Source organism: Meriones unguiculatus, chromosome 14 (assembly GCF_030254825.1).
Source record: "Meriones unguiculatus strain TT.TT164.6M chromosome 14, Bangor_MerUng_6.1, whole genome shotgun sequence".
Taxonomy (NCBI): Eukaryota; Metazoa; Chordata; class Mammalia; order Rodentia; family Muridae; genus Meriones; species Meriones unguiculatus.
In genome coordinates this window covers 39,934,488-40,006,576 of record NC_083361.1, presented here as the reverse complement: position 1 = coordinate 40,006,576, position 72,089 = coordinate 39,934,488, and the positions used below count along the sequence as shown (strand labels likewise).

General features: G+C 39.3%; 1 pseudogene; it reads left to right on the top strand.

Moving 5' to 3' along the window:
* The first annotated feature begins 31,508 nt into the window (after positions 1 to 31,508).
* Positions 31,509 to 39,664, top strand: LOC110562791 (golgin subfamily A member 7-like; annotated as a pseudogene).
* The last annotated feature ends 32,425 nt before the right edge of the window (positions 39,665 to 72,089 follow it).

Sequence of the window (72,089 nt, the reverse complement as noted above, 5' to 3'; positions counted from 1 at the left end):
TTCAATCTCACGTTAAGAGCCCATGAATATGGTTTCTCTTTTTACCAGTATTTTTTTCCTTTCCTTTTCAAGAAGACTGCCTTTTGGTAGATTCATTATTCTGTTTCTTGTTTCCGGAAGACACCAACAAAAACTGTCAGAACTCCTTAGTTCAGTGAGGTTTCAGATAAAAATCAACATGAAATCTATTAACTTATATACACCAACTACGAGATAACTACAAGAAATTTTCTTATTAAAACCTTGTTATGATTGTATCAAGAAACATGAAAGACTTAGGAATAAATTTATCAAAGCAGGTGAGAGCTCAGTTTGCTGAAAGTAAGACACTAATAAAATAACTGGAGGAGGCACAGATTAATGAAAAAATAACCAGTAAGAATTAATACTCCTAAAAAGATCATAGTACACAAAGTTATGTACAAATTTCACACACCCTCCTGTCACATTCCCAGCGAGCATATACAGGAATGGAAAAGTCTGTCTGTAACATGAATAGAGCTGCAGATATCCCAATAAGCAGAGTGATCTTGAGAGAGCAAATAAAGAAGAAAATGTCACATTCCCTCATTTCAAATTGTATTTTAAAACTGTGCTAACAGAAAAAGAATGATACTGACCTTTAAAACAAACAAACAAAATATGGCGTGTAGCAGAGAACTCCCTGAATAGAAATTTGCTTAATATTTGATGAGAAATACAAGAAAAGATAAACTCTTCAATAAACACTATTAGTGCCTGTGAAATATTGACAAGCACTTTTAAGAATGTAGGAACTTACCGTAGATAATATACAAAAGAATATTAGAAGTGGTTTAAAGATTCAATAAGAAGCTTGAAACTTTCAAACTCCACGAGGAAAAGATAGGATTTTTTTTTTACATTGATTTTGGTAATGATATTCTTGCTATGAACCAAGACACAGGCAAGAACAACAGAAATAAACACATGGTATTGTATCACCAAAAAAGGAGCAACAAAATGAAAACACAGCCTACAGATTGGCAGAAGAAATTTTTGAAGAATCTACTGATAGGGGTTGAACACCTGACCTGTTTAAGGGAATCATATAACAAGAAAAGAAAAAAAATGGACAAAGAACCCAAATAGACATCTTTCAAGGAAAATGACCATCAAGTAGATATGATAATGTTCTAATAGTCACTAGTCATAAGTGAGATGTGGTTACAAACCACACAAGATAAATGTATACCTGCTTTATTGGCTATTATAAAAAAGAGAAGTGATAACAAGTGGTGCTGACGTTGTGGGAGACAGAGAACCTTTGTATGTCAGTGGGTTGCTTAGTAAGTTTTTGCAGCTATTATAAGTATATATATATATATATTAATATTAAGAATAGACCCACTGTACAATCTTTGATCTTACCTCCAGATCTGTGATTGTTACACCCACAGATCAATGCATCTCTTAATGTATACCAGAGATTTTTATTTGCAATAATTGGTAATTGACAGAAAGACACACAACTGGCCAAAATGCAAACAATAAGTGTGGAATGTCCAGCCATAAATGAGACATCTGTAAGATACTCCCTTCCTCCTTCTGAGGACTCAGGGGTTATTGTAGAAGAGGGGTCAGATAGGCTGCAAGCACCAGAGGTAGTGGATGACAAGACAGAAGTAGCAGCTTCAAGGTACAGAAGAGCCACACATGACACATATGAAATCACATCAGTTGTGACAACATGCACAAGCCCCTTGCAAATGAAAGGCAGATCAAATCCAAACATGGAGACATGGGGGGGGATAGGAGTCCCATCCCTAGATAAGGAGAGAGTGGCAATCTACAGCCACTAGGAGAGGGAGAGTCGGTTTTCTTTAAGAGTGTTGCCACTGGTAGGTGGAAATCCACACCAATCAATATATGGTCAACACAAATTGGACTTTGTGGATAAGAAAAAATAAGAAAAACAAAACCACAAAATTGAGTGAGGTGGGTAGGAAGGTAGGGGTGGCTCTAGGAGCAACTGGAAAGAGGGTGAATGTGGTCAAAACTCATTCTTTTTTTTCCAAAATTGGTAAAGAGCTAATAAAATATTATTTACAATAAAAATAAAAATAGACCCACTATATAATATACCAGTTTCACCTCCAAATTTATATTCAAATGAGACAAAAATCACTATCTCAGAGATATGTGAAGCCATATATTCATCTCAGCATGGTCATCAGACCCAAGATACATAAATGGCCTAAGTGCCCATTGTGGGGGAATGTGTGGAAGTAGTTCACTGTTTGTGAGAAGCAAAGGATCTGAGTCACATTGTGCTAAATGTGCAAGGCCAAAAGAAGGCACACGCTGTATGAATTTACATGTAGAATCCCTATAGCACAGACTCAGGAAAGCTGAGGTCATAACTGAGTAAAAGAAAGAGGTGTGTTTAAAGGCAAGAATTTTCCATTAGAAAGTGAAAAAATTATGTGATTCTAAAGTACTTCAGGGTGGCTTAGGGTAATAGTACCATATTTTATTATTGAAATTTGATTGGTCATGTTTTACTTTTTTAAATATTCTTTTAAAATTCTTTAAAAATAATATTATTTTAATATTTTTCTTAGTTTATTTTTTTATTTTTAATTTTTATTAATTACACTTTATTCACATTGTATCCCCCATAAGCCCCTCCCTCCTCCCCTCCAGACCCCACCCTCTCACCCCCTTCTTCACACATGCCCCTCCCCAAGTCCACTGATAGGGGAGGTCCTTCTTTCCTTCCTTCTGATCTTAGTCTATCAGATGTCATCAGGAGTGGCTGCATTGTCATCTTCTGTTTTAAAAATATGGTCTCCCTATTTTATCTCACATGGCCTCTCATTCACAGTAATTTTCTTGTCACCTTGTAGAGCAACTTGGGTTATAGCATATGCCACCAAAGATCTGCAGTACATACTCACAAATGTACAGTCTCATACAATTGCAGATATCTTAGCCATGCGATCATCTGTGAATATATATTATAATGTATAATATTATATATACTGTATATATCATCTTTGTAAAATAATAGGTCACATTTTAGTTTTTATAAATGACATACATTTGTCACTTAAATTTTTGCTTGTTTAAATTAAATGCTCCTACTCATGATTGTTAAATTAACCTAAAATTTGAGTGAGTATGGAAACTACGGAGGTTGTACCTTTTGGGATTGTAAAAAAAAGTCTGAGTCTGAAGCTTTTTTTAATATGAGGTCTTGAAGGAGGCTTTGAGACTTGGTTCTTTCATTTGTAATAAGAGATATCACCTCTACAGCAGAATTGATAAGGGGACTAATAAAGATAGTTTATAGAAAGAGATTCTTTTTCAGGGAGCATTGGTTCAGTCAGCCGAATGAAGCAACTCCTTTCCTTAACACATGAATAAGGACGGGCGATGCAGCTCTAACTCGCAGGCAAAGAAAGAGACAGTGAAAGTCCGGTTAGCACCCCCATACTCCAACACCCCAGACCCAAGGGTCAGGCACTTCACAGCCAGCCATCAAGACTGAGAAGCCCCAGGTGACCCTTCTCAGAGCCATGGGGCAGTTTGTCTTCGGTATATGTATTCCAATATCTGAGTTGAGTCTTTGTTTCCAGACCAAAGATTGTACTATGACTTGTTTTACATGTCTAACATCTCACAAGAGCTTGAAAGAGGATATGTGTTGAATTTTGTCAGAAAAAAAATAAAGATAACCTGATTTCTACAGAACAAAACAGAATAAATGAATTTGCTTACATGAAATTTGAAATACAAGCCCATGGTGTGCTCACTGTGTGGGGAGGTTAGGTACAAATGAGTGTTTTTTTTCTTACAGATCCTCTAGTGAAAATATGAAGCCACCCACTCGTTTGGGGATGTAAACCACAGGCAATAAGGGAAACTGGTATAGTCTGAGACCTGTACTGAGCTGGCGGTGACTGACAGCCCATCCAGCTCCACATGTGCGCCTTTATTTCAGTCACACAGTCCACAGCAACCAACTGAAAAGTATTTGTTACAAGGTATCACATTCTTCTCTCCTGCCAAGTTTACATTTTGATCCAGATTTTAATTGGATTTTAGGAGTTTCTATTTTACCTCAGACATTTTAATCAAAGTACTTTTCTCTCTTCATTTATTTGGAATAGGTCTTCTGGGCTTCCTTACCACACAACTTAATTGCAGTAGAACAGCCACAAGTAGCTGAACGTATGGTTGTACCAAATAAATAGCTACTCTGTGATTCGAGCGGGCTATGCCCATTTGTCAAATGCTGATTCCCCTAATATAAGAGGGATTTTGCACTTGGGTTGTCAAGTGTAATTAAAGGTTATGTATTTCAGAATGGTGGACAGCCTGGGGAGATAGAATATTTCTATGTTACCTAGAAGTCAATATGGTCCAAACATTATGACATACATTTTTTTATATATACCTTGGATCAATTTTGTAAATTAAGTAGTATTAGCGTAATGTCACATTTGCAAGGCACATGTGTGTTTCTCTCTGTGTGTGTGTACACGCCTGCACACATGTGCCACAAACTCACTATGTAGCTGAGGATGACCTTGGCCCTCTGAACCACCTATCCCTACCTCTGACTACTGGGCTTAGAGGAATGTACCAGTATAGAGTTTATGCAGCACAGTGATTAAACTGGGGCTTCATGTAAACCACGCAAGCCCCATATCAACCAAGCTGCATCCCAGCCCTACAAGGATAAATATCAAATTCAAAGAGAGAGAGGATCTCCCTAGTTTAAAAGCTACTTATCCTAAGTTTTGAACTGGTTAGTCTGGCTCAAAAGCTCTACTCTTCTTGGTACACCAGAGTAAGCTCAGTCTGCTGGGTTTTGGTTAATGTGTATCTGTATCTAACTTCCTCATCAATATGTGTAAACAGCTGCAATGGACATCAGTTTTCCTGAACTTAGAAGACAAGAATTAGAGCACAGTATGATCAGGAGGAGCTAGACTACACAAGATTAAAGCACATCGCTTACACCGACTGGGTTAGTGAGTGGGGAGTGCCACTCTTCCTCTTGCTCAAGGAGTTTGAAGGCTGTCTATCCCACTCCTACCAGTGGGTGGGATATGGAGCCTGAAGTTGCCACCTCCTGTAGCCAGATGGGATTTCCAATGAGGGGAGAGTGACACCAACCCACCAACAACACCTTGATCCAAAATTTGTCCTGTTTACAAGAAGTGAAGGAGTAAAGATAGAACAGAGATTGAGGAAATGGCCAACCAATGACTGACCCAATTTGAGACCCACCCCATGAGAGAGAGCCAAGTCCTGACACTATTAATGATACTCAGCTATGCTTGCACAGAGGAGCCTAGCATAACTGTCTTCTGAGAGGTTCCATCCAGCTGATGGAAACAGATGCATAGACCCACAGCCAAATACTAAGTGGAGCTCAGGGAGTCATGAGGAAAAATGGGGTGGGCGGAGGATTGAGGGAGACAGAAGGGTGAAGGACACCACAAGAAGATCTATAGAACAAACTAAGCTGGACCCATGGAGTCTCAGAGAGACTGAACCATGAACCAAAGAACATGCATGGGCTGGACCTTCACACATATATTACAAACTTGCAACTTGTCCATCATGTGGGTCCCCTTAACAAATGGAGTGGGGGCTGTTGCTGACTTTATTGGCTGCCTTTGGATCCTTTTTCCTTGTCTGGCCTCAATGGGAGAGGATGTGCTTAGTCCTTCTGGGCCTTGAAATGCCAGAGTGGGTTGGTACCTATGAGGGTTGGGCTCTTCTTATGTGAGGAAATGTGGGGAGGGGGTGTGAGGGTGGGACTGGGAAGAGAGGAGGGATGGGGCTGTAAACAGGCTTTAAAATGAATTAAAAAAATGAATAAAACATTTTAAATTATAAATAAATAAATAAAATTTCAATTAAATCTTAAGAAAGTTGATGTAAGCATATCATACCTGCTAATGACCTTTGTGTAAAAAACATCAAATAAATTATAACTGCTAGAAGCCGTAATAGAAAGCAAGTCTAATAACCAGCCCCAAGGTTTCATTCTAGTGGCTATGTTGATGGAACTGTTGTAGTTCTATGTAGTATCACCTTTGGGGTCATCTAGCGGTAGCTAGAGTTTATGTTTAGACCCTAGCTTTCAGCTATAACTTATCAAAAAACACATGAACATTGTTGGAATTCCCACATGAGGAGGGGAAAAACTGTGACTAGATAGTCATGTCTGCTTACTGCCCTGAAGAGGTAAAGCTATCAAGGAGGGGACAGCTCTAGTGTGATGCTACCATTGGACAATCTTTGAGCCATCTTGTGTTAGAACCATTCATTTGATGCTATTCCTTTGTGGACAGCCTGAGGCTGCAATGTGTGTACTTAACATCCCCATTGTCAGGAATACGCTCACAGAACAAAGAAAACAGTAAACATTCACTCCAAGAGACATTGATCTCTAGTTTTTGATCTGTCCTAAGCTGCATAATGGTAAACATGATATTTAAGAGTGTAGAGTATATAAAAATGAGAGAGTTTTACCAGATATTGGAGAACACAAATGCAATTATATTGAGGCTAAAGACAGCACTGAAAACCATGCTGCTTACAGAGCAGAATCTGAACAACAGGTGTCAGTTGTGTTGAATGTACTGCCGCGAGTTGCTACAGTTCCCCAGTCACCTGGCATTTATTAACCATGTAGCAAAATAAGTTTATTGTGGAAATAATTGGTGGCTTGGTCTTACACATGTCAGGAGATTAGTCTAGGGTATGATATTTGTCTCTAGTATGAGGATATATAATATAGAACATTTTTTTTCTAATTTAGAACATTTTTCTCATTTTTTCACTCAATGGTGTGTGTTAGTAGAATCCTGTTCCTTGCATTTCAGTATTCTAACGCTCATGCTGTCTTCATCATCTTAATTCTCTTTTAGAATCACATTAATTTGAAGCAATGTCCTGTAGCCTATCATCTCAAGTCTAGTTCAATGCTATTTGACACCCCTCCCCCAATCATCTGATTTTGCTTTAGATCTTGCTGTGAGCCCGTTGCCCACTGGGCAGAGGCACTGGTGCTTTAATACCATCTTGTGTGAGTCCATTGCTGTTCCCCGGGCAACAGGAACTCTGCAAATTTCGACTTAATCGTGTTATGTCCAGCATTGTGTGAGCTTGACAAAGCTCAGCAGAAATCTGCACTATGCGGTGGAGGTCAGAATGTTCAATGTGCCCACGTGCATTTCTCAGAGAATAATTTTCTCTCATTGTTGGATCTGAGTCTTCTAATTGTGTCTCACTGATGGTAATACAATATGCTTCTTCCTACAACTGTCTCCAAAGGGAACTGAAAAGAAAACTCACATCAAGCAGAAGATACTACGAACAGAAGCTGTTATCCAGGATTTCTGAAGCCTTTGGTTTTGGTTTCCATTTTTTTTTTTTTTTTTGCATATTTGGAAGCTGGAACAAATGGTTACCAGGTCTCATTGGATACGTTGTACCCTTTGTAGTCGCCCATGTAACTCTCACTTCCTCACGGGAAAGGATGCATTAGGCAACACCAATGCATTCAGAAGCACAAGGAGCTCAGTGGGGTGGATGGTTATGGAGAGGGTAGATGGGGTGGTATAGACACACCTCCAGGATGATAGTTCTGACATCTGTGGCAATCCAGAGGAGGAAGAGCGCCAAGTAAAAGTGGTGAGCTGTATTTGACTAGATTTTTAATGATGAGAAAAAAATTCTCAGGTATTTCTTCAATAAGACTAATATCTCCCTATTTCTAGCCTTTCTTGAGGACCAAGCAAACCAGATATAAACTATGTGCATGTTCTGTGATTTTCAAGGAGGAAGTTAGACCACAGAGAGCATCTCATCAAAGACAAACATTCTTGTGACCACTGTCAATATCAGACAGCAAACAGTTGCTGAGATAACCCAGCTTTTCTAGCCTATTGCCTGGCTGTAAAACTCCTCTTCAATTATTTCAGTAAAGGCTCTAATGTAAAATGAAATTGGCATAACAAACCTAATGCCTCACAGAAGTGGAAATCAAGGCAAGACAAATACTGTCTTTGTGTAGCTCTCTTGTCACAAGTGTCTCAGAGAGTCTTAAGTACTCTTGAGTTCTACTTGGTGATATGGCATCTTTTCAATTTATACGTTTTAAATTTGCAAGACAGTCAAGGGGTTGTTTCTTTCCTCCTACATATTTGGCATTAAATTTGAATCAGCAGAAAAAGAAGAGAAATAGAAGCAAGATTTATACTAAAGAAACCCTGCCGTTTTAGGAGGAAAAGTTATTCTTAGCAGGAATGACGTAACTCAGTAGCAGAACACTTGCCCAGTGTGTGAAGTCCTGGGTTAAATCCCAGCAATACAGGGAGAGCTATAGAAAAGGAGAAAGGGAAAGGGAAATGTGTAGGAAAGGAATGGGTGAAAGGAGAGAGAAAGGGAGTGGGAAGGGAGAAGAAGAGGGAAAGAGAGAGGGGGGAGAGAGAATTCTTTTACTACAGTGCAGAGACTAAATAAACAAAATACATAGAAACACAGACCAACAGACTAAAATGCTGGTTATTGAAGGCAAGGTGAGACAGGAAATGTGAACGTGGAGTTTAGAGTGTATGAGTATACAGATATGTGGGATAAATATGCATATAAACATTTATGTATATATAAAGGAAAGAGAGGAAAGGAGGAAGAGAGGAGAGAGGGAGAGAGAAAAAAGTATACTGCTTAAAAAGCCAATATAAAGGAACTATTCCTACAAAAAGCTGCATTGATTACCTGTTCCTATTAAATGTAAATGATTCTATGCAAACAAATGTAAAAAATATTTTCAACATTTCTTTTCATACTGGATTCATAACTACTTTCCACGTGATTCCTGAGTTTACCAGATAGTCCCTGTACTTACACTTTCATCACAGTTGGAAAGTTCCTGACACACACACACACACACACACACTCACAAACACACACACAAACAAACAAGAGACACAGCTTACTCAGGCTCATGAGGTTGGAGCTGAAATACTGACCTAGTTCCATTTATGTGAACAGAAACAGCAGCTGGAGATGAGTAGGAGAGGAAGTTGTCCTCTCAAGTCCCACAGGAAACATCGGAGACACAAAGCGGAGCAGGGATAAAACCAGAGCCCCCAGCGACTTCACCTCCAAGGACCTACTTCCTCCAGTTATTCCACTGTCAAAATTCATTCTTCAGAACATTACACACTTATGCCATCAACTTGGAAACCACACACAATTCCCTGTAAAAAGACAAGTGCATATTTAATGATTGCTTGTATATTATACAATAGTGCATGCGCATGAGACATAGATGAGGCCACAAACAGAAAATAAACAGGCTGTAACATAAACAGGTTTGTCCACATGAAACTTTTATTCTGCCTTCCTGTTTTGTTCTGTGCAAAGTCCTCAGAAAAATTTTAAAAATCACCGAGGTGCAGTTTTTTCAATTTCATTTCCTAATCAAGTTATAACTTACACTTTGTAGATGAATGTTTAGATTGCTCAATAATACCATATTAATTTAATACTATCAAAATGTTAATGGTTTTGAACATTCAGATTGTTCTAAATGTTGGGATATTACAGGAAACACTCACATGGAAAAAGCTGTATATAACATCATTTTATATTAAGTTATTTATGTAGAAAAATTTTCAGATAGAGACTGGAAATTGATCAGAGTTGTGCCATTCAGATGCCATTAGCAATTTATGAAAGTGATAATGGATATTACAAGGCTTTAGAAATGTTTGCTAATTTTATGGGCAAAACAGGAATCTCATTTTAATTTGCATTTCTTGGATTATGAGGAGCCTGAATACTTTTCATTTGTTAGTCTAGTTCCACTTCATGAATTGTACAAGCCATTCATGGGCTTGTAATTAAAGGCTTTCAATTCTGTCCCTTTAATGCGTGTTCTCAACCATGGTGGTTCACATTCATACTTGATTCGTTTTGGGTTTCTAATTTGTTTTGTTCGTTTGGTTGTTTCTTTGAAAAAACATTTTAACTTACATGTAGATAAATTTTAGTCTTTCCACTCCCTCTGTACTCTGTGTCTCTTCAGTGCAGAAAGCCTCTAATCATATCCACTTTCAGAAGCTTAGAAATTAAAAAAAAAAAGGCTATATTCTTACATACTTAACCCTTCAATGTAGCTAAAGAGTGATTTCTATAATAAGTTGTGGAATTCAAAATTAATTAATTCTTATGAAAATGTGAAGCCACTGTTATATTGTGTCACTAGCTGCTGAACATTGACTTTTGCCACTATCCAGGAATGCTTTTATTATTATCCAAAGACACACACACACACACACACACACACACACACACACACAGATGCCATGCACACAGGCATATAATATAAAGGCCACTGATTTCTGTTTCCTTAGCAAAGTGATTATCATTTTATCTTCTATCAGACTGCTCTGTCTGCAGTCATCTCTGCCCAACACAGTCTCAGTGGATTACAGCAGAGGTCATAGTTCCCCTGAACTCTGACAGTTACAATCCTACTACCTACCAACTTGGTCATTTCCTTAACCCCAACTCTTCCATATATGTTCTACTACCCCCTTCAATTTCCATCAGTGCTGCCTCAAAGATAATGTTACATCTGCCAAGTGAACCCTCTAAGCCAACACCTCCCAGGACTTAGAATCCTCCAACATAGACTAAGCCTCGTCTTTAAAGAAGAACCATAATGGTGATTATTGTCATGTCTCTCATCAAAGCTAACATCCACGAAGCCACACCCTGATTGCTCTATAGCAGCTAATACATCACATCATGCTCCTTCCAGGCTGACACTCCACACCCTACCAAGCCCCTCTACCTGGAATATTAGTTTCTTAATAAATTTATTATCTTGTAGTTCCAGAAGTCAGAATCAGAACTGGGTTTCACTAGACTGTAACTCCGGTGTTGAGAGAATGCACTCCTTCAAGGCAGTATAAAAGTTCAGTTGGTTGTGCCTAAGGGGAGCTCTTACGTCACTCTGGGCATATCTTTTGTCAGCCCCAGCCTCTTTATCTTCTGTTTTACTTTCCAGTTGTGAGGACTTCTGCTCTGTCACACATTTTTTACACAAAGCCTTCGAGCCAACTGAACATGGCTTGAACACCTGAAGCCGGGAGCCTGAACAAACCTCATTCTTCATAAATTGCTCCTAACCTGTGTTTATTATAGGGATAGAAAACTGAGTAACACACCCAACTTTAGACACCTGCATTCAGCTGCCTGTGGCCCCTCTCTATTACCAAAGGCAGCTCCTGGTAGCTTCCACAGAGTTCTCTGGCTCCCCTGCTGTCTCCTCTCGCTTACAAGGACTTATACAGAGGTGTTGAATTTTCTAGGCTAGTCCACGACAATCTTATCTCAAGAACTTGAACTCCCTTTTCTATGTAGTATAACATGCTCTCAGGCTGCAGAATAGTGATGTAGACCTAGTATGTGTGATAAAAGGTAAATGTGTATGCTGAGTGGGATTTTTCTTTTCTTTTAATGTTTCCCCCAACTGTTTCATTAATTTTTCATACAGTGCTATGGAAAAGACAGCCTAAAATAGTGTTTAACTATTTGATGAGAACAGATGGTGTTAAATTCTGACTCTGAATCTTGGTACCTAGAAATTAATTAAATAGATATTCTGTGCTTCAAATCCCTAACTTATAAACCATAACAGGGTCTATCTCATAGAGCTGTTGCATATATAAAATTATTTCACATAAATAGAGAACAGAACATCACATGAAACCTGGGAAACACTTAAGGAAATTTACGCACTATCATCACCATCACCATCAATATTGCTAATTTATTTGTTCAGTAAATGTTTTATGATTCCCAAATTGAATTCAATACTTTTGAAAATAACTAAACCTAGAAGAGACTGACACTTAAACAAATGAGTAACAGACACAATTTGCTTAAGACAAGGGCACAAAATGGAATGTAGATTCTTAGGTAGAAGTCGTGACATAGTCACACATGGGGCTCTGAAGTCAGCTATGTGCCATTCATGTGCAGTCTATCTCACCCCTCTGATCTACTCCAGCCTTTCAAGCATGGCCAGTACTTATATACTCTTAAGTTGTTCTTTACTTTAAATATTTGATGATTTTAACTTAGCATCTTAATTTAATAATCCATAAATTAGTAAGTGATAAAAATAAGTGTTTGCAGGTTCTGGCTATTACAAATAAAGCTGCTATAAACATGGTTGAGCAAATATCCCTTTTGTGTACTTGAACGAACTTTGGGTATATACCTAGCAGTGGTATAGCTGGGTCTTGAGGAAGCACTATTCCTAATTGTCTTAGAAAGCGCCAGATAGCTTTCCAGAGTGGTTGTATCAGTTTACATTCCCACCAGCAGTGGAGGAGGGTTCCCCTTTCTCCACAACCTCTCCAGCATGTGTTGTCACTTGAGTTTTTCATCTTGGCCATTCTGATGGGTGTAAGGTGAAATCTCAGGGTCATTTTGATTTGCATTTCCCTGAGACTGACATTCAACCAAGGACCATGTATGGATATAACCTAGAACCTCCACTCAGATGTAGCCTGTGGTAGCTCAGTAACCAATTGGTTTCCCAAAGTGAGGGGAACAAGGACTATTTCTAACAGGAACTCAATGACTGGCTCTTTGGTCTCCCCACCCCCGAAGGGAGGAGCAGTCCTGTTAGGCCACAGAGGAGGGCTTTGCAGCCAGTCCTGAAGATACCTGATAAAACAGGATCAGATGAATGGGGAGGAGGTCCCCCCCTATCAGTGGACTTGGAAAGGGGCACGGTGGATATGAGGGAGGGAGGGAGGGACTGGGAGGGAATGAGGGATCGGGACACGGCTGGGATACAGAGTTAATAAAATGTAACTGATAAAAAATAAATAAAAAATAAAAAAAAAGATTGGTGAAATATTTAAAAAAAAAGTGTTTGTGGCAGAATGTCATTCATGGAAGTATGATGTTTGATCATTTTCTTCTAGGTAAATGTGGAGGCCAAAGAATGGCACCTTCTTTTATGTCCTGCTTCATGACAAGAGATTGTGACAAGCACCCTCAGTATTTTATTTAAGAAATTAATTGACATTAATTATCAATGAATAAGAAGCTAGGATTTGAACTCACTGGCCTGTTTGATACATTACAATCTTTTGGACTTTTTCATAAATTTGAGATCATGTACGGACCTAGTGTTGGGTGTGTTTTCTGATTTTATATACTACAGCACCACACCTGAGGCAGAATGCTTGAGAAAGCAGTTTGCTTACTTTATACTGGTGGATGCTAAACTCCAAACATAGTGTCAGTATCTGAGGAGAAAAACCTTAGCTACATCACCTGATCCGTAATAGCTGATGACGGGTGATGGAAGTGTGCATGGAAACAAGCCATCTCAAAACCAGAAGCCAAAGAGAGGTCAGGAGAGACCTGATCTGGCTCCAAGACAACCCTATTGCAAAAAAGTAAACAGGTTCCCATGGGAAACACTTTAATCCCTCACAAAGGAGAGATTCATCTGCATTAATGACCTCTGACTAATTACTCTACTTAAAAGTCTCACAATCACCTCCCAATTCTGTCTGCACACAGACTGGTATATAAGCAGTACCCAGTCCAAAGCACGATGATTGAGAAAATCACACTGAAGTTCTCCAGAAACAGTTGCATTTCTGTAGCAATGCTCATCACAGAGGTATACCCCAGGCCAACACAACAAGGTCCAATTGGAGCCCAAAGAATTTCTCCCCTGGTGGTGAAACTGTAAGCATCTGCTAGACCAGGCACTTTTCAGGGAAGGGCAACTAGAGAGCCATGTGACTAGCGGGCCAGGGGTAGCTTACAGGGAATCAGGACACCACCTCAGCAATCTCCAACGGCTAGCTTTGAGACCTACATGAGGTGTTGTGTGTAAAAGCAAACCCTCTGTGTCTGCTGTTTATCTCTCAGGCATGATCTTGCTAATGGCACTTAGTGGGATTTAATAATTGCTTCTCTTGAGTGCTTTAAAAGTAGTTAGCACAGGTAAAGCACAATGGCAGCAATGTTGCATTATAATTTCCCTGTATTGCTGATCCTGCTTAATTCTGTTTCTGAAAATTGGTCTTTTAAGTGCTTCCTACCTTGGGTATGAAAAACTCATGAATGGTGATAAACTCTATGTTTATTGACACTTTTATTCTTACTGTAGATATAGTGAGGTACTATTATGTCTACTCAGGCTAGAATCCTTAACACAGTTAAGGAACGGTCAAAGTGACACATGAGTGCTGCTTTCTCATTCCTACATGTCATAAGAAATATGATGTTTTCAGACTGCAGGAAAATAACTATCAGAGAAGGGATGGGAAGGGTTGAGCAGACAGGGTGTGCTGTGAGATGAAATAACAAAATAAAAGAGCCATTCAAGAAACAGTGAGCTTTCCTCAGTGTGAACAAGAGGAAGCATAGACCGTTGAGAATGATACAAGGTGTTTTCTGCACCACCAAGAGGTTAAAGCAAGGAGCTCATAGTGTCCTTTCTCTTCCACAGCAGCGAATCTATGTGATAAAATATTTAAAGTTAAAAAAAAGTCCACATGAAGTTATGACTGGTATATCTAAGGTCTGAAATACAGATGGTGAGCTTGCTGAGTTACACATCTGCTGGCTTGCAAAGAAATGATGATTTCTTAAACTGAAAATGTTGTATATATTAGAGAGAGATGCTGATTTCAATTAAGAGGCATTCTTTTTTTCCTTACCTTTTCTAAGGAATAGAAGAGGTGGCTGCATTGTGGAACTCTTCGATGTAGAAATGTCTTTTTTAACCCTAGGGGTCTACCTCAAGAACACTGCCGCTGAACAGCTCAAATCTGAATGGTCTATGACTTTAGCAAATGTGCTTATTGCTGGTAGTTAGGAGCACAAGAAAATTTGGGAAAAACTGGGGAGTTAGGGACTTACACCTTTGCAGGCACAACACATCTTCCATGACTGCTCGGCAAAGTGCCACAGCGTGCTGGTTACACAGACTTCCTTAGCTCTGGGCAGCCTGGATTGGGCTTAGTTGGTCTTTACTGCGCTCTCCGTTAGGGCAGCTGCCAGTCAGCCCAGGCCCCGTGCTCTGGAGAGTGGCTGCCTGTCAGCTTGTCAGGAGGCAGTGGGCCCCGTGTCTCTCATTATTCAGCAGACCTGTCGAGCTTGTTCACGGGATCACGTGGCAGATTCCTTAAGGCAGCAAGAAAGAACAGGTCCGTATGCAAAAGTATTTAAACCCCTATTTCACCACATTTTATAAATTCTCATTAGATAAAGCAGGTTTCATACACTGAAATATATTCTCATCCCCACATCTGTGTGCTGGACTCCTGACTCCTAAGTACTTCAAAATGTGTCTTTGTTCGGCATTTAGATCAGTATAGATTAATCCCCTGAGATGCAATTGCTCTGGAGCAAGGTAGACCAGACCCACTATGACTGGACTCTTCCCAGAATGAGAATATTTGCCAACAGACTCACAAAGTGGGGGAGACTGTGTTCAGACTGGAGTTTTGAAGTGTAGACCAAGGAAACTACCAAAATTAGTAACAGAGACTTGGAGCTAGTCCTACTTAGAACCTTCTCAGGAGCCTGGCCCTACAGATAGTTTGATATCTATTTTGCACCAACCACAAGAAGAGATGATTTATGTCTGTGTAGTCTTACAGAGCCTTGGAAAATTTCAATGCAAACCATATTCAAGGTGAGAACCAGAGTGGTGTGACTATCCATGAAATAGGTATAGACATGGGAAACTGGGGTGAATCGTGTGGTGAGCTACAGAAAGGACACAAGGGAACACAGATAGGAGACTTTCCTTAATGTGGTTAAGTAATGTTCACACCCACTAACTCAGGATTTTATCATCTCCATGTTCCTTCACCATTGCTATGGCATCAGTTTGATATGATACACATCCACTAACTCAGGATTTCATCATCTTCACAGTCCTTCAACATTACTATGGTATCAGTACAATATGCTACACACCCACTGCTATCTCAGGACTTCATCATCCTCATGGTCCCTCACTGTTGATATGGCAGTACTTTGACATAATACATACATTCATTTGCTTTTCTTTTGAATTTTAAGAATCAGTCTCTAGCTACCTTGTGTGCCAATTTGATCTTTAGATTGTGACAAGAAGTTCTTTTCGCTCTGCCCACCTTTGTTAGAGCCCATGTAACACTGAACTATAATTTCTGAATGTAGGCCTATTTCTTTCTTCATCAATAAACTCTTCAGTGACAGAGATCATGTTATTTTTCTCTGTATTTCTCCATGCTTGGCTCAGGCTTACTTATAGGTTCTGAAAATGTTTATTTAGTACCTAAAACTGTGAATCTTAAGGATATAATAATGAAGAGGAAGACAGTATTTTTTTATCTAAAAGATGTAACTCAATAGGAAATGTGGAGCAATCGGTTCAGGAGATGAAAAAAAAATTGCTCCAAAGCAGTCCTTCTCAACCTTTCTAATGCTATGACACTTTAACATAGTTCTCCATGTCGTGTTGACCTACAACCATGAAATTATTTTTGCTGCTAATTCATGACTTTAATTTTGTTACTGTTATGAATTATAAATATCTGTGTTTTCCAAAGGTCTTAGGAGACCCATATGAAAGGCTCAATCAACTCCCAATGGGGTTGAGACCCACAGGTTGAGAGCTACTACTTTAAAGACTTACTCAGATTACTACTGTTTTACATTTATAGGGCTAGGGCTAGAAAAAAAAGGTTTTTTTTCTTTAATTTGTGTGTGTGTGTTTGTACATATATGTACATGTGTCACAGGCTGAATTCCACTGGAGCTAGATTTATAGGCACTCGTGAGAGACCTAATATGGGTGTTGGGAGTCAATCAAACTCAGATCCTCTGCAAGGCAATACCAGCTCTTAATCACTAAGCCACCTCTCTAACTGCTGAAAATAAGATTTACACTTACTACTCTCTTTAAAATGCTTTGTGGAAATGTCTCCAAACCTTCATCTTTTTGAAGCAGGTGACCAGGCACACAGATTGACAAATATGACAAATAAAGAGATGCCACCTGATATCTTTTTTGGGTAACAATAAGATTTTCATTAAATTTATTTAATTTATTTACTACATGTGATGTGGTACGTCAATGGTAAACCAACAGTATCAGGAGGTCTGTTATAGTCAAGACAAGACTCAAGAATCAAAAGTAATAGGACCTTTTGCTTTTTTTTTTTTTTTTTGAGACAATATCTATTAGCCTCAAACTCCTAATCTTCTTGCCCACCAACCAAGTGCTGGGTTTCAGAAGTGCACCACCACACCCAGCTAAGGTTAAGTTCTTTTCCAGCTTTTTGTTATTTATTTTACCAATAGTTTGCTGAACTTCCTTGTAATGGGGTGGTTTTGGTCTAGATGGAAGTCATATACTCAGCACTGGCAGAAAGTCCCACAGCACAACATAAAAGTACACCAGGTATTGAGGCATATATACAAAATATGTTCAAGTATACAAAAAGGATATTTGCTCAACCATGTTCATAGTAGGTTTATTCATAATAGCCAGAATCTGAAAACAACACAGATGTCCCTCAGTTGAGGAATGGATACAGAAATTGTGGAACATTTACACAATGGAATACTACTCAGCAATTAAAAACAAGGAAATCATGAAATTTGCAGGCAAATGGTGGGAGCTAGAAAAGATCATCCTGAGTGAGGTATCCCAGAAGCAGAAATACACACATGGTATATACTCACTTATAAGTGGATATTAGATATATAATACAGGATAATCATAATAAAATCTGTACACCTAAAGAAGCTAAGCAAGAAGGAGGACTCTGGGTAAGATGCTCAATCCTCATTCAGAAAGACAAATGGGATGGACATTGGAAGAAGGAGAAAACAGGATTCAGGACAGGAACCTACCACAGAAGGCCTCTGAAAGACTCTAATCAGCAGAGTATTAAAGCAGATGCTGAGACTTATAGCCAAACTTTGGGCAGAGTTCAGAGAATCTTAAGAAAGAAGGAAGAGATAGAAAGACCTGGAATGGTCTGGAGCTCTACAAGGAGAGCAACAGAACCAAAAGATCTGGGCCCAGGGGTCTTTTCTGAGATTGATACTCCAACCAAAGACCATGCATGGAGATAACCTAATACCCCTGCACAGATAGCTCAGTGTCCAAGTGAGTTGCCTAGAAAGGGAAACAGGGCCTGTCTCTGACATGAACTCAGTGTCTGGCTCTTTGATCACTTCTTTCTGAGGGAGGAGCAGCCTTACCAGGCCACAGAGAAAGACAATGCAGACAGTCTTGATGAGACCTGGTAGGCTAGGATCAAATGGAAGGGGAGGAAGACCTTCCCTATCAGTGGACTGGGGAAGGGGAGAAGTGGGTGGAGAAGATCGAGGGAGGGAGGGATTGGTAAGAGGGAGGAGTCTACAGCTGGGATACAAGGTGAATAATTTGTAACAAATAAAAAAACCTAAAAGAAGAACACCAGGTAGCCTGGGTACAAATATCTTCCTGATTTACCAGGTATTACCAGCGAGTGATGATTTTATTTATCAACTTGACATAGTAGTGAATCCCTTTCAAAGAGACTGTCAGGGGACTATGGTCTAAATCAGGTTGTCCTATGGGCACGGCTGTAGGGAACCATCTTGATTGCACTAATTGAGTTGAGAAGACTTGCCCACGGTCAGTGGCATTTGAGTCTCGGGTCACACAATTGTAGAGAAGTGTTAAGCACAAGTAAACATGCACACATTCATTTTTCCCTCTCCTCTGGATGTGATGAGATCAGCTGCTTCCTGTTCCTGCCATGGCTTCATTGTATAGCTTCCTTGTCTGCAATATGTTTTATCAGCATGTGTGTGCCATGTACAACGATCAAGTTACTACTGTCAGTCTTTCAGTCCTCCTGCTTTGGACTGTAATCTGGAACTTTGAGCTGAGCTAAGCCTATTTCCCTTTTCAAGATATTTTATCATAGCAACAGACATGAATCTAGGATACTATCTAAAGAATTTAGTCTAGTTTTGTAATTTTTTTCTGCCTCATATCTGTAAAATATTGCTGTGGTGGTTAGATAATCCAATGTGTGTTAAGAGCTCAAAATGATTTTGAGATAGTGTTAGCTTTCACATACACAGTATAGCAGCATATAAATTCATAGATTAGAAGCACACACTTGGGAATAAAGCACTGTAGTGTGCATGAGCCGTGATAATCGGTTTCTTCTATTTTTTCCCCTGCTACCAGCCTAACTTAATCAGGTATGTTCTCTAGAATTTCAACAGCTAATATAAATAAAATATTTGCTGGAGAAAAAGTAAAATGTGTTGAATAATTAAGTTTAATAACACAAATGAATGACACTTGTTCTATTATTATTAAGAGCCTGACAGAGCAGATAAACACTTCAGATTGCAGAAGGGTCACTTGTTGTTTCAAAGGGGGCAACAGGATGAGGGATGTTCATAGTCAATCATGTGATCCTGAGTTTTCTGCTATTGTCATCAAAGTAGATAATTTTAAAGTTCAAAAAACAAATTTAGCCTGTGCCTTCAGTTATCCAAATTTTATTTAAGTGTTTTAAAAACTCTGAATTACAGTTCTTAGATCCTCTGCCAAAACACCATGTTTACACATGGTTTTCAGAGTGTGGCCTCTAAGCAGTTTTAGGCACAGTCTGTGCATTTGTTAGAAAGAATTGAGGGGTCTTCTTACAGATTCCCTGAATAAGGAACACCATGGTGGGTCCTAATACTGGGTGCTTCACTGAGTTCTGCAGAGTCCCTGATGTACTTTCAATCACAGAGTGCCCGCTGAGATAGAGATTAAAATCCTAGTGCCATACCCATAGCTCTGCAACCTCTGTCAAGTCTTCCAGCACTGAGGTCAGCAGTGCTAGAAGATATAACATGAGCAGGACAACTGAAAGATTGACAACAGTGACTCTCTCGATCATCGTGTGTGACACACAAGTGCTAATAAAACACAATGCAGACCATAAAGCTGCAAGTTAAAACAATTTTAAAATTATAAAGATTAAATGCTAGTTACCTTTTTTTTAAATTTATCTCCTCTTTTCTGTTTCTATGGATAGTCTCAGTATTCCCGTCTGTTTCTACTTTACTTAGAGGAGAATAATTCAGTCATTTAAATCACTGAAATGTAGCATTCTAGTCTAGTGGTCCAGTTCCATTCCATTCCATACTTACATGTTGGAGCAGTTTTAAAAGCGGAAGTATAATCTCTTTGTAAACTCTCAGAATCGCAGAGCACTGAAGGGAGGAACCTTGACCAGACCCTCCTTCCCTACTCTATTTTATAGTCGCCTTCCATTGTGATCTGCCGTTATTGGTTGTCCTGTCTCTTGTCCTACAAAGTGTTTTCCATTTCCTGGCTGTTACTATTGGAGCATGTTTTGTTTCTCTTTGTTGGGTTTGTTTGTAAATACCAAAGCGGAAAACCACTGGACTCATTAGTGAGTACTTTCGATTTATATAATTGATCCATCAAGAACCATGTATACTAACTAAGTAGTGACGGCTCATCCCAGGCTGTGTGTTGATAGGAGACAGTGCAGATCACACTCGTTTTCTTGCCAGCCCTAAACTCCCTGCTCTCCTATACCTGGCAGAAAATTCATATAATAAATTGGGAGGATAGGAGGACTGATACAGAAAATCCAGGTACTCAGGGTTTCAAACAGTATGAATTGTCTAGTCCCACCACTCCACCACACAAACACAGGAGCAAAATGACTGAGAAAGGAGTCTAGTAAGATACTGGTTCCCAGAGCTGGGGAGATGGCTCAATTCTTAAGAATGCTTGCTGCTTTTTAGAGCCCTGTTTTGGCTCCCAGAACCTAAGCTGAGCAGTTCAAAGCTTCCTAGAACTATTGCTCAAGGGACCCAATACCTTCTCCTGGCCACGGTTGTGAGCTTCCACATGCATGCACCCCCCCCCCCCACACACACACCTTCAAAAAGAACAGGTTTGTAAGTACTGACAGGTTCTGACAGTACATACCTTTAACCCCGGAAATGTGGAGGCAGCAGGAGGAAGACCACAGTTTGAGGCTAGCCTGGACTACATAGCAAGACCTCCTTACCCCATCTACACAACAAGGAAGCAAACTAGAAACAGGTCTTTTTTTTTTTTTTTTTTTTTTTTTTTTTTTTTTGTTATCTGGTAAAATGAAGTCTTATTTGGAAATCCCGAACTTAGTTTTTCCTATTTATTTAGAGCTTAGGCTCTACAAAAAAAAGTCTTTTATCTCCTTCATTATCCTTAGAGAGGAGGAATCTTACTACCAGAAGTATGTTTTTCTTTGTTCATGATTGTGGGCTCTAAGCCAGACATCCTAGTTCCCATTTCTGGCTCTTCTAGTGAAGATCTATTTCTTTATTGTTACCTACCTACACACACACACACACACACACACACACACACACACAATGTGCTTATCTGCAAACACTTTTACTTCTCATACAAAGACCCCAACATCAGAACTGAGCACCTGTTCCCACTGTGTAAGCTCTTAATCATGCCTATGCTCCAGTCCCTAAGAGCATGTGGGACAGCCTTCAGTGAGCAGTTAGACACTCTGCCTGAGACTGACAACCTAAGAGACTCAGGCATTTCTGCACAAGAGGGCAGTCAGAGCTCTGACCCTCAGACTACCCAGGAAGCTGGCTGCTCTACACTTCCCTGCCTAGCTCCATTCCCCATCCTCAGGCTCTGGTCTTCCAGGCACCTTTATGCCAGCCATGTCTTTTAATAACCCCCATTCAGCTTAAGTTGTCTTAGACTACAAAGTCAGCCTGTCCTTGGAAAGTAATAAAATAAAATTATTATTAGCAAAGACTACCCAGAACAGGCCTCTGTTATAATTCAGGGGGGAAAATGAACATTTAGACAATATTCTAGCAGCAATAGCCCTCCCGCTGGGAATTTACATGCAAAGGGAATTCCATAAAGCCTTACCTAAAGCGTAACTAGGAAGAAAGAGACTTCATTAAAAATGGGTCCCTGCCAACTTCCTTTCCCATTTTAAGTAGTTTAAGCTTGGAGGACAGGTCAGAATTCTCCCCCCGTCTTTGTTTTATCTCTCTAGTCCCTTGCACTTTGGCACACAGATTTGAGACTGAGCTGTTTAATCTGTGGTGAAGACTGTCCAATGCCAGCAAATAATGAAGAGTGAAAATGTCCCACCATCAACAGCAGGTGGGGAAGACAGCACAGCAAAATCCTTGCACCCAGCTGGGACACACGACCATGGAGGGGAAAAGAAGTAGAAAGAAAAGAAATGCTTCAGTTCCCCTAAATCGGACTCTCTTATCTTCTAGGGTGATGTGTATAAGTGAAAAAGTTAAGTTCAAAAGATAAAATCAAAAGGAAAGTGAACTCACTGGGGTAGACAAAGAGAGAATGAATTACCATGGAACTGCCTCATATACACCTTTACTTGTTCTTGGTGATCAATGGAAACAAAGCCTTATTTACTTTCCCTGACTTAATTCATTGGGTAGATTCAAGGTCATTGCTTAGGTTGTGGGAAATATTTATGTTTACTGACAATATGGCACTGAATAACTTCTTTACTAGACACTGCTTGAACCCTTTAGAAATATCTTTACATTGACATCAGGGCTGGGGTGCTGAGCCTCATTAAGATAGTCAGAAATTGTTCCAGCAGTTCAGGGGAACAGCGAGATCCAAAGCATGATGAAAATGGACCCTGCTGTGCTAATAGCAAGTGGGACCAATGTACCTTTTTGCAAGAAATCCTATTGTAAAATTGAAAGTAAAAAAAAGAGAATCTGGCCTTTCAGCACAGACCTTCAAATGGGGTTGGAAGTCGGAGGGAGTCAAAGAAAGAAGGCTCATTATAAAAATCTATACCCTTGGGTGATGTTTCTATACACAGCATCAGATGCATACAAAATTTAATTAAATGTGTTCTCTCACCTCTAGCTATTTTTATACTCAATTCAAACTGCAGTAGGACAGTAAAAACTGTGGAATCAATTTAGAACTGTTTCACACTGAAGTGTGTGTTATGTAATGTTAACTACCAGTAAGACGCTGGCCCGGAAAGCTCTTATCATATAGATGGGCTTATGGGCAGTTCAGGCTTCAGGAAGCTATGGGCCAGGTTGGGCCACTAGAGACCACCAGCTACAAACTAATAACAGTGTCTGTGCCACAGGAAAGGAGAGGCCCTGAGGTCGGATGAAGTGTCACAACATAATAAAAATATCCCTGATCTTACTGGTGAAAAATTAGGGTTCTCTAGAACAACACCTATATCTTTCTTGGGTTGTATACCGTGCTATTTCTCTAAGGAACCTTAGCAAGTTGTTACTCCCTTGTAATGCACAATAATTTTTATTTTAAAAATTGAAGGTTGGGGATGTAGCTCTGTCATAGAGAAATTTCCTAGCGTATGCAAGTCCTCGGGTTCAATAGCCAGCATTTCAGAAAACATGACCTGAGAGCTCCCAAAGAGAAGACAAGGACTGCATGAAATCTGCTCACGGATTCCAGGTGTTTATCACTAACCTTTTCTCATAAAGATACGCAAATGGTTACTAAATATAAATAGAAAGGAAATAAGAAAATGAAGGGAAGAATGGAGGGAAAAGGGAGAAGGAAGCAGGCTTAGGCAAATGAATGAACACATTGAGATCTAAAATCAGCATCAGAAAGATGTAGAAATCAGGGGAGGTTGAAGTGGCATCTAGATTCACAAGGACATAAGAGACAGGGAGACAACAACGCTGTGACTTGGTTGTTGAGCACAACCATGGAAAGGGCTGCACCTGTCACACACCGTTTGAGAACATCAGGTCTCAGAACAGGAGGAGCCAGCACCTGTGAGTGAAATCGAAATGTGAAAGAATGACTCTTTTAACAAGGATGCAGATGATAAGGACAAAGTCGAAGGAGAAATTTTAATTTAATTTTATTTATTAATACCCTGTAAATAAAATTCTCTCTTCCTTCTCTTATATTTGTGAAGGCATCACTTTTTCAGTAAAGTCTGCTAATTTGAAAAACTTCTACTATTTAAAATACTCTCAATATATGCCAAGGGTAAGAAAAGTTATCTGAAAACTACTCATCTGGTAAAAAAAAAAAAGTTGGTATTTTTGAAATATATAAGTATCTCCCCAAATCCAACCACAACAACAACAAATAAATGGTCGAAATTTGAATAGACACTCTTCAAATAAGATATGCGAATAGCTAAGATGTGAAGATGCCAAACATTATTGTTACAATTAAATGTAGAAAAATGCTTTCTAGGCTATCTAAATGGAAAAGATCGATCATGTCAAGTATTTTTGGTGCCTATGTGCATGTATGATATTGTACATATGTGCTCATGTGTGTATGTAAGTGTTCATATGGGTACATGTGTATGAGTCCACAAAAGTCAGAGATGGATACTAGGTATTTCCTTGGTTGCTCTCCATTTACTTTTTGAGACAGATTCTTTAGTTAAACTTATTATTTAGGGACTGGCTAGCCTAGCTGTCCATCCAACTCCTTGGATCCACTCCCCTCCTTTGCTAGGATTACAGATATAAACTGCAACTCCCAGTATTTAACTTGTGTTAGGGATTCCCTAAATCAGGCCCCTATGATTGGGTGGCAGGTACTTGCCTTACTAAGCCATTCTTCAGCTTCCATGCCAAGTATTGACCAGCCTCTGAAATGACCACCATTCACATAGTAGCTTTGGCAATGTAATGTACTATACTTTGAAAAGCTGTTGGGAGCTGGTCACAGTGGTGCACGCCTGAAATCCCAGCACTTGGGGAGGCAGAGGCAGGCAGATCTCTGTGAGTTTGAGGCCAGCTTAGTCTACGAAACAAGTCCAGGACAGCCAAGGCTACACAGAGAAATCCTGTTTCAAAGAAAACAAAACAAACAAATAAAAAAAAAAACAGAAACAAAAAAGAAAAGCTGTCAGAGGGAGATTTCTTAAAATGTGAAACATACAGCTTCCTTCCTGTCAGAAATGAAACTGCACATCAATATCATTGGTCACAGTGTCTACAATAGCTAAATAGTGGAAAAATTCAATGTCCCATTTAGGAGGGAATAGTAAGCACATTTGTATTAATCCATGTGGGTATATATTATGCAGCAACAAAGTGAGCTATTGATTCCACCATGCAGCTAGAATCCAAAAGAATGACACCACTGAAGCACAGCTCGGCACACCTGTGCACCTGCTAGGGCTTAGGTGACTGAAATAGACCATGGTTCCTGTTTATTCTTTCAGTCACCTAAGCCCTAGCAGATACACAGGTGTAAAACAGCAGAAAGATGTTGGTCTCAGTAGACAGAAGGACAACAGATGGGGGGATTACATTTTGGACATTTGTGTGGAAGTAGATACTTGTTACTGTGTAGTAGCCCTAGTTCATGAAGGAGGGAATTCTGTATGAGGGGTTGAACTTTACTGATATTCTACTTAAATCTTTATACTATTCAAGTATCAGTTGTATGAGAATGGACCTGATTTGAAAGTAGATAGAAAACAAAGTAAAGAAAAATTATATATTGAGTAATAATGACATGATTTGCCACCGTTACCTAGTGGTAGAATGAAGGTGTAAACTATCGTCTAATCAGTGATCAAAATGTTGTGTGTTGCTTGGATGGTGGGATTCACGGTGTCTCAGCTAACGGTGAGCATTATTGTGCTGCTCTGTCTATTGCAATGCAGTCTCACTAGCTAAAATGACAAGTATCTGCTGATTTTAAGGTCATTACAATGTTTCCCATTAGTTAGTCTCATCTGCCTAATACAAAACGCAAAGCCATTGCTGGTGCTGACCACAGAGATGAGTCTTTGCACACTTGTGAGGAAAATGAAGCCATATTCAATGCACCAACAAGTATTATCAGTCCCTTATAAGCTGGAAAATGTGTTCTAACTGACTTTGCTGTAAAAGGAGCGGCGGCGTTTGTCCACAACAATGAAAAGTTGTCGGTGAAGGATTCTCTGGCTAATAGCATTTGACAGGAACTATTTGGAATCCTTAAAGAGTAATAGATGAGTGGTGATTTATTCTGATAAATACAGAAGTTGTTATTTGCCAAATTGTGTAAATTGAGATGCATGATGAGATGAGAGCCCTGAGGTAAGGACAGTTGTAGTAGCTCCAAGCCGGGAACTCTACAAACATATCCATCTCTCCTTCTCCATGCTGTTGTGCTGATGACAGCCGCAATCTGAGAGGGAATGAGAACAAGTTTGCTTTTTGCTGACTTGGGCTTGTTAGCTTGGTGTTGACTCTTCGTCCCACCACATAGGCCTGCAACAGTGAGAGAAACGCAAACACTTTCAATGCTTCCCCCTAAGCAAGGAAAGGAGCTTCAGTAAAGCAATAGGAGAGTAAAAAAGTCATGGATCCATTAGGTGTACGACCACAGGGGAGGAACTAAGGGCAAGATTTGTATCCATTCAATTTGTAACAGTGACCAACAGAGAATTGAAGGTCAGCTTCTGGATTCAATCCCCAGTGCAGGTGCAGATAGTTTTGGTATGAGCTCCCTGGCCACTTAACCTTTCATGTATAAAATGCCTCATTTATAAAATGATGAGAATAATATCCCTACCTTACTGAAGTAAATGAAAATAAATTATGCAACTTATCATTTTTTTATTTAAAACTCAAGGCATTGCTAGTTACTTGTTGGACTGCCTTTTCCATTCTCACAAACTATGCATTCATTTAATTTATGTATGTATGTATGTATCTATCTATCTATCTACCTACCTATCTATCTATCTATCTATCTATCTATCTATCTATCTATCTATCTATCTATCTATCTATTTATCTATCTATCTATCATGTAATTAGTTCTTTGAGACTTTCATGCAACAGGTTTTGAACATATTCATCCTGCTTTCCCAACTCTTCTTCAATCCACACCCTTTCCCTGCCTACCCAACTTTGTAATTTTTTTCTCCATAAAGAACAGTTTGCATTACCAGGCCACAGAAGACAAGGCAGCCACTCCTGATGAGACCTAATTGACTAGGATCAGAAGGAAGGAAAAGAAGATCTCCCCTATCAGTGGACCTGGGCAGGGGCATGCATGCAGAGGGGGGAGGCACGGGGAATTGGGATGGGAGGAGGAAGGGAACCACAGGGGGGATACAAAGTGAATAAAGTGTAATTAATAAAAAAAAATAAAAAAAATAAAAAAGGACAGTTTGTAGCCAGGCCTGATGAGACATGATAAACTAGGTCAGATTGTAGGAGAGGAGAACCTCCTCTATCAGTGGACTAGGAGAGGGGCATAAGAGAGGGGGGAGAAGAAGAAGGAAGGGTGGGACTAGGAGGAAACAAAGGAGGGGTCTACAGCCAGGAGACAAAGTGAATAAATTATAATAAATAATAAATATATATTTAATTTTTATTTTATTTTCTTAATTAGCCTTTATTCACTTTGTATTCCCCCATAAGCCCCTCCCTCCCACCCTCTTTGCTCTTCTTCACATATGCCCCTCCCCAAGTCCACTGATAGGGGAGGTCCTCCTCTCCTTCCTTCTGATCTTAGTCTATCAGATCTCATCAGGAGTGGCTGCATTCTCATCTTCTGTGGCCTGGTAAGGCTGCTCCCCCCTGAGGGAGAGGTGATCAAAGAGCAGGCCAATCAAATTATGTCAGAAGCAGTCCCTCTTCCCATTACTATGTAACCCACTTGGACACTAAACTGCCATGGGCTACATCTGGGCAGGGGTTCTAGGTTATTTCATTGCATGGTACTTGGTTGGAGTATGAGTCTCTGGGAAGCCCCTGTGTTCAAATTTTCTGGTTCTGTTGCTCTCCTTGTGGAGTTCCTGTCCTCTCCAGATCTTACTATTTCCCAGTTCTTACACAAGATTCCATGCACTCTGCCCAACAGTTGGCCATAAGTCTCAGCATCTGCTTTGATAGTCTGTAGGGCAGAGGCTTTCAGAGGCCCTCTGTGGCAGGATCCTAGGTTGTTTCCTGTTTTCTTCTTCTTCTGATGTCTATCATCTTTGCCTTTTGGGATGGAGATTGAGCATTTTAGTTAGGGTCTTCTCTCTTGATTAGTTTCTTTAGATATACAGATTTTAGTAGGTTTATCCTATGTTATATGTCTATATGAGTGAGTAAATACCATGTGTGTCTTTCTGCTTCTGGGACAGCTCACTCAGGATGATCCTTTCCAGGTCCCACCACTTACCTGCAAATTTCATGATTTCCTTATTTTTCATTGCAGAGTAATACTCCATTGTGTAGATGAACCACAATTTTTGCATCCATTCTTCAGTTGAGGGGCATCAGGACTGTTTCCAGCTTCTGGCTATTACAAATAAGGCTGCTACAAACATGGTTGAGCAAATGTCCTTATTGTGTATTTGAGAATCTTTTGGATATATGCCTAGGAGTGGTATGGGTGGATCCTGAGGAAGCACTATTCCTAGTTTTCTGAGAAAGCTCCAGATTGATTTCCAGAGTGGTTGTACAAGTTTACATTCCCATGAGCAGTGGAGGAAGGTTCCCCTTTCTCCACAGCCTCTCCAGCATGTGTTGTCACTTGAGTTTTTCATCTTGGCCATTCTGATGGGTGTAAGGTGAAATCTCAGGGTCATTTTGATTTGCATTTCCCGAATGGCTAATGATGTTGAGCCTTTCTTTAAGATAAGTATATTTTTTAGAAGACCAATTTGTGCTACCCAAATATCTTAGACGTGTGGCCTTCTACCGAATCATGGTCATCTTTACCTCTTTGAGAGAACTGACTCTCCCTCTTACAGTGGCTAACAATAGCCAATAGCTCCTTGGCTAGGGAAGGGATTTCATGACCACCTCCTCTCTCCATGCTGGGATTTTATCTGGCTTGAGCCCACATATGTTTTGTGCATGTTGACACTGCTACTGTGAGTCCCTATGTACAGCTACCCTACTGTTCCCTTGTCATCATTGAGCTCCTTTTCTGTAATTATACTCGAACCTTGAGAAGAGGGAGTGTCATTTAATTTTGTCAAGAATAGTGTGTGACATAAATAAAATTATCAGTAAATGGAACATTTATTATCTATTTATTTATTTTTATTTTAAGACAGGGTCTCCTGTAGCCCAGAGTGGTCTCAAACTCAATATGTAGCAAGAAATGACCTTGAACTTCCTGACTCTGCCTCAGTAGTACTAGGGTTATAGGTGTGGGAAACCGTGCTTAGAACATATTCTTTTCTGATTCTTATGATTTCTGATTACCATGGCTTGCATCATTTTCAGAAAAATAAAATATTAGTTTTATATTATGGGCGTTTGCTTGTATATGTTTGTGCACCATGAGCATGTCTAGCGCCTCCAAAGGCCAGAAGAAAGTGTCAGAGCCCAGGAACTGGAGCTACAGATGGTTGTGTGTCACCACGTGGGTGCTAGCAATGGAATCACGGAGCCATCTCTCCAGCCCCATGCTTTTCACCTTTACACTTAAAATGCAATGAAGTGATGTCCAGTTCACAGAAAATCTCAGCAAAAGGTAGTTCCCCAAAATCTCTGTGGCTAAAGTTTCCCATCATCAATGCCCACACCAGGGTCTCATATTAAGGTAGTTTTCAGATATGATTTGACAATCATTTCTTCCAGTCTATCCATTATCCTTTTCAAAGTATTTTTCTTTTCCTCTCTCTCTCTCTCTCTCCTCTCTCGCATTAAGCAGAAATTTCTAACTATACCTAAGTTCAGGTATTAAGTATTATTTGGAGACATTGGCTCTTGATGTCACATCTAAAGTGGCCTTACTACACTTCAGCCAGTCAAGCTTACTTTTTTTTAAATTTTTCATCGATTACACTTTATTCATTCTGCATCCCCCCATAAGCCCCTCCCTCCTCCCCTCCCAATCCCACCCTCCCTTCTCCCTCTGCTTGCATGCCACTCCCCAAGTCCACTAATAGGGGAGGTTCTCCTCTCCTTTCTGATCTTAGTCTGTCAGTTCACATCAAAAGTGGCTGCATTGTCCTCTACTATGGCCTGGTAAGGCTGCTCCCCCCCAGAGGGAGGTGATCAAAGAGCAGGCCAATCAGATTATGTCAGAGGCAGTCCCTCTTCACATTACTATGTAACCCAATTGGACTCTGAACTGCCCTGGGCTACATCTGTGCAGGGGTTCTGGGTTATCTCCATGAATAGTCCTTGGTTGGAGTATGAGTCTCTGGGAAGTTCCCTGTGTTCAGGCTTACTTTTTTTATCTGTGGATTTTATAGTTTTTCATTGTATACTTATGCCTGTGATTCAGCTTTTGTGGAGCATAAAGGTTAATGGCCAGGTATCTAGCACTATTTGCTGAGAGAATGGTCTTTGCTTGATATTAAACTTCTTCGGCTGCTTGAAAGATGTGAGTTTACTTCTTTAGTGAAGATCATGTCGGACTGTCTGTCCATGTTCCGATCTCACTGCCTTGCTTGCCTTTCAGTAAGGCTTGGCGTTAGGAAGTGACAGTGACATGACAGTACTCTGGCTTCTGTCTTTTCTCTATCATGTTGTTTCTACTCTCTATTCTTCCCGTATAAAATTTAAAATGAGCTTTTTCATAACCAAATAATAACTTGATGAGGATTTACTAGGATCTCCCTGACCTATAGATCATGATACAAAGGTCTCACATCAAGAACACTATGTAGTCTCTCAATGCTACTGTCTCCATGTATTTCATTCTCAATTCCTTCCTTCAGACTATTGTTTTTTTTTTTTTATTTAAGAAAAGTTTTACTAATGTGTTAATATTTCAGCAACGTTATTGCAACATGTTTAAAAGGCATACAGACTAGTATAGGCTTTAAAGGAACAAGTGAGATTTATACAATTAAATTATTACACAGATCTATGGGGTTTATTGAATAGCTACAAGGCCAAGGCCCAGAAAACAAATTAAATCTAAAAGATTAAATCCAGTATTAGCACCTACAATATCTCTAAAAGTTAGACTTTTAACTGTTTCATTCATTCTTCTATTTCTTAACTTTCTCCCAAATACAGTGCTCTCAAAACTCCCAAAAGATAGGACATAAGTGATCCCAATACTAAGAGTGAGAGATAATGAAGAGTGAGAGATAAAGAATAATGACTTCAACTTGCAAGTTATGTGGAAGCCAAAGCTTACTTACGTTGATCAAAAGATTTCTGAGCCCTGGATACTGTGTGTAAGGAGGCTATGAGTCAGGGTTTATGAGCAGATGACAAATTAGCAACAAACAGTAGTATTCCTATCAGTTTTTTCCTAAGTTATATTTGTAACAAAACTAGAGTGAAGTGCTTAGCACACTTGATTATTACACACAGAGCAGGGCCAGGCATACTCATGGCATTTACTTATTGTGCTTACTTATTTGTGTAGTGAACAAGCAACACACACAACAGCCCCCGACACTTGGAGGTAATGCGCATGAACATAAACGCTTAGCCAGCTCCGGGCCGGTCTGACCCGTGTCATCCCCGAACTCGCAGAGCGGCGGGTCCTGTCCTCGCCATGAGGCTTCAGCAGGCGCCGGTGTCCGGGAAGGTGTTCATTCAGCGAGACTACAGCAGTGGCACGCGCTGCCAGTTCCAGACCAAGTTCCCCGCGGAGCTGGAGAACAGGATTGATAGACAGCAGTTTGAAGAGACAGTTCGAACGCTAAATAACCTTTATGCGGAACCTGAGAAGCTGGGGGCCAGTCATATCTTGAAGGCTGTTTGGCTTGTTTAACAGCGTATACCATCTTCTTATGCATGGAGACTCATTACGAGAAGGTCCTGAAGAAAGTCTCCAAATACATCCTTCAGACTATTGTATGTAGATCCTATCACCCAATCTCAAAAGATGTGTTCCTGATATTATGTTATCTAATAAAATGGTATTATGTTCTTAGCTTCAAATTCTACTTGTTTTGTTTTCCACTACATAGAAAAGCAAATAGCCTTGTACCCCATGACTTTGCTAAAGGTGATTATTCCTTCATGTATGGTCGATTCTTTTGGGTTTTCCACATCTATCCACTCATAACTAAAAGGGCTTTATTTTTGTAATTTCTGATCTTAAGACATTCATGCATCTCCTTGTTAATTTTGACTCCCTAAACTGTGAGAATGTTGAAAAGGGCTGATGAGAAAGAACAGGCTTGACTGGTCTCACCTAGAAACTTGAAGATTTTCAGCATGGCATATGATCCTAGCCGTGGGGTTTCACTTGGTTCTTTATCAAATTGAAGAATTACTCTCCTTTACAAAGTCTGCAGAATATTTGTACCATCAGTAGATGTCAGTTTTGTCAACTTGTGTGTATATGTTTCTGTATGTGTCTGTCTGTCTCTGTCTCTCTGAGTGTGTGTTTGTGTTTATCTGTGTGTCTGTGTGTGTAAAGGGCATGAGGCTGTGAATAGTGATATAATTATGTAGTACTTCTGTTTTAGGCTATTTAAAACAATATCCATTACATGCAGGAGTTTTAGCTGCTGATGCTGTATAATAATCTTGTAGTCCACATATGTGTAGGCCCACACTGAAAGCTATCCTGGGACCCCTGTAGCCTAAACTTGAAGTTTGGATATGCCTGCTAGAACCTTTAGCAAATAAATAATTGAGCTTTTAATTTTGGGGGGTAATTCCAACATGAGTCTCATATCTGAGTCTTTTTCATCCTTTGAGTGCCCAAGGATCTGTGTTGTATCCTGATTTTTAAGTTAAGTTCCTGTTATTTGGACTGAATAGTTTTTTGTTGTTGTTTTTGTTTTTTATCCAGCCTCTGCCCTTCCCATTCTGCTACTGAAGCAGTCTGTTGTAGTTTGACTTGGTGATTGTTTTTACCTGTAATATCTTATTTAATCTTTTAAAGCTTCTTCCACATCCTCTCTAATTCTTGCAGAAGATCTCTTGCAGCCCTCACCCCTTTTATTTACTTCGAAAATGTTTGCAATTTTCAGTAAAGCGTTTTTTAAACAAAGTCTAATGTAAAATGTTATATAGTTCTGATGTCTTGGTGCTGGATTTATTGATTGTCTTATTCATTCAGAGTCAGGTTGCCTGGTTATTGATGTAAGGGATCCCATTCTAAAACCTGGATTTCTGTGTATTACTTTATGAAAGTTTCAGTCTTACTTAAATGTTGTGCTTTATCTCAAACCTTGACTATTCATGACAGGAATAAAGGGTGCCCTTTGCTGTTTCCAAGTGGTATCTAAGCGCAGATCTTTTACACAGCATTTATCCACATCTAAGAAGCATGCGAAGTCTGGCTCACCATGGTACTGATGTGACACCATGTGAAAGGCAGAGGTACTTCACTGATGTGCCCCATGTCACCTATGCTGACACCATCACAGAAGTGACCTTGCCACTGGGTTTTGGTGGAAGGCTCAGGGTTCCATCAGGCCTTCCCGCATGCTTCCCCAGTGAGGTCAGGGAAGTCTCATAACAACAAGGTGGGGACAGAAGCCTGTGCTCTCCATATCACTTCCCAGAACACCAGGAGGCAAAGGGTGTTTTGTCCTTGCTTTGACATTGGGGCACTTCATGATGTCCTGACAAAGACAGAAGTCCACAATCTAGGTGGTAAATATGGGGTCAGGATCATTTAGATCCATATTTTCCTTTCTGTTATTTCCTTATCAAAAATGACATAAAAATTTACTTTAAAAATTAACCAATAATCCGACTACCCTAAAACAACAACATATCCTATTTTTACGTTCTTTTCTGACCATTTCTTTTTATACACTTGTATTTCCGTATAGTTATTAAAGCTGGATGAAATTTCAGTACTATTAATCCAGAATCATGGTGCCGTGAATCAAATACTAGGGCACAACAGAATTAACAGTCATTTCAAACCTGAGCTAACGATGACTCTTTAGGAAGAGAAGGAGGGCATTTCAAGGACGTGGCTGTTTATGCAGGAGATAGACACTGTTCAGCCTCAACAGCCCAGGTCAGAACCAAGAGAACTGATTATCCCAAATTGCTTTCCATTTTCTCTCACACCATAAAACCATATACACTTTAACAAACTGCCCTAAAGTTTTTCACAGAGTATTAATAAAAGCTCACTACTTTATCATGCATTTTAGATTTTTACATCTAACTAACTTTGTTATGAAACTTATGACATATGATAGTATAAGAAACATGATTGTGGCTAAATACTTTCACAAGGTTTGGAATTATGAAACTGGTGTTTTAAGAGTGGTATTGCTAGACAAGAAGATTCTTATAAATGTATATAAATTTGGCAATCAACTTTTTTTATTTTATTAATTACACTTTATTCACTTTGTATTCCCCCATAGGCCCCTCCCTCCTTCCCTCTCAGTCCCCCTCCCTCCCCCTTCTTCATGCATGCCCCTCCCCAAGCAATCAACTTTTAAAAAACTGCATTGTATACTCTCATAAAGTATATGAACATGTTCATGTATGAGAACATGTCTATCATTATCTGTGAATCGTAATATATTGAAGGATGAATGGACATAGATAGATAGATAGATAAATGTTGCATACATATATTCAAAATGAAATGTTGCCTTATTGGAAAACTATAAAATGCATCTTATGTTTATCTTTATTAGTTTATCTCTATCAGTGTTTGTCTGCATGTATGTCTGTGTGCCACATGCATGTCTAGTACCTGTAGAGGCCAGAATTGTGCATCAGTCCCCCTGGAACAAGTGTTACTGGTGGTTGTAAGCTACCATGTGGGTGCTGGGAATATAACCCAGGTCCTTTGGAAGAGTAGCCAGTGCTCTTAACGACTGAGCCATCTCTCCAGTGTTCCTTAATTATTTAGTTACTAGAATGCAAACAAGATTGGGAGGGCATAAGAAAGTTACCTTAGCTACTTACTAGAATTTTTCTTTATGGACACTCATATGATGATATTAGTTCATTATATTTACTTGGTACACACAGGATCTTTATCTAAAAAACAAAATGAAACCTTGGGTCAATAGCAGCTGTTATTTTTAATTCCTTCATGAGACTTGAAGTTTTTAAAGGTATTTCATATGTATATAAATTTCTTAACGTTATCTCTTTCCACTTCTGGACATGAGGTTACAGCTAGGCAAACATTCAAGCACTGTCCTGACATTGTCAGCCCAATTGTGTTTTTATTTTGAGATAAGGTTTCACAGGCTGGTCCTGAACTCCCTTTAGTTGTGAAGGCCTTAAGGTATAAGCCTCTGACCTCAGCCTCCAGAGTAGCTAAGGCTTCAGACCTGCTTCCACAGCCTGACTCACACAGCCATTTCATTTATCCAATATGCTTTTCATTTGTATCTTTCCTGTATTGAAAATATTTTTATATAATACATTCTGATTACAGTTTCCTTTCCCGCTACTCCTCCCAGTTCCTCCCTCTCCCATCAGGATTCATACCCTTTCTGTCTCTCCTTAGAAAACAAAAAAAAGTGTATTTGGAATACTAATAAAATAAAATAAAATCAGAATATGATAAAACAACCAAACAAAAAAAGCAATAAAAAAACCACACAGTAAATGCATATAGATGGTAACACACACACACACACACACACACACACACACACACACACACACAGGAATACCTTAAGAACAGGAAACCATAACATATACACAAAAACCTTGAAAGCTGGGGGCAGGAGTTTGGGTACTTTGACTTAATATTGTGAGACAAAGAACCTCCAAAGGCTCCGTTGAGTTCATTTTGTGTTGGCCTTTACTGCTGCACGTGGGGCCTTATGGGTTCTTATCCCCACTGAGACTCCCTTGGAGAAAACTAATTTTTCATGTGCTTTTTTGCATGTAAATTGAACACACAGAGAGAATCTAAATAATTATCAATGTTTTCATGTCTATGGTTGCATTGCTAAAACCGAGTAACAAAAATATTCTCTGGTAAATTGTTATCTGAGTCCATTTATAGTTTGAAAAAAAATGCTTGAGCACTTCAGATGACATTTGTTAATCTGGGTTATACCTTGCCAAGGATACGGAACTAAAAACTATAGGTACTATAAATATTTATTACCAAATTATTTAAAATCATTTTAAAATAGTAACTCTACTTTGATACATATATTTAAAGAAAAAGAACTCGTATCTTTAAAAATGGTAGAGAATAGAAATGTCTTATAATTTTGCAAATCAGTTCCTCAAAACCAGTTGCTATATGAATCAGAAACCAAATGAATTTACTATTCATTTCTATTACCTTCCTTAATTAAGACTACCTTAGTAGTCTTTCTAAAGGTCTTTTCCTGTTCTCACATCATAGAGGAATATTGATTACCCAGTCACCCGTGCTCTCCCAGTTTTTGACACATTTACTCCTATAATAGAAAAGAGCTGGCTGACTGTGACTATCCCCATCTCAAAAATCTTTGCAATTTAATAATTTAGCATAAATTTATTTCAATAAATTAATTTTAATATTTAATACTTGGGCACCATTGGTCTCATGGTAGTGGGAGTGTGTTTTCCAAATTGTAATTTTTACTTCAAATTTCAAAATATGAAATAAGCAAAACATAAGACTGGCCGTCCCTTGAGTAGGCCCACCTCACTTTAGTAGTTGGTATCTCTCTCATCTGTTCTTTCAGATGGGAATGGTGTATTAATGGAAAATTAAGTCAGCTAATTGCAGTCTCAGTTAAAATCACAGGGGCAATTTTCATCAACGTCACCACTGTGCTTCCGTGTAGGGCACAATGTTTTATGCATATTTCCATTTGATCACACCTGGCATGAGAATGACTCACCAGGATATCAATCTCAAGCAAGGCCAATTATCGTATTAGTTCATTCAGGCCAGTCCTAGGTGAACACAGCTCTCTGTCCTGAACACTGGGTGGTGAGGGTGTCAAGGATGGTGCAGGTGCAGCTTTGCCAGCACCGCCTGGACAGTTTCCAACACTGTTTCATCTCCTGAGTACACAGTCAAGTCCCCACGGGCCTCTCCGGGTCAAAGGACTACAATCTGAGAAATGCTGCTTTAAAACGTTTGCAATTTTTACTGTGTTACTTTACTGAAGACTGATTTTTTTCTCAATATGTACAGTGGTTTGAACAAAAAAGACCCCAGAGACTCATATATATGCATGCTTATTCCCTAGATGGTGAACTATTTGGAAAGATTAGGAGATTATAGTTGTTGGTGGAGGTGTCCTTGTTGAAGGAGGTGTTTCCTTGTTGGAGGTGTGTCTGTCTTGGAGGAGTGGTGTCCTTCTTGGAGGAGGAGCATCACTGGGGGTTCGATTGACGTTTCAAAAGCCTGAATGCCATTTCCCAGAAGCCAGATCTCTCTCTCTCTCTCTCTGCCTGCCTGTGGTTTAGAAGGTAAAACACTCAGCTACTGCCCAGCATCGTGCATGCCGCCTGCTTCCCACTATGATGATAATGGACTTAATAATGAACCAACCTTCTAAAACTTAAGCAAGCTCCCAGTTTACTGCTTTATTTTATAAGAGTTGGCTTGGTTATGGTTTCTCTTCAGAGCAATAGACACCCGACTAAGACAGTACGTAACTAATTTTCTTATCTTCTCCAAGTAATTTTCAAAAGTCATAATTTGATATATAAATGTGTGTATGCATATATATGTATATATCACACATACACAGACATGTTGATACACACACAGAGAAGCATACAGAGGATGCCTTTTTAGTTGCATCTCAATTGATATGTTTTTTATTCTGTTTACACTTTTGATCACTTAGCTTCTAATATGTTTTAAAATCTAGAGGTGCAAGAAAACAATTTCAAACGTTTTTCTTAAAATACTAATAATATTTATAACTTTACTATCACACGAAAATTTATGTCTAATATCCTTATAATAACAAGGACAAACTGTTTGTTAAACAAGGGGCAATGACACCTGTTTAGAAGCTATCTCTCTGAAATTCCGTGATGAGAAGAGTGAAAGAACGAAGCCGATTTTTCTTTTAGAGCTTTCTTTAACTCACCTAACTTGTCAGGTATGCAGAGTTTATGGTTAAGTGTAAATATACTTTAAATACAATTTGAAAATAATGAAAATTGTGCAATAGCCGATCCTTCCCTGAGGTGATTGTCTCAAACATGAGATTTCCCAGCATGTTACTAGTGATGTTAATTTGAAACCATGTTGCTTTTGTTTGTTTTGTTATCATCAAAGGGTTATCATTCCTTTGATCTTTTCCTTGTTGCTGTATAGTAAAGTCTTTTTTTTTATTATGAGCATTTTTTCATCATAAAATTTGGCAATCTCTTTTTCATTTTTTATTTTCTTATTGGTAAGGAGAAAATTAAGTTGACAACTGATGGTGGCGAGCAGGCAGGTTCTTTTTTCCTCCTCCAAATAAAGAACTAAAAGACAGCCCAGAGCAGAGTGAAGTTTATTGGGATCATTGCAGTCATCTTGGGTAGAGAAGAACCCACAAATCTGGAAGAACACATGCCCTAGGAAGGTGAAGGTCTTTATTTGAGTTTAGGATGTACCCCCTCATGATTGCCTCTCTCCCTCCCCTCATTTCTTCATTGGTCTAAAGGTATCTATGTTCTTCTCCTATGGCAGGGATAGGTCTCTGTCTCCATCATCAATAGCTGCAGTAGAGCCCTACCTTGGGGTTCTAGCTGTAAGAGGTCTCTGATTCTATGCTGTAGTAAAGGAATGACTTTTGGTTGGCTAGGGTAAGAGTGGACTCCATATATTCCTCTGCTCTTTTCAGGGCAATGGGGAGAAGGATTCAGCTCATATGAGAGGAAATGGCCTATTTTCCACAAAAATGGAAACTTACTACTGAAGACAAAAAGCAACAACAACAAAAAGAAAGCTTATTGTCTATTGCTGGGTGGGAAAAGCCCTAAGAAACTGAGTGATTGGGCTCTCCCTTCTTCCATTCTGAGGACCCATCGCCCCACAACTATTAATTATGTTATCGAGGAAAATAATTATAGAATAAGATAGTCTGTCTGCTTGTGTTATACCTCACTCTTAAAGACTGTACTAGATCTGAGTAAATGGTATTTTATGCGATTGTACTGGAAATAGTTACTGACTTCCATCACTAAATATGAAATGATTCCTTTGAAAAAGGAAATCTATTTCACAGTAGAAAAATCTTTGTTCTCATTTAAATTTTTTATATTATGTTGAAAAGTAAATAATAAGAAGAGGATAGGATATATTTCTTAATGGGTGCTGAATTAATATTTGTATTTTTAAAAAGAATTTTCTAACATCCAATATTTAAGGTGCTGATAGGTGGATAGCAGATGTTTCCTATGCAAGGCAATGTTAGTCAAAAAGCTTTAGCACAAAATTAAGAAGAAAAGCTGTGTGTGGCTAAATGTATCTAATATTTTATGTTTATCTTCTTCACGAAAATGTTTAACTTTTTAATTTTGTGAAATAAATTTTCTTTGTTTAACATGACTTCTTTGCAACTTAACAGTAAAATTTTTGAACCTCAGACTCCTTTCATGTCCCTGGAATCTTGCCCTGCTTACATTCATGTAGATCTGTTTTGTTTTGCAGTGGTTTAAAGTGAAGAAGCTGAATTCAAGCCTTGTAAAAAGTCTCCTAAAAGCATTCACCTACCAGATCCAGATCAAAGGAGCGATTTAGTCAGTTATTAATGTGGAAGTGTAATGATCAGACTAACTTTGTAAACTATATGTCTTCTAAAGCCTATAGTTTTGAGTTTTAGATCCAGGTTAAGCTAAAGCCTCTTAGTACCTTTCCAGAGAAGGAAGGAATGTGACCCTGGCCATCTGTGAGGACAGATCTAAAAAAGCGAACCAGCAACAACCTTCACTCAGCAAAAAGAATGACCAGACCCTTGTCTTCGAGATAGTGTTTCTTAGCAACCAACCCAGATGGCCTCAGTCCTTCTTCTGAGTAGCCCCTGACCTCCATTCAAAAGCCCACAGCCCCGATCTTCAAGGATGAGCTAATCACCACCATCCCCGCCTTTAATTGCAGCCATATCCACACTTGGCAGGACTGGTCAAGCTTGAGCACCTAAGACTAACCAATTATCTTACTTTATAGCTTCCTCATCCACTCCTGAATTGCCAAGACTGCAGCCTCAAAATTCCCACACCTTGTCTTTTAAAAACCCAAGGTCACTCTTTGCTGACCAGCAGGGGTGACCCCATTGCGCAACAGTTAAAATAAACTTCTTGTGATTTTGCATCGATGAGATCTGGTCTCCTGAGTTCTCTTCATCCTTTCTGAAAATTAGGCTCATGCTGGGCCTAATAGAAGACTGGTAGCTATAGGAGTGGAACACAAAGACAATTCGAAAAGAGGTTCCGGACCCCCTGCTCCTCACCAGATGGCTATTGTAGTCGGGTAAACGCTCTTTGGTGGGTGGGCAGCATCTCACCGCTGGTCTATCCTGGGTCAAGGTGAGATCTGAGAAGTGAGTGAGGTACTGGAACACAGTGCATCCAACTTGAGTTACACCCTGGAGGAAGGGGACATCTGTCCAGATGAGCTATAACCTGTATCACATCCCTCATAGACAAATGCCTGCCTTGGGAGGTAGATAACCAGCAGCACCAGGAGAGTTCTTTAATGCTGCTGCTAAAAAGGCACCTAGTGTGGTTACTGGACCCGTCTCTAAACGCTAGCTTTCCTGATAGACTATTTCCTTTAAGCATAAGTCTTGTTAGCTTAGTTGACTAGATATGTGACCAAGAAGACCTTAGGGGTGAAAAATCCATACTCTCTTGAGCTTAAATCTGTCTTATTGTTCTGGAAATCTATTTTTTTTTTACAGTATAAAAGTTTTTCCATGTCACTGCATTGTATTTTAAGTTGCTTGTTACACATCAAGAGACATGGACCCCAACTTGCTGTTTTGAATTTTATCACAAATTGATCAGAAAGAGAAACATTAGGTAGAGGAAAACATCTTTTAAATTTTTTAAATTAAAATGTAATTACATCATTTCTCGCTTCACTTTCCTTCCTTTAATCCCTCCTGAAATTATACCTAAATATATAAACACAACTTGTTCGGTCAGTCTGCTGCCACTTGTATGTTTACGCATTCAAAGCTTGGTATTTAATATTACGGGAACCATCTCCTACTATCGGTGTTCCTTAGTTGTTTGTAGTTCCCTGTCTATGAGTGGGGGACCTGAGAGATTCCCCCCTTCTATGTCGGCATGTCTGGTGGTGATGTACTTCTTTAGGTCTCATTTAGGTATCTTACAAGAGTAACTTCTCACACACAAGTCGAATGTTGTTTTGACTTGATTTCTTTTGCAGTTTGTTGCTCGCTTTAGTTACCTGAATGTCGAGAATTCATACTTGCACCTGTGTGTTCTCTGGGTTTAGAGACACAGAGGCTGTACTCTTTTCTATGTGGAGGCTTTTGCTCTGTATCCTTTGTCTCCTCTCTAGTAATGACAAGAAGGAAGATTAACTTTTACTCTAGCAATGAGCAGTGCTGCCCATCAGGAACTAAAGGGGTGAAGGAATGAATGAAATATGTGAAAATACCAGGCAGAGTGCTTGGCTGCCTTGAGGTATTCTTTGAGCTGATTTTGACCATAAATCCACTGACAATACAGACTTCAGCTGAGAGAAACAAGTGATGTGGTTCAAACCACATAGAGAAAAAGGATGCAATCAAAACATGAATAACTGTTTGTTGAGTGAAATACATGTGAAGAAAACAACATAAGAGGAAGATGAGAGCATCAGCTGTGCTTTCAGGGACTCCTAATCCCCTAGGAATCCAGGAAGAACCAGCACCCCAAATAGATAGGAAGAAACACACCTGAACAATGGAACAAGGCAGAAGTGGAATGTTACACCAAATGGATGAAAGCTCCCTTAAAGAGCTACCTGCAGCTAGGGACTGTGAACAGCAGGCAGCCTTCATCTGCCAGCTCCTGCTACTGGAGCTTAGAGTATGATACCCATAGAATCACACCTTTCCTAGAGTATGTCTCACAGTGTGACAGATAGCTCCCCTCACTGAGATACGCTGTCCGGAAGGAGTCATTCTCAGTGTGCACTGGGATGACCCAGGCTCCTGGTGGGGGCCCCTGTCACCTCCAAGTCCTTCTATCCTGTACCCTTCCTCCATAAGACCCCTGCACTCTGCCCAAAGTGTGGCTGTGTTTCTCAGCATCTGCTTCCATTCCCTGTTGGGTGGAGCATTTCAGAGGATCATCTCTTACACCACTTCTGATGTCTATCCTGTTTCCCATTCTGAATGAGATTTAAGAGCTATAGACCTAAAGAAGCTAAACACCAAGGAGGACCCTAGGGAAGATACTTAAATCTCATTCCCTGCCTACTTTTACATTCTTGTTTTATTTATTTTTATATCAAAAGTCACTTTTTTCTGCTAATATAGGATTTAAAAGAAGGACCCACCAACAATGGTGTTTAATTAGTTAAGTGAGATTGCACAGGAGATGTATTAGTAACTAATTATCACTCAGAAGTTGAGTTGCAGCAACATGTCTTTTCTGATTTTCATTTTGAATACATTAGGTAACTGCTTTTAAAAAATATTGTCAGTTTACATTCCCACCAGCAGTGGAGAAGGGTTCCCCTTTCTCCACAACCTCTCCAGCATGTGTTGTCACTTCAGTTTTTGATTTTGGCCATTCTCATGGGTGTAAGGTGAAATCTCAGGGTTGTTTTGATTTGCATTTCCCTAATGGCTAGTGAGGTTGAGCATTTCTTTAAGTGCTTCTCTGCCATTCGCTATTCCTCTACAGAGAATTCTCTGTTTAGCTCTGTTCCCCATTTTTTAAGTGGATTACTTGGTTTGCTGCTTTTCAGCTTCTTTAGTTCTTTATATATACTGGATATGAGTCCTCTGTCAGATAAAGGGTAGGTGAAGATTTTTTCCCAATCTGTAGGCGGTTGCTTTGTTTTGATGACAGTGTCCTTTGCTTTGCAGAAGCTTTTCAGTTTCATGAGGTCCCATTTATTGATTGTTGCTCTTAGAGCCTGTGCTGTTGGTGTTCTGTTCAGGAAGTTTTCTCCTGTACCAATGAGTTCTAGGGTATTTCCCACTTTTTTTTCAAGCCGATTTAATGTGTCTGGTTTTATGTTGAGGTCTTTGATCCACTTGGACTTCAGTTTTGTGCAGGGTGATAAGTATGGATCTATTTTCATTTTTCTACATGTAGACATCCAGTTGGACCAGCACCATTTGTTGAAGATGCTATCTTTTTTCCATTGAATGGTTTTGGCGTCTTTGTCAAATATCAGGTGTCCATAAGTGTGTGGGTTTATTTCTGGGTCCTCTGTTCGGTTCCATTCATCCACCATTCTGTTTCTATGCCAGTACCATGCAGTTTTTAAAACTGTTGCTCTGTGTACAACCACTTTGGAAATCAATCTGGCGCTTTCTCAGACAACTAGGAATAGCGCTTCCTCAAGATCCAGCCATACCACTCCTGGGCATATATCCAAAAGAGGCTCAAGTACACAAAAAGGACATTTGCTCAACCATGTTTGTAGCAGCTTTATTTGTAATAGCCAGAAGCTGGAAACAACCCAGATGCCCCTCAACTGAAGAATGGATGCAGAAATTGTGGTACATCTACACAATGGAATATTACTCAGCAATGAAAAATAAGGAAATCATGAAATTTGCAGGTAAATGGTGGGATCTGGAAAGGATCATCCTGAGTGAGTTGTCCCAGAATCAAAAAGACACACATGGTATATACTCACTCATATAGACATACAATATAGGACAAACCCACTAAAACCTGTGCATCTAAAGAAACTAAGCAAGAGAGAGGACCCTAACTAAAATGTCCAATTCCCATCCGGAAAGGCAAAGAGGACGGACATCAGAAGAAGAAGAAAACAGGAAACAACCTAGGAACCTACCACAGAGGGCCTCTGAAAGCCTCTGCCCTACAGACTATCAAAGCAGATGCTGAGCCTGATGGGCAACTGTTGGGCAGAGTGAATGGAATTTTAGGTAAGAACTGGGAAATAGTAAGAGCTGGAGAGGACAGGGTCTCCACAAGGAGAGCAATAGAACAAGAAAATTTGAACACAGGGAACTTCCCAGAGACTCATACTTCAACCAAGGACTATTCATAGAGATAACCCAGAACCCCTGCACAGATGTAGCCCAGGGCAGTTCAGAGTCCAATTGGGTTACATAGTAATGTGAAGAGAGACTGCCTCTGACATAATCTGATTGGTCTGCTCTTTGATCACCTCCCCCTGGTGGGGAGCAGCCTTACCAGGCCATAGTAGAGGACAATGCAACCACTTTTGATGTGAACTGATAGACTAAGATCAGAAAGGAGAGGAGAACCTCCCCTATCAGTGGACTTGGAGAGTGGCATGCATGCAGAGGGAGGAAGGAGGGTGGGATCGGGAGGGGAGGAGGGAGGGGCTTATGGGGGGATGCAGAATGAATAAAGTGTAATTGATGAAAAAAATATTCTAAATAAAATGCAAATAGAAACACACACACACACAAAATATTGTCAGACTATCCAGGGTTGGTAAACTATTATTACAGTTCTGATTGATAAGTTGGCTGAATTTGAAATTACAGCTATTTTCCCATAACTTTAGCCTTCTCTTGTATCACAGATAGGCAAGCTTTGTCTGTCAAGAGCATGGTATGAAACATTTCAGGTTTCATTAGCCGAAGGTCCATGTTGTGATTTCTCTATTCAGCTGTTGGAATGCGGAGACACAGTGCCAGCACTCAATACTGCTCACCTAAACAGGCAGCAGGTGGAAGTGCTTCTCACTCTGATTCTTCAGTAGGTACCTACGAATCTTAGGAGTTTTGGTCAGGCACAAGAAAACATCTTCATAAAGTAGAACTTTGGTCTGCTCAGGAAATCGCAAGATGCAGCCATGAGGCTAGGAAATGAACAACACAGTGCTGATTTCTGTTTGCTTGTTCCCAGCTCTGTGTAAGTTCTCCAAAGTAACTGATCCTTGTATAAGAGCCATTACTGATGAGGTAGGCTAGTGGGTCTCAGAAATAGGTATTGAATTAAGGTGACTTCATAGTATATGTGAGTTGATTCAGAGACATAGATTAAACCCTTGCTCCTTTCCCTGCCACCTGTGCTGTGTCACTGGGAAGTGAATTGCCTCCTTTTTTCATTGTGTGACAAAATAGTTAAAGCTACTTAAGAAAGTAGCTTTTGGCTCAGAAGTTGAGACCAGAAGCTATCATACTCTGAAAGGCCTGTTGGCAGTGGCATAAGTCAGTGGATGCATCACCTCCGTAGTCACGGGGCAGGTGGGCACATAGTTTCTTCAGTCTGGGCCAGGTGGGCACACTGCTTCCGTGATCAGGGTGGGCAGGTAACTTCTACTGCATGCACTCTCTCATTTCATTAGTCATGGTCCATTAGTCATGGTCCTGGTCCATGGGATGGTGCAGCCCAGAGTCAAGGCAGATCTTCCCTCCGCATTAAGCCTCTCAGGAAACACCCTAACAGAGGCCTCCAGGGAACTCTTATTGTAAACTTTGTCAAGTTGACAATCAAGATATTCTAGAAGCTCCTGAGGATCTTTAGCTTTATCATCCACAGAGTTTCTATAGAACATTCAATTCACAGGGTTAGAGCAGGAAAGCTTATTTCTGTTATTTAATTCAGATAAGATTATCACACCATTATATACAGCCTATCATGTGGCACATATTAATAATTACTGGAGATATAACAGTGAGCATGTTTGTGGACTGTCATCTAGGTCGATATATATATATGTTTATCTCAGAAATTTGTGTGAATTTTGTTTTGTTTCCAAGCCTGTTGAGTACTGTCTACATAATTCTATGAGAAGACCTTGACCATTTCACTTTATTCTTGAACAGTAATCTGTTACCTGTTTTTGATATATATGTGAGCATTCTCTTAATATTTTATTTTCAGCTTCAAAATACAATCTCAAGAGAAGAGATTTATTACAAATCATACAAAACACGAGAACACATGAAGACAAATGTCTTTAAATAGAAACATAAAATGTTGGCTGGAATTAACTGTTTAACATGGTTAGCCCCATGTTGCCTTGTAAGCTATGCAGTTGACCGAAGGTTAGCAGAATGGACAGGGGGTCTCTAGAGAATCTTGAGAGGTGGTACTGTGCTATGCAGTATTGGTTGCTGTGAGCGCCTTGAGCATCCTCCACTCTACAGAGTTTGACCTGAGTCTCAGAAACTCAAAGGTCACCAGCTACGGCAATATGTATAATGCTTTTGCGCTTTGCAGGCCACAAACCATTGCTGAAGAACATAAAAAGACACAAAGTAAACCGAGAAAGTCTCATGTTTGAGCACTGGGGAAAAATCACGTTTAAAAATTCACCTTCGTTTAAAAGCAGTCTGTATGTAAATAAAATCAAATTCTTATTAAAGTCCTTGTAGAATGTGTTTGGATCAATAAAGTAAAAATGCTTAAATTGATCCACAAATGATAGAGAAAAAGATATGTGAGGTTTTTTTTGCTGACAATATGTGCTTTTAAGCAAAACAAATAAGATAATTAGTCTTCTTGCTGAACAAAGCAGAAAGAAGTGTGTGTGTGTACATACATGTATATTATATTAAAAAGATCCACAAAATATCTCAAATAGAAAAAATAATTTTTAGGAACAAAAGAAAGAAGCATCATACTCTCTAGCTTCTAGAAAAAGGGAAAAAGAAAGAAATGAAAGTTCATAACTGCTGAGGACAAGAAGAAAGGATCACTTGTATGCTACAGTGATGTGAATTTGCACTGTACAGTCACTATGGGAGAAATATGTCCATTTCATTAAAAATTACAATATTATGATTTGATTCAGCAATTCCTCTTCTGAACATATCAAAGAAATTTGAAATATTAATGATAAGTTAAATATACCCATGTGTTTATTGAAGCAGAATTCAGATCAGTCAAGGTATGGGGAAAAAAACTTAAGTGTCAATAAAGAAATTGATAAAAATGTATATAGCATATGCTAAAATACTCAGCTTTTGCAAAAGAAGAAATCTCTATTCTTAAAGACATGCAGACAATATTGTACAAAGTGATCACATACCAAAACAATACTGCCTGATCTCACTTATAAAAGGGATAATATAATCAAAACTTATAAACAGAATCTGGGATTGGGCAATCGACCCACAGGAATAAGTTTCAATTGTGTTAAATACATTCTGGCTATAAACTGTGTAGCACAGAGCAGAGCGAAACATGGCAAAATGAAATGCATGCTTTTCTACAATGCATAGCTGGTCATAGGAAGCTGGATGCAGTGAACGTCTTTGGGAAACCTTCCTTGCAATGTTGAACCGTGAGAACCTGAGTGAGTGAAGGGGTTTGGGGAGACGGTGCAAACATTTGTCAAACATTCAGTGAAGAGTGTGCCTGAAGAATTTCATTTTACTTTGTTAAACTCACTTCGTTTTTTTTTAAATCTTAAAATAAATGGTAGAGATGATACATGAAGTTCAAAAATCAGTGACAGTAAAAGAGAATTAGAGGACAAGAAGGTGCTTTGACATGGAGCACAGAATTGAGATCAGTGGGCCCTTAGCTTTGTGCTACCAAAGTTCAAGCACAGATTCTTTTGGAGCTGTGCTTCCGATTGTCACTGGCCTGCTTGGGACACGATGCCATAACTGCAGATGTGAGTGAAGGTATCACACACTCTTCTAATGTTGGTATGCTCATGGCCCCCTGTGATCCTGATGGGGATATTTCCACTTCTGTCACTTTTCGAGTCTAGGGGCATTTCTCATCAGAACGGCCTTTCTTCTTTACCCTATACACACTTCAATCACTTCTCCAAGGATTTCTGTATTGTCTTATATGTGGCTCATTTTCCTTTTCTGATGATCCAGCTATTTTGAGGAAGTTACTATAAAGCAAGTTAATAACAGCAGCACTTCAATACATTTTCTTCAGTCCAGTTTCTACTGTGGTTTCAAGGAAGACAATACACAGAATGGATCAAAGGGGGCAGGAAAGAGTATGAATAAGTGGGCGTAGAAAACAGAAGGAAATACTCGCAAACTCAATTTTCTCCAGTGATAGAGGCCAGGGAGGCAATATTAATGGTGTGCTCCTGGGTTTCATGTGCCTTCCAACGCATTTTAAATCTCTGCAGTATATATTTTATATCAGCCCTTAGAGTCCACTCCATTCAAGTTAGCAAAATAAAAAACTTCTGGTTAAGTGTACTGCACAGGCATAAAACAGGTCACATGCCGGTAGCCTTGATGATAGATGACCTGGGGGATAAAAATTTACATTTCTTTTAATTTGACCTTGGACATGAGCCTGCATCAAGTGCCAAAAGTGCTCAACCTAAGTGTTCAAGTCTTTGGAAAGGGTTGAATCTGTTCGGAATACAGGTTCTTCCAAGCTTACAAGACCCTCATTTCATACAGATCATGAAGAGTATCTCTGAGACATTGAGTAGTATGAAGAACACAGCCAAAGATGAATCCCTCTGTTTATCTCAGAAGCTTATATTAATTTTGTCTTTTTTCCCAGTCTGTGGAGTTCTGTAATTGCCACACAATTCTGTGAGAAGACTTTAAACATCTCACCTCAGTCTTGAACAGTCATGTTGAGGCTTTTATCTGTTACCTGTTTATCAAGCTGATACCTTAAAATGAAAGAACTGGGTGATGAATACTTTGAATATTTCCTGCATAACATGTGTTCAGTTACTCAGCTGTAACTGTCAACTTGACACAGCCTAGAATTCTCTGAAAAGTAATGATTGAACAATTGTCTCATTTGGTTCATCTGTGGGTGTGGCTGTGGGATTGTGTTGACTATTGATTGACACTAGATGGCTGAGCCCACTATGGGCAGCCCAAGTACCTAGACAAGTGCTACTGAGCTGCATAGGAAAGCTAAGAGTGAACCTGTGAGTTAGCCATCAAACAGTGTATCTCTGGGCTCTCTGCTCTTCTTTCCTTGGCTGTGAGTTCCATGGTTAAAGGTAATGATTCCTAGGATAGGAAACATTTCATCCCTCTGTTTCTAACTTTGACATCCTACCCTTAGTTTGGTCAGTTATGGACTGTGAACTGGAAGTGTAAGATGAAACACACCCTTTCCTCCCCTAAGTTACATTTGGTCCTGGAGTTTGTCACAACAAAATGAAATGAGAACAGAACTCACAAACAAAAACAATAGATGCAGAGGATTTTTAAAGTGAAAATTGGGACTTCACTAGAACTGTATTTATTTGCCTTCACTCTTGAGAGTCGAAATTATTTTTTATTTCTAAAAAAGGTGAATTTGTTTTCTACATGCATAATTGGAAAGAATGTTAAATATTACATCATTCTATACTAAACAACTCTGAAAATCTCACTTAATATAACTCCTATGTTGCGAAACTGGACTTGAATGTTTCTTTCCTAGTAACAAATAAGCTTTTATCCAGACCTGAAAAAAGGACCCAATTATTTCTAATGTTTTTCCCCCTGCCACTAGCATATTCTATGAGGTAGAGATTACTTCTAGTTTTAAGTAAGACATCAAAAATCTTCTCTTAGAATCTTCTGACAGGTTTGTTATGAAATGCTCATATCAAGAATCTCTGGGTCTCTTCACAGTTACTTTCACTTTTTGGCTGAATTCTAACTCGGCTGATGCCATATGAGATGAAGTAAAACTCAGAAGTAATTGAAATAGACACCGCATCTTGATGAAAAGGAGGAAAACAGAGAGAGTTGAGCTTACATCAGATGACAAGCTGAGGTCAGAGCCACACTACAAATGTCCCCTTGAGGGGGTTCCTTCTGTGTGTTTATGTCCTCATTCAGGAAACAAGTAAAAGAGAACAATTTTTACTATAATCTCAGTGTTAAAATTAAAGTCAGCAAGGCAGAGGCATTCAGAGGCCTTCTGTGGCAGGTTCCTAGATTGTTTCCTGTTTTTTTCTTCTTCTGAATTCCATCCTCTTTGCTTTTCAGGATGGGGATTGAGTGCTTGAGTCAGGGTCCTCTCTCTTGATTAGTTTCTTTAGATGCACAGATTTTAGTAGGTTTATCCTATGTTATATGTCTATATGAGTGAGTGTATACCATGTATGTCTTTCTGCTTCTGGGACAGCTCACTCAGGATGATCCTTTCCAGGTCCCACCATTTACCTGCAAATTCCATGATTTCAAAGCAGACACTAAAACTTATGGCCAACTGTTAGGCAGAGTGCATTGAATCTTATGTAAAATGTGGGATAGTAAGAGCTGGAGAGGACGGGAACCCCGCAAGGAGAGCAACAGAACCAGAAAACTTGAACACAGGGAACTTCCCAGAGACTCATACTCCAAGCAAGGCCTATTCATGGAGGTAACCTAGAACCCCTGCACAGAAGTAACACATGGCAGTTCAGTGCCCAAGTGGGTTACATAGTAATGGGAAGAGGAACTGCCTCTGACATAATCTGATAGGCCTGTTCTTTGATCACCTCCCCCTGAGGGGAGAGTAGCCTTACCAGGCCACAGAAGATGAAAATGCAGCCACTCCTGATGTGATCTGATAGACTAAGATCAGAAAGAAGAAGAGGACCTCCCCTATCAGTGGACTTGGGGAGGGGCATACGTGAAGAAGGGGGAGTGAGGGTGGAACCGGGAGGAGGAGGAAAGGGCTTATGGGGGTATACAAAATGAATAAAGTGTAATTAATAAAAAAAAGCAAAACAAAACAACAGAGAAACTCAAAGAATTAATAAATATAGAAATTAAAAAGAAATTAAAATCACGCTCTTTCTTCTTTCAGGAAACATGGCAGAAGCCATTCATTGCCAACTGAGACTGGGGGGGGGATGGTGTATGTTTCTGTCATCAGACCCAGTTTCAGTGGTTTTCCTGAAGGAGCATGTCCACCCGTTGATACCTAATTTCTGAAGCCCGCTATAAACAGTGCCTCTGTTCTATTGTCTTCTTCAGTGATAGAATTGATTTTTCTGTATTTTATGTTCACAGTCATCTCTCTTCTGCTCCTTGTTTATCAGGGTCTGGTACCCATAACTAACTTGGACAAATCATCTTCTGCAAACCGAGACTTGATTAGCCATTAACTGAATGATTTGTATCTTAAAATTTGCCGACTCTCTGCCAATTCCCACCCTCAGTTCTCTGTGAACTGCTAGTCCCTGAACATGCTGGAGGAAAGGAGCTCTTGTCACCGTGTGCCTTCAGGTGTCACAGCCTGCTGTCTTTGGCTGTTAACTGCCTTTTTGTTTCTGAGTTGTCAGAGGCTAAAAAAATTATGAAGTTATCTGTTTTTCTTAAAAAAAATGAGCAAGAGTAGTTGTGACAACATCCAATTATCAAAAGATCTGTTTTGCTTTAAAGTACATGTATAGGTGTGTGTGACTGTGTGTGAACACGTGAATGCAATTGCACAGAGGCCAGAAGAGGGCTCCAGACTCCCCTGGAACTGGCCTTTTAGGTAGTTGGGAGCTGCCTGACATGGATGCTTGGACCTAAATTTGTGTCTTCTGAAAGAGCCCACGTGCATTTTGAGCATCTCTCTAACTCAGCAGGTAACATTTATGAAAAATAATATTCACTATTTCAATTTTATTAATTCCTATAAATGTATATGGAGGATGCTAACTATGATTGACAGTCAAATAGATGAGTACACATCTAAGCATATCTGGTATTTATTATATATGTACACCAGGTATTTCATGAGTGTGAGTATGTGCAAATCACATTTACATATCAAATATAGATCATATGCCACTTAGCCACGTAACTTCTTTTGAAATTATAATATAATTATACCATTTCTCCCTTCCCGTTCCTCCCTCCAAACTCTCCCACAAAGTCCTCTTTGTTTTCTTTTAAATTCGTGGCCTCTGTTTTTAAAGATTATACTTACATTCATATACAACAATGTGATTTTAACCAGCGTTAATTCCTTTCTTCATCTCAGCAGTCTGTAAGACAGGTGGGAAGACAAGAACTATGCTATCCTGCAACAACAACAACTAAGCCCTAAGATTTAAAATCAACAAATGTTCTGCCCAAGGCAAATGGGAATTGATAGTGCTGTCTGAATTGGAAGCTTTCTGTGTCCTTAGCTCAGAGTTTGTCTATCTCTCCAAAGATGCCTCTCCACTGCTCATACAGGGAGAAAAATAGTGAGAACTGTATACTGCAGCCCTCTGTTCTCTGTACTGTCCTCATATTTCTTTGCTTCACTTACATATGACTAGTCAGAAGATGCGAAAAGCCATTTTCTGTCCCCATGACCTCCATTTGCTGATGAATAAATATCTGAGTAAAGGCGAATGTCCTTCATCCTTGCCTGACAAATCAAGCCTCGGTGACAGTAGGGATTCTTTTCTGTCAGACGTCACACCGCTTTGTGCCTTGGGAAGCTAAATTCTGTCATGCTTAACAGTTGTGCAGCGGGACACTTTATTTTCAAATCAACTATAATGTTGGCGTTTCTTTGAAGGTGGGAGAGTGGGTGCAGCTAAGAGGAGTCTGTAGCAGAGGAATAACTGGCTCCTTGAATGATCCAGTGTACTGACACTGACTTGCTAGCCTTCAAATGTGACTTTATATGCATCACTGCCTTCCAAAAAAGGAAGAAATGGGGACCTCTGGAGTCAAAGGCCCAGTCATGAGAACAGAGACAGTGGAGTGAAGATACTTTGCTGATTTTTCCTAGCAGTTGATCTAACCATGCATTATTTTAGTGATAGAAAATTTTCTTCTCTCATCTAAGCCAAGACAAGATTATTCCCAAGGAGTTTTCCAAACCCAAATGGTTCCCAGTTAAGAAACTTAAGAGTCCCCAATACAATGGAGGCCACTTGAATACTGAACTGCCATAGGCTACCTTGGGAACAGGGACTGTCTCTGACATGAACTGATTGGCCTGCTCCTCCACGAGGGAGGAGCAGCCTTAGCAGGCCACAGAGGAATACAATGCAACCAGTCCTGATGAGACCTGATAGACTAGGATCAGAGGGAAGGGGACAAGGACCTCACTTTTCAGTGTACTGGGAGAGGGACATGGGTGGGGAAGAAGGAGGATGGGATTGGAAGGGGAGGAGGGAAGGAGGTACAGGGGGGATACAAAGTGAATAAACTGTAATTAATAAAAATAAATAAATAGATAAATAAATGGGAAAATAAAGAAACTTAAGAGTCAACTCATTTTGTCAACTCTCTTATGTAGGCCTTTTCTTAAGCTCTAATTTAAGCATCCAGGAGATTTGTGTATGTGGCAATTGTGTATGTGTTCATTTTGAATCCAGATGAGGATAAAATGGAAGTTCTGATTGTAGATCTTTTAAATGAGGATGACCTGTGGTGATAAAGCAATTCTGCATCCTGATTGTGTTGCGGACGGTGCCAAGAATCTTCACTGTTGGTGAAAATTTACAGAAATGTACACACTGACATACACAACATACATGCATACAGATATGCACAACAAACATCATCCAAAGCACATACAGACTCATGAACAGACATTGCACATGGAGACTCATACAAATACACACATGTGCACGGACATTCACAGCATATGTACACGCACACACACACACACAGCAGATACACAAATGTGTACATGCAAAACGTATGAAATTCATGAATTATAACAAATGTGTAACATTGTTTTAGAAAAATGCAAAATATAACCGCTGGGGAACATAGTGAAAGGAATTTCCGCTATAATGTTTTTTTTGTTTTTTGTTTTTGTTCTTTTCAAATTCCTAGGACTCTACAGTCATCTAAAGTTTGAAGCTCCAAAACATGCCTGGTGGGTTCATTTCTGGTGGAGTAAATGTAAATGTTAGAGACGTGTTAGTCCATGCAACTCTGTGGAAAAGTGTGAGCTTTGCCTTGGAGATGGCATCCTGTGGCTGTAAGATGCCATTCATCTATAGAAAAGGAATGTTCTCCCTCAAACCTGTGCTGGGTGTTTTTCTGCATCTACTCTCTGGACCAGAGCTTTAGAATCAAGTAAGACTGTTTCAAAACCAGGCTGGACAGATTATAAACTAGGTATTTCAGTGACTTTGCCTTGCTTTGTGGACTATAATTTGTTCACCCACAGAATTGTGATCGTAAAATTTTACTGAGCTCTTTTATACAACATAAATAATTTACATATGAATTCCTTGAATGAATGAGAAGTGTTTACCTGTATAGATTTATACCGTATGTTCAGTGACAAATAGCTGTAATCATCTTGGTCTCAATCATGTTTTAACTAGTAGAGGGAATAATGGAGCGAATGTGGCGTCAAGAAAGGCATTAAGGGATCACATTGAAAGTTGGGGTGTTTTCTTTAACTTTTCAACACAGCTCGTTATCCTACACATTCCTTTTCAGTCACTCCAGAGCTAAGCCCGCTCAGAAACAGAAACCTACCGGCTTGGTGAGAGGCCAGAAGTCCTTGAACAATTCTTACATGTTTCCAAGGAGGCCTGCATTAGTTACTCCGGTTCTAGGCTAAAGCAGCCACCTTTCCTTCAGGGGACTGTCTAACAAATTAAACAGTGTCTTCATTCCCTAGAAGGTGACAAATGAGAATGACTTCCGTGTATAAATATACTCAAAGTATAGAATTAAGTAGCCATACATAAAGAATTTTTATTATAAAATATATAACAATTTAATCACAGAAGTTGATATTCCAGTCACTAATAGTATACACTGTTACGTTATTTAATGGGAAATTGATAAGTTAGAGACTGATTTGAATTTGAATCTCTCAGTGGGGTGTGTCAGATAAGGGGAGGACATAAAAAATAGTAACCTCAAATATTTTTAGGCACCCAGAGATGCTACAGGAGTGAAGACTTTGTAAAAAATAAGTGGGTGATGTTGGTACAAATATAATTTGGTGTAAGGAATAGATTTGAGACTCAAACATTTCTAAACGCTTACAGACTCTGTTATCTACCTATGAAGGCAGCATGCTTTGATCGGCTAGTTGACATCCTTATGTCCAATGATAGTTATATATAATAAGAACAGTGATGTAAAATCAACCTACCATGAATGAGCATAAAGTCAAAATAAAATGATGGCCATGCAATGGTCTGTGGAGCACTGAGTGTCCGTAGATGCTAGGATATTTTTAACCAGTTCTCCATCACGAAGCAATTTGCTTTGTTACAAGCAGCATTGAAAATCTCTCCTTATTAGAAGCCCCTTTCTACTGGTAATTGATTATCACAAGACATTAGTATCCACTGACACCCCCCCTTATTCTGTAAGGATCACACATGTAACCTCTTTTATTCTCTCTACAATAAGTCAGACAATGCTTGTTTCCACTTTCAGTGAAGGAAACGTGCTGATGGGAGAGGCTCGCACGCTGAGACAGGTGGTGTTTCTCTTCAGTGTGGTGGCAGGTCCAACTTCCTTCCCCACTCTCTGAGTCAGAGATGTGGCTTACAACATCAGAGTTTTCTCTTCATTCAACCTGTTGCAGATAGACTGGAGATATCCTCAAGCTCATAGTACCCACAAACAGTGCACATATTCTGATTACCATATGTGTAGAACAATAATACAAATTTTAACAATACAACAAAGGACAAAATTGGAGTTAATCAAACACTTTTCAAAAGTCATGCAGTAGGATATACATTGGACTTCATGTTCACTGAGAAGATTACAGCAGTATGTGCAATATTCTGGCCCAGAATGTGTGGTCTCAGTTAGTTCTGAGAAAATAGTAAACACTCACCAATCATCACTCTTAAGAAGTGTCAGGTCATAAAAGGCCAAGACACAGAGGAAGAGTTTGGGAATATACAAACCTAAATACAAGGTGAAATTCCTCCATGAATTCTAGAATCATTGACAGAAAATGAGCCTGAGAAATGAGTATTATCTATACTGTTGCTAGCAGCATGCTCTGAATTTGAAATCTAAAGATTTTTTTAAACTAAGTATATTTATTCAGAAACAATGATGCATTTTAGAATTACTACACACAGTGTGTGCGAAGAGCAAATTTGCCCATGTTTTAAAAGTATTCCTAATGTGTTGTTCTTTAAAGGCAAGGATGATGAATCAGTATTCCAAAAAATTATCAGAGAAGTTAAAATTATTATTTTTAAATATTTTTTAAAATGTATTTGGCAAATTAAAATTTATATTTAAAGAAAAAATACACAAAATTTAATATAACTTACATAGACTATAGCCTATAAACTATTCAAACACCAAAAGAAATGATCTAAAACTCAAATCTCTCGGTAATGCAATAATCCTCATGGAGCAATGAATGGCTGCTGCCCATTTCAGGATTTATTTGATATAGAAAATGTGTTGTGCCTTGTGAGCACGCAAAGGTCTTACACAATATATTGTGTCCTGAACTCATGAGTGAGCATTTGGGGTTTTTTTGTTTTGTTTTGTTTTTTCCTTCCTCGTTTACCTTTCTAAATGTTATGTTATACACAAACATATATTTGTTAACAATTAAAGTTAACAATTAAAGTCAAACTAAAGTCAAAGAAATACTTCAAACTGAAGTTAAAGATGTTTTTTTTTTCATTAAAGTATTAAAACTGTTCATAGATGAAGTTGCATATCATAATGGGTCACACACATTGTTATAGAGAGGAAATAGATCCACTGACTATAAGTGATAAATTGTAACATGTTCATACAATGGAATCATATGCAGTAATGACAATAAGATAAATTATAGCCGTGTATCAACATGGATGGATATTGCAAAAATGTTGTTTTAGTCAGATTTCTGTCATTTAAATTCTTTTCCAGCCTCTATTTTTATTCTTTTTTATTCATTACAGTTAATTCACTTTGTATCCCATCTGTAGCCACCTCCCTCCTCCTCTCCCAATCCTGCCCTCACTCTCTTTTCTCCTCCCATGCTCCTTCCCCAGTCCACTGATATGGGAGGTCCTCCATCCCTTCTCTCTGATCCTAGTCTATCAGGTCTCATCAGGAGTGCCTGCATTGTCCTCCTCTGTGGCCTGATAAGGCTGTTCCCCCACTCCCTTGGGGGAAGGTGATCAAAGAGCCAACCACTTAGTTCCAATTAAATTCTTAAAATAATCTTTAAGGAGAAAGAGGGTCACACTGGTTCATGATTTTTAAGGATTTCAGTCTGTGGCTGTGCTGCCTCTCTCCTTGACAGAGGGGGTATGTCATGGCAGAAACAAGTAAAGGAGCAAGAAATAGGAAGGGTATGGAGTCCAGCTGCCCCCTCCATAGTACACTACTGCTGGTAACAAGCCCTCCCAGGATTCCACTACATCTCAGTGGTGCAGGGTTGAGGATCGAGTTTCTACCAAATGGAGATTTAGGCAGCGCCCGTGACCACTCCACAGAGGAAAAGGGTAAATCACAAAATTCCACATGGAATGACTCCATTTACACAGGATACAGAACACTTAAACAAATACATGTATTATTAATCCCCAAACTCAGCACAGTGGTTACTTTTGACAGGAGAAGGATTACAAAGAAATCTACAATGATCAGATGGATATTTTCAAAGGGAATGTTTTATTCTTTATTTTCCTTAAAATAGGTAACTGAGATAAGGAATTCTGCTTATCATTTGCTTAATTTGCATACTTTCAAAAATGCACCATTCATATTATTCAATATGTCTTAAAATCATTTTAGAAACTCCTTTCAAGGAAGCTTTGAAAGAGTTCCATATTTATTTGCAGTGATAGCGGACAGAAAGCCTTTTGATTTTCTCATTGTTTCGTATTTCTTTGGGCAGCTGAAAAGTGTGCCACTCAGCAAATAGGCTGAGGGTAAAAGCCTTAGAGAAAGGCAGCAACTCAGAAATGCAAAACGCCATCACTGATTAATTTATGAAAACGAAGTTTTCAGCCTGCAAGAACCAGGGGCAAAACAAAACAATAACTCACCAGGGGTCTGAGAGCCCTGAAGTATAGCTCTTAGCCACGTGTCACTATTTATCACTCTGGGTCTCAAATCTGAATGATATCAATCATGGTGCTTGCGAGGGTGCCAACTGAATATAAATTGCCCTTTCCGGGCATCAATAGGCCTCCTTCTGCCAAGCGATTTGATAGTTCTTTTATTTTAAAACACTTAGGATGGATTATAAAATGAAAGCATACATTTTGGAGTCGTTTAGAAAAATCAATTCTAGCCACATTAAGGACAAAGAGAAATTCTTGTGTTGTTTCTGGTGACACGTCTTACAGTGGTGCAAACATTCACCCGAGGAAAATTTAACTAGCAACACGTGGCTAACGTATTGATTGCGGCTTAGTGTTCACACATCCCCACCTGCCCAATGACTCCAGCAGTGTAAACTCAGAATCTTTCTGCAGCCCCTCCCTGCCCTTGAAATGAATCTCTAGAACCCTGGGTGATCTTTATAGTTTCTAAGAATGAATTTCTTTTTTTCTTTCTTTCTTTCTCTTTCTTTCTTTCTCTCTCTCTCTCTCTCTCTCTCTCTCTCTCTCTCTCTCTCTCTTTCCTTCCTTCCTTCCTTCCTTCCTTCTTTCTTTCTTTTTTATTTTATTTTTGAAACAGGGTTTCTCTGTGTAGCCTTGGCTGTCCTGGACTCACTTTGTAGGCAAGGCAGGCCTCAAATTCACAAAGATCTTCCAACTTCTGCCTCCAGAGTCCTGGGATTATAGGCATGTGCCACTGCCAGGAAGGAGTAGATTTCTTTGATTTGCAGAAATAACTGAAAGCCTAGCAGTGTATCAAAGCAGATGCTGAGACTCATAACCAAACCTTGGACAGAGTGCAGGGAATCATATGAAAGAAGGGGTAGTTAATATGACCTGGAGAGAACAGGAGCTCCACAAGGACCAAATATATCTGGGCACAGGGATCTTTTATGAGACTGTTTCTCCAACTAAGGACCATGTATGGATATAACTTAGAACCTCTGTTCAGATGTAGCCCATGGTAGTTCAGTATCCAAGGGGGTACCCTAATAAGTGGAAGAGGGACTCTTTTTGACATGAACTCAATGGGCTCTTTGACCTCCCCACCCCCAAGGGAGGAGCAGCCCTCCTAGGCCACAGAGGAGGACTTTGCAGCCAATCCTGAAGATACCTGATAAACCAGGATCAGATGAAAGGGGAGGAGGCCCTTCCCTATCAGTGGACTTGGAAAGAGGCAGGGAGGAGATGAGAGAGGGAGGGTGGGATTGGGAGGAAATGAGGGAGGGAGATACATCTGGGATACAAAGTTAATAAAATGTAACTAATAATAATAATAATAAAGAGTATATTATAAAAAACATTACCAAAAGTGTTTGGAATCAAAATTCAGAGAGCAGATTTTTCAAAGGAAGGAGAGGCAGCATGAGTCATACACAGAGACAGTGGGGACAGACACCTTTTCTCTGTTCCTGAGGTACCCAACACCTGCTTCCCAGACACAGAGAATGTATGGTGGATGTGAGACTTGAGTTTGCCTGGAGACCCCAGCCTCACCTTGGCAACTCTGAGAGGGCAGCTAAGTTGCTGCCGTCCCCTAACTGTCTACTGAAACAAGATAACCACACGTCCCTCCTGAGGTCAGCATGACAGATGGACAGAGCACACAGTATTTGACACACACCACAATCTAACAAATTGAAAGCCCGTTTTGTTAAATTTATTTATTTTTTGTATTAATCACAGGTTATTTACTTTGTATCCCAGCTGTAGCCCTCTCCCTCCTTCCCTCCCAACCCCACCCTCCCTCCCTCATCTTCTCCCTGCCCCTTTCAAGCCCGGTTTTAATGAAAGGTAGGCAGTAGCAGCAGAAGGAATCCTTAGGTCCCTACACCATCGAGTATCAGTTACATACAGGGGCTTTTCAGTAAAATTAAACTTAAATCAATTTAGTCACGCCTAAATCTAAGTAACAGATTGACCATTTCTTAGATATTTGACAGACATAATTTTCAGAAAATGATTTAAAACCTTAGGATTCCTCAGCTAAGAAATGGACAGATGATCCATTTATTGCTTTACTATGATAACCATATAGTAGGTTGGTATTAAAAGTTAATTTGCAAAAGATTTAAATGACAAAATCTTTTAAATTAAGGCTTACTTCATATGCAAGTGAGGTCCATGTGTTAAAGCAGCGTGACTATGAAAGACTGAAATGCATACATGGGCCTCGTTTCCAGCTGCCTGAGGCCAGGCAGAAAATGAGGGAACGTGTTCTCTGCATCACTGCCGGGGTGGAAACACAGCTCTGCTTTCTCCTAACTCTGAACATGGGCAAGTTACCAGAATGTTCTTCGGCTTGCTTTACAGTCAAAGCTGATGAAAAGTATTGACGGCATACGATGTGTAAAAATTTAAAAGCATACTTTATAAAGAAATGGATATTAAATTTAAAATATAAAATTAGGTCCCTGATGTTTGAAATCTAAGTTTTTGTTAATTCTAGGTTAAATTTTACCTTTGGAATCTTTAAATCGTATTCACAATCAAATATGTGTAATTTATTATTTTGTTTAAAATGAAACATTGATATTTGATAATCCATTCTGCCCCAGCTTTCTTGAAGTGTGGCTGATGAGAGAGAGGGACACTTAAGTTAGACTGATAAAGTGTACAGTGTGATTGATTTTCATGTTTTATCTTGTTTATGTGTAGTGTATGTATGTGTGTGTATGCTGAGAGTCTTAAGATTAGTGCTTTAACAGATTCAGTCTGCAGTATCGTGTAGCTAACTGCCATTCTTTGCACAGAAGTTCAGCACACATACACACACATCCTCTTTAACTAAAACCTCACACAATTCAAGCACCTTGCCCTCATCTCCTCTCGTCCCTCATCCCTGGACAACTACCATTTGCTCTCTCCTTCTGTAAATCAGACTTTTCTTGCCCTTGAGATCATGTCTTTTTATACATGACTTTTCCACTTAACATAATTCCCAGAAGGCCCATCATGTTGTCAGACTGCCAGGATTAATGTAAAATGTGAGGACAGTGGTCATTGGACTTGTCATTATTTCTACCTCACTCCCATAAACAAATATTGACACCATCCATCCTCAAAAATGTCTCCTCTGGAGAAAATATGAAACATGGTAGCTGTGCTCATTTTCACCTGCCTTAAAAGAGTGATAGAGTCCTAAATGACTGGACATAGCTCTAAGGACACGTAGTTTCTAAAGACTGCATGCATAGGTCTGAAGGGATGACTCAGAGTTTAGGAGCACTGGCTGCTAGAGGATCCAGATTTAGTTCTTAGAACCCACATGGCAGCTCAGGTGTCCCCAATTCCTGTTACAAAAGATCCGGAACTCTTTCTTCTAGCCTCCACAGGCACCAGGTGTTCATATGGCACATATACATACATACATTCAGGCAAGTGCTCAAATACATTAAATAAAAGTAAACAACCTAAAAAAATTAAACACTGGCAAGGAAAGCTCTCACAATGGCAAGGAACCATCTGGGAATCTCTCTAGGAAGCCTCTCTTCTAATCTCAGTTAGTGTTTGCATGAGAAGAAACTGTGAGTATGCCTTTTGGTCTTTGGTCACCTTGATACTTTGACCCTCCACCTCACCTAAGATCATCTGCTTGTGTCTGGAAGCTTGTTGGGGCCCTTAGAGGCCAATGTTAGCTCAGTTTTATCTATCTGGGTGGAAGGATCTGTCTCTGTGTTCTTCTCTGGAGATGGAAAAGCTAGAACCACACAGCATGTTTCCAGCAGTTCCAGCTCTATAAATTTAAGTGGAGGTATAGACTGCAAAGACTTCTAGGTTTACAGATTTTCAGATGCACGTAAAACTGTCATTCTTTCCCATGGATAGTTGCATGACACCAAACAGGAATTGATCAGATACCCAGACAAAGTTCACCAGAATCTTGCAACATGCCAGACAGCACTTCTGGTCTCAGGGAACACACTTCTTATCCAGTCAGAGGCAAGGAACTCTCAATGGTGAAATTTCTGGCCTGGCTATGCTTATAAACTTGTGTCTAGTTAGACCTTCATTGCAAAGAGAAAGATTCTTATTGGACCTTTGAATATGACATATCACTGTGGGAAGAAAAAGGAATTTAGTACAAGCTAGAGTCAATTTGCAGACATGGCCAATCAAAATGTTCCTTTATTTATTTATTTATTTATTTATTTACAATATCATCACCCTTAAGCTCTTCCAATGTGTAACATGCGGGACATTTTTTGACAAGAGGTTTGCTCCTAATTATGAGTGAGCAGCTGGAATCAGTTCTGGGAAATTTCATTTGAATGTTTTCAAATGTCCCAGCAATTGAAGTTTAAAAATCAGTCAAAATGAATGAAAAGTGATTTTTCTCTGATGCTCAGCAGAGAAAAGGGAGTAAATAATGTAGTTCTATGGGGAAATGTGTATTCATGAAGCTACATGGAAATGCTAAATTGAGAACAAAATTTTAGATAGAAAAGGTGATGAATGGGAATGTCAGACCTAAACCAATGGGGAGGGGCAGTGACCAATTTAGACTTTGAAACTTTAGTGCTATGAACAGTGAAAAGGAGAAAGGGCCAAATGATAGAATCAAAACAAAAACAAAATGTTTTTAGCGGGGGGAAGAAAGGGCAAAATAAGTTCATTCAATTTAACACTGTAGCTCCGATTGATGACCCCACACCCAGGAGTGTATGGGCAGCACAGATTGGAATTGCAAAGTTATTTTAAAAATAAAAAGAAGTCATGAAGTTGAGGGGTTTGGGGGAGGTATGGGTGGACCTAGAAGGTATGAGGAGGAGGTGAATTGATAATATATTTTAATGTCGAAAGGGAAACAGTGAGTTAGAGGTTGAGGTGCAAGGAAGACAAACAGTGCTCAGGGCGGCAATCTTATCCCACTTCCAGAAGAAAAACTGGAGGGAAGAAATCCTGTGGGCATGTACGGTTTTGAGTATAATTGCCCTAATATTTCCTAGACAGAACATAATTATAGACCATCTCATCCACAGAGAATTTTCACACATACTTGCAAAGTGTTTCAGAAAATTTACACAAGAGCATTCACAAACACCTTCAAAGCCCAGAAGCAAAATAGCCTCAGTTATATGTGGACAGAAGAAACCAACACCCGGGCTCATCCAAACACTATAAAAGTAATCAGTAGTGAAACTGAAAAAAGGGCTGTTTTCGAGTATTAACAACAAGAGGGGATCTTAGGCTGTACTGGCCTTTAAATACAATGCAAAACTGTGAACAATATGATAATATAAACAGAAAGCATGCAAAATTGACCAGTACAATGATTACTAGTCATGTGCCAAGAGAATAATAAACAAAATACGAAGTACCATTGATCCTTAGTGAGGGTTATTTGGTGTGTTGGGAAGTCACATAGGTAGGACTCCACTGAGTATATATGGTTCAAATTCTATGTTGTGTATTCATAGTAGGTTATGTGTATATTATAAGTAGAATATAAACATATATGGAGAGGGAAAGAGAAGGAAAAATTCTGGGATATCAAACCCAGAACCTCTTATTTCCTCTAGGCCTAGGAACATTATCTCCCAGCTGAATGATATTTTTTTTCTGTATAAGATATTTTATCATAAGATAGTTGTGTGGGTTTTCAGTTTGCTTTTTGGTGATCACATCTTGAATGTTGTCCTGTAACTTTAAGGTGATGCTTCCATATGGTTATTATCACCAAAATGTTTTATGACAATTGTTGTATTTCCAAGTGTTTCTATTAAGAATCAGAATTGGAGTTTTCCATACAATTTATCCTAATTGACTGGGATGTGTGTCTTTGACCTATTTATGTGGTGGGGACTCTAAAACAAGAAGCTGTGGTTTCACCTCATGGTTGGATCTTCCTTGTTCAGTACACTAGCTCCCAAGACATTATTCTGCTAGATTTACTAATATTTATTTTAAATACATCTTGGTCTCTTTGCTTCACAGTTTTCTTTTATTGGCGTCTTTATGCTTTGAAATGATTTTTACTTGCCTCATGAAATGAATTGCATGGACTTGAGGCTTTCCTTCTTAGAAAAATAGATTTTTTTCTAAGAAGAAATTCATATGTGGAAGGAGGTACAACAAAACTGTCTGACTTGAAAGGATTTTGAGAAAGAATTATTTTATCATCATTAGAACACTTTGCATGTGTTCCCAGATCTTCAGTTTTTAACCAGATCCCGTTTTACTCATTTTATTTATAAAATATAAGTAGAAAATTCTACTTGGTTGAGGTTTTTGCTTTAGTTATACATCAATATGATTTTAATTTATTTTGTACATGTGCTGTTCACCACTCTCTGGCTGTACGAAAACAGATCCTAGCATTGCAGGGATATGTGTCAGGACACTGAGGGAGAGAAAAAGTTATAAATAGAAAGAAACCAATCTACGAAAGAGAAAGGTAACTGGTAATTCAAAAGGTGAAGAGTTTTCAGCCTACTCATCAGTGTGCCAGTGCTTGTGTATCTGTGCATGCGTATGAATGTGTATGTATGTTTGAGGTGTATGTGATTGGAGAACAATTAATAACTAGGTCAAATCAGGTGTATGAATAAAGAGTCATTACATTGTCATTTCTATTAAACATCGATTCTTTTCTCGTACAAAATAATCTGAATACAGTTTCCTCTCCTTCTATTCCTTTTCATCACTTTCTACCATATCTCCCATCTGGATCTACTCTACTCTTTTTCTGCCTCTCATCAGAGAAGAACAAAAATAGCAATAGCTAACTATTGTCTTGATAACAGTCTGGGTTCTTTGGGGTTTTATCGGACCCTTTTAGCCAACAACTCAATTGGATGAAACCTAGTTCCAGCACTGGAATCTTGATTTGGTGACCAGAGGCCAGTGGGAGTTCTGTCTCCCTCATTTGGAGAATTCTTTTGGATCACTTTCATGTTTAATTCAAAACTTCTACTGCACTACATTTCTATACTGCTACTCAAATGCTCTTCAGTTCTAGCTTCTCTCTTCTCATTCCCTCCCTCAATCCCACCGACCATACGTCCCACATAATCTTCCTGTTCTTGACCTTTCCTGATCTTCAGACTACCCATAAAATCTATTCTATTTCCCTTTTCTTGGGAGATCTTTCGAAAGGAGACCACCCCTTTCTAGGTCTAATCTCTGGGTCGATGGATTGTGGCTTGGTTATCATTTATTCAATAGGTACTATCCAGATATAAGTAAATAGATACCATATGTATCTATTTGAGTCTGGGTTACCTCACTCAGGATGATTTTCTGTAGTTCTATCTATTTGCCTGCAAATCTTATGATGTCATTTTTTTTAAAGAGGTGGGCAATGTTCTATTGTCTAAATGTATCACATTTTCTGTATTCATTCTTCTCTTAAAGGATATTCGTGTTGTTTCTAGTTTGGAGCTGTTACAAATAGAGCAGCAATGAACATGGCTAAGAAAGTTCTCTTGTGACAGAATGAAGGAGGATAAGCCCAAGAGTGGGATAGCTGGATCTTGAGGTAGAAAGTTTTGCATCTTTCTGAGGAACTGCCATACAGATTTCCAAAGTTTGCACTCCCACCAGCAATAGAGGAGTGTTCTCCTTGATCTACAACCTTGCCAGAATGAGCAGTCACATGTGTTACTGGCCTTAGCCATTCTAATATTTAGAAGATGGAATCTCAAAGTAGTTTTGCATCGCATTTCTTTAATGGCTAAGAATGAGGAACATTCTTTAAGCATTTCTCAGCCATTTGAGTTTGCTCTATGCAGAAGTCTCTATTTAGATCAGTATCCCATTTTATTTGGGTTATTTGTTGTTTTGATATTAAGTTTCTTCAGTTCTTTATATACTTTGAATATTAGTCTTCTATTGGTGTGGAGTTGGTAAAAATATTTTCCCATTCTGTAGGCTATCTTTTTGTCTGAATGATGATGTGCTTTCCAGAAGAACAAAAGTCACTGTTACAAATGGAAATTGTTTTGGGAAATACCATATGTTGAGGAGTCCACAAAATGTCTTACTTTCTCTGGAAATAAGAGAAAGCATGGCATTTAAGGTCAAAATCACATTTCTATAAAAATATATTGAAACATACATTGTGTTCATAATAAACTTTGATATATGGTTAGGAAAAAGGACACACAAAGGCAATATGCCCAAGGCCCTTGTTAGTTACCAAGTAGTCTTGAGTGAAGCTGATGATCCTGTGATAGAAGAGGGAGGGCACTCAGCTACGTCATTTCCACAGTTCCCCAAGGTCAGCTTCATTCATCCCTCATGTCTAAGTCATGTGTTTGAGGGGACCATGAAGTTCAGCTCTTACTTGATTCCTCTAAATCCAAGCACATTCTCACTGTCTATTTGAAAACACTCTTCAGCAGCCTGGAAAAATGGAACTGGCACTAATTGTGTGTCATAGGGCGTCCATACCTGCCAGCCACAATTACCCCTGTCCAGGATTCTTCAAAGGCCTTAGTACTAACTTTTTAGTATAACATGGAAGTAACATGATCTTTGTATTTTTTTAATTTTGAATTTTGATTTATCTTGATCATGTTTTTAAGAATACACATAATAGATCCTAAAGGTAAATTTGTGTCTAAGCATTAGAAAAATGTCAGGGTGTTGGGCAATGCAGGAAGACTCAGGTTCCTCCATCACCAATGCTAGTTGTCTTTTAGACTCTCCCACGGGGTATGAGAGGATTTCTGATTGTGATTTGGATTTACAACATGCTGATGTGGGCTGCAGAGTTAGCTTGGTGGGCAAAATACTTATTTTGTTTTGTTTTGTTTTATTGTATTTTTTTTTGCTTTTTTATTTTCTTTATTAATTACACTTTACTCACATTTTATTCCCCCTGGTGGTTCCCTCCTTCTTCCCATCCCAATCCCTCCCTTCCTCCAACCTCTGCCTGCATGCCCCTCCCCAAGTCCACTGATAGGGGAGGTCTTCTTTTCCTTCCTTCTGATCCTAGTCAATTTGGTCTCATCAGGAGTGGCTGCAGTGTGGCCTGGTAATGCTGCTTCCCCTTCAGGGGGAGGAAATTAAAGAGCAGGCCAATCAGTTCATGTCAGAGACAGTCCCTGTTCCTATTACAATGGAACCCACTTGGATACTGAACTGCCGTGGGCTACTTCTGTGCAGGGGTCTTAGGTTATCTCCATGAATAGTCCTTGGTTGGAATAGCAGTCTCAGGAAAGACCCCTGTGCTCAGATTTTTTTGGTTCTGTTGCTCTCCTTGTGGAGTTCCTGTACTCTCCAGATCTTACTGTTTCCCACGTCTTTCCTAAGATTCCCTGCATTCTGCCCAAAGGTTGCCCATAAGTCTCAGCATCTGCATTGATAGTCTGCAGGGCAGAGCCTTTCAGAGTTCCTCTGTGTCAGGCTCCTGATTTGTTCCCTCTTTTCTCCTTCTTCTGATGTCCAGCCGCCATTTAATGGAAAAAAGACAGCATCTTCAACAAATGGTGCTGGTCTAACTGGATGTCTACATGTAAAAAAAAAATGAAAATAGATCTATACTTATCACCCTGCAAAAAACTAAAGTCCAAGTGGATCAAAGACCTCAACATAAAACCGGACACATAAAATTGGTTAGAAAAAAAAGTGGGGAATACCCTTGAACTCATTGGCACAGGAGACAACTTCCTGAACAGAACACCAACAGCCCAGGCTCTAAGAGCAACAATCAATAAATGGTACCTCATGAAACTGAAAAGCTTCTGTAAAGCAAAGGATACTGTCCTCAGAACAAAACGACAGCCTACAGATTGGGAAAAGATCTTCACCAATCCTATATCTGACAGAGGAATAATATCCAGTATATATAAAGAACTAAAGAAGTTAAACAGCAAAAAATCAAGTGATACAATTAAAAAATGGGGTACAGAGCTAAACAGAGAATTCACCACAGAGGAATATTGAATGGCAGAGAAACATTTAAAGAAATGCTCAACCTCATTAGCCATTAGGGAAATGCAAATCAAAATGACCCTAAAATTTCACCTTACACCCATCAGAATGGCTAAGATCAAAAACTCAAGAGACAACATGTGCTGGAGAGGTTGTGGAGAAAAGGGAACCCTCCTCCACTGCTGGTGGGGATGTAAACTTGCACAACCACTCTGGAAAGCAATCTGGTGCTTTCTCAGACAACTAGGAATAGCGCTTCCTCAAGATCCAGCTATACCACTCCTAGGCATATATCCAAAAGATTCTCAAGTACACAACAAGGACATTTGCTCAACCATGTTTGTAGCAGCCTTATTTGTAATAGCCAGAAGCTGGAAACAGCCCAGATGCCCCTCAGTGGAGGAATGGATGCACAAATTGTGGTATATCTACACAATGGAATATTACTCAGCAATAATAAACAAGGAAATAATGAAATTTGCAGGTAAATGGTGGGATCTGGAAAAGATTATCCTGAATGAGCTATCCCAGAAGAAGAAAGATGCACACAGTATATACTCACTCATATAGACATATAATATGGGATGAACCTACTAAAATCTGTACATCTAAAGAAACTAATCAAGAGGGAGGACTCTTGCTAAAATGCTCAATTCCCATCCAGAAAGGCAAAATGCTTTTTCTTCAAGCCTGAGGAGTCAAGTTCAGCTCCCATGTGAATTCCAAGGATAGTGGTATGTGTGTGTTTGTGTGTGTGTTTGTGTGTGTACGTGTGTGTGTGTGTGTGTGTGTGTGTGTCTTTAACCATAGTACTGTGCATTAAGGTGATTTAAAACACTAGGTTCTATATATGATAAGACGTAGATAGGTATACACACATGTGAACATGCATGCACATACAATCATTCACCACACACACACACACACATTATCCCTCTGTTGGATAATGTTTCTGAGAGTGTAAAGTTCATCTGCTTTGTAGGGATATATATTCCAGTCCTGTCTTCATTTCACTTGGTTTATTTGTCTTATTGTGTGGTTAAATTAGTCCTTTATGTATTCATCCTGTGAACTGTCTTTCTCTCTGTTAACGCTATCCTTGAATCATAAAGTCTTTTCAATTTAGCAATGTTAAATTCTATCAGGTTCTTTTATTATTGCATGTCTGGTTGTATAAGTTATCGTTGCTGAGTAAGGAGCCATGAACTTTTATCCTTATGCTTTTCCTAAGATTTTTGTAAGCTTGCATACTAAAAATAGGCTTGTTTCACTTTGAAGTTAAGAATTTGAAGTTAAGAATGAGAAACAGGAGCATGAAGAATAATTCCATCTCAAACATGGACTCTTGTGTTGTGAACTTGGAGTAACATTCCATTTCATTAGGCCTCCTTGGATCTCTTTACATAAAAGTTAGCAGTTTTCAGTGTGATTTTTCACAGTTATTTATTAAACTTGTTCCTATTTTCACTATTACTTGTATTTATTAAAGATGGAATATTTCTTCTTAATTTCTTCCTGCTGGCCAAAGTAGAGTATATGTTGTGTTAATGTTATATTTTGTAGTGTGACAAGGTCTACTAGATTTTTAATGGGGTTTCAAATGATTTTGTGTGTGTGAGTGTATGTGTGTCTATAACACCATGTAACCTAAAAAATAGAGAAAAGTTATCAATTCCTCTCAAATCTGGATGCATTGTATTCAATTTATTTCCTAATTGCCTTAAACAGAGGGTATGGCACTGTTCTTACTGCTTCATAGAAATGGTAAGTTTAGACATACTCATTTGCTACTGATTTGAAAAGTATATAATCTCTCACAATGATTACAGCACTGATTTTTCATAGGTGAAAAATTGTATCACAAAGAGATACAGGGTGTTATCACAATTTTTTCCTATGTCTCTTGAGATAAATGTATGCTTTTATTCTATTTTTTTCTCCTCAGACCTGGCATGTGGGGCAAATGCATTTTCAGACATTAAAAAGCCCTTACAGTCCACCTGGAACCTTGTGCTGTGACTGAGACAGATCTCATATGGCTATGTTGCAAGGGCATTTTTTTAAAAAAAGACTGAAAATATATATTTTTTAATTTTTATTTTTTTAATATTAGTTACAGTTTGTTAACATTGTATCCCTGCTGTATCCTACTCCCACCCTCCCACACTCATCTCCTCCCTGCACCTTTCCAAGTCCACTGATAAGGGAGAACCTCCTCTCCATATATCTGATACTGGTTTATCAGGTGTCTTCAGGACTGGCTGCAAAGTCCTCCTCTGTGGCCTAGCAAGGCTGCTTCTCCTGGCAGGGGGCAGGATGGGAGAGGTCAAAGAGCCCACCATGGAGTTCATGTCAGAAATAGTCCCTGTTCCTCTTATTAGGGTACCCACTTGGATACTGAGCTACCAAGGGCTACATCTGAGCAGGGGCTCTAGGTTGCATCCATACATGGTCCTTGTTTGGAGAAACAGTCTCATAAAAGACTGCTGTGCCTAGATATATTTGGTCCTTGTGGAACTCCTGTCCTCTCCAGGTCATATTAACTTCCTCCCCCCCTTTTTGTGGTTCCCTGCATTCTGCTGGAGGTTTGGTTATGAGTCTTAATATCTGTTTTGATACACTGCTAGGTAGAGTCTTTCAGAGGCCCTCTGTGGTAGGTTCCTGCCCTGTTACTTGTTTGCTCTTACATCCAATGTCCATCCCATTTTTCTTTCTAAGTGAGGATTGATCATCATACCCTGGATCTTCTTTCTTGTTTATCTGCTTTTGGGAAACCTCACTCAGGATGATTGTTTCTAGGTCCCACCATTTGCCTGCAAATTTCATGATTTCCTCGTTTTTAATTGCTGAGTAGTATTCCATTGTGTAAAAGTACCACAATTTCTGTATCCATTCCTCAACTGAGGGACATCTGGGTTGTTTCCAGGTTCTGTTTATTATGAATAAAGCTGCTACAAGATTTCACCTGACACCCACCAGAATGGCTAAGATCAAAAACTCAAGTGACAACACATGCTGGAGAGGTTGTGGCAAAACGGGAACCCTCCTCCATTGCTGGTGGGAATGCAAACATGTACAACCACTCTGGAAATCAATCTGGTGCTTTCTCAGACAATTAGGAATAGTGCTTCCTTGAGATCCAGCTATACCACTCCTAGGCATATATCCAAAAGGGGCTCAAGTACACAACAAGGACATTTGCTCAACCATGTTTGTAGCAAGGGCATTTTTATGTTACTGTATTCAATTCTCTAAAATATTTTTATATCTTTGACATAAAATTGATGTTGATTCAGTTTACATTAGCTTATTTAAGTTAGACCTAAAAGTGAGACAGAAGAGGCCGTTTCCAACACCTTGAACTGAATTGCATCCCATTCCATGGCCTTTGCTTTTTTTACCTTAGAGAGGGAGATGAAAGTTCCAGCAATCTAGAAATGGCAGATGTAGATAAGTGTAGCAGTTCAGAGTAGAAACTCCTAGACATTTAGATGTGTGCCATGGGCTTCACCTATCTTCTGGCTTTACAAGTATCTTTTGGGAAATATAGTCAATTGCTAGAACCCCATTCCCTCACTGTGATAGGGTAAGTCAGATTCAGTTTATGGTTTAGTGTGATACACTAAAGACTAACTGTCTCAGACACTCATGTGCACAGATATGTATACACACAAGCACTACAAACACTCACACAAAACCAGGAAATCTGTATAAATAAGAATGCTTGAACCAAATCACATGATATACTTGTGACTCCCTAAGTCCCAATATGCTGAGAAGTAGATCTGAAAACCATATATCTTATTAGTCTGCAAGAAGAATCATGTAGGTACCAGAAAAGGTTCCCTATAGATAAACAAATGCAATCAAATCATTATAAACATGAGGAAACCATAGACTATAAAAAGAAATTGACATTTCCCAAGTAATATTAGTTTTCTAGGCATATGCTATAAAATCTCAACATTTTTTTCTTTATTTCAGGCATGCCTCTTTCATGAATTTCTTCATGTTTCTGTTTTGTATCATTGTAACCCTAAGCCCTCTGATGACAATTCTCAGTGTACTCATTCACAGTTATGACAAGTCATGACATGGAAATCACTCAGGGACTCCTGTTTTGACAGATGCTGTGAAATGTCAAAGGAGGGGCTGGAGAGATCTCTCGGTGCTGAGAGCACTTCGTGTTCTTACAGAGGTTGAGGGTTCCATTAAATCCCACAGGATG